Source organism: Hordeum vulgare, chromosome 1H (genome assembly GCF_904849725.1).
Source record: "Hordeum vulgare subsp. vulgare chromosome 1H, MorexV3_pseudomolecules_assembly, whole genome shotgun sequence".
Classification (NCBI taxonomy): domain Eukaryota; kingdom Viridiplantae; phylum Streptophyta; class Magnoliopsida; order Poales; family Poaceae; genus Hordeum; species Hordeum vulgare.
The window spans coordinates 383,554,801-383,626,889 of NC_058518.1; the positions used below are offsets into that span (position 1 = coordinate 383,554,801).

At 41.3% G+C, this 72,089-nt stretch overlaps 1 protein-coding gene across 1 annotated transcript; it reads right to left on the reverse strand.

Moving 5' to 3' along the window:
• Positions 1-40,809: 40,809 nt before the first annotated feature.
• On the reverse strand, positions 40,810-43,815 carry LOC123411651. The gene is made up of 7 exons (XM_045104616.1): positions 43,532-43,815; positions 43,045-43,133; positions 42,866-42,941; positions 42,217-42,266; positions 41,814-42,134; positions 41,565-41,603; positions 40,810-41,278 (listed from the first exon to the last, which is right to left on the reverse strand). The coding sequence occupies exons 1-7, from the start codon at positions 43,674-43,676 to the stop codon at positions 41,090-41,092; spliced, it is 909 nt and encodes a 302-aa protein (XP_044960551.1). The 5' UTR covers positions 43,677-43,815; the 3' UTR covers positions 40,810-41,089.
• Between the last annotated feature and the right edge of the window lie 28,274 nt (positions 43,816-72,089).

Sequence of the window (72,089 nt, forward strand, 5' to 3'; positions counted from 1 at the left end):
GCGTGCCCTGGTGTCTAGTGGACACTTGGGACACCCCCCTGTGATGTTTTTAGTTCCAGATATTCTCAAATATTCCAAAAACAACTGTGTGAAAGTTTCACGTCATTTGGAGAACTTCTATTTTTGGGCACCCGTTTTTTTATTGCACGGGAAAAAATAATCAAAAAACATGATAATCTTGGAATTTATTGTATTTAACTAAAACTAACACGAAAAATAAAGTGGGTACAAAAAGTTGTGCTTACTGAAGTCATTGACCTCGTGCCTCTCGGAAATGATTCATTAACAAGGTTGATCAAGTCTTATTAACAACCACTTCCAATTAACATGAACCCGAAGAATTTTTGTGAAACACTAAGTTACCTCTATGGGATGTGCATATCCCCAACAATAAGTATTTCATATTTAATTTTAGTAGTAGGTGGAGGTGGTTAAAAATTTCCCACAATGATAATCAGAGATTTTTCAATAACATTAACACCATTCACTTGGATCTGTTTCCTCGGAAAATGCATTGTATGTTCTTTACCATTGACATGAAAAGTGACTTTGCTTTTATTGCAATCAATAACAGTCCGTGCAATATTAAGAAAGGTCTACCAAGGATAATCGACATGTATCGTCCTCGGGCATATCAAGTATAACAAAGTCTGTCAAGATAGTAACATTTGCAACAACAATGGGTACATCCTCACAAATACCGATAGGTATGGCAGTTGATTTGTGAGCCATTTGCAATGAAATTTCAGTACGTGTGAGTTTTTTCAAGTCAAGTCTTTTGTACAAAGAGAAAGGCATAACACTTACACCACCTCCTAGATCATATAAATCAGTTTTCACATAGTTTTTTATGGAACGTGGTATAGTTGGCATTCCTGGATCTCCTAGTTTTTAGGTACTCCATCCTTAACCGTGTAATTAGCAAGCATGGTGGAGATTTCAGCTTCAGGTATTTTTGTTTTATTTGTGATGATATCTTTCATATACTTAGCATAAGGGGACATCTTTAAAATATGAGTTAGACGAGTACGCAAAAAGACTGGCCTAAGCATTTCAGCAAAGCGTTCAAATTCTTCATCATATTTTTTCTTAGTAGGTTTGGGTGGATAAGGCATGGGTTTTGAACTCATGGCTCTCTTTCTTTGACATGCTTTCTAGCAACAAAATCTCTTTTATCATAAAATTTATTCTTAGGTTGTGGGTTATCAAGATCAACAGGAGGCTCTATCTCAACATCATTATCGGGTTCTTTATCATTGTTAGGTTGAGCATCTACATGAGCATCGTCATTATCATTTTCTTTATCACTAGGTGAATGCTCACTACGAGATTGGGTTTCAGCATCAGAGATAGAGATATCATTAGCATTATCAGAAGGTTTTTCTACTTCAAGTTCACTAGAAGTATGCAATGTCCTATCATTTTTTTTTCTTCCTAGAAGGACTAGGTACATCAACATTAATTCTTTGTGAATATTATTCAGTTTTTTTAGGATGACCTTCTAGATATGGTGGATGTTGAGTCATTGTTCCTCCTCTAGTCATTACTCTAACAACATGATCATTCATATTATTATTCATTTCATGAAGTAGCTCACTTTGAGACTTAGCAACTTGTTCTAGTTGGGTTTGAACCATAGAAGCATGTTTTCCTACACCTCTTACATTAATGGTGATTCTAAATAACAAGTCAGTTAAGCGAGCAATCATATCAGAGTTTTGTTTCAATTGTTCCATAACAAAGGAGTTGAAATGATATCGCTTTCTAATATAATTGTCAAAGTCATATAAGCATTGACTAGGATGTTTATTATAAGGGATGTCACCTTCATCAAACTTCAAAAGAGAAGTTACCTACACCACTAGTGGTGGTGTGTTGAGACCATGTATTTCTTCGATAGGTGGTAAATTCTTAACATCTCCAGCTTTAATGCCTTTTTCCTTCATACATTTCTTCGATTGTTGCATAGTTTCAGGACTAAGGAATAAGATACCCATCTTCTTAGGAGTTGGTTTAGGCGGTTGTTCAGGAAGTGTCCATTCATCATGATTCTTCAATATAATAGTCAATAACTCCTCAACTTGTTCGACAGTTCGTTCCCTGAAAACACAACCAGCGCAACTATCTACGTGGTCCCTAGAAGCATCGTTTAGTCAATTATAAAATATATCAAGTATTTCATTCTTCTTAAGAGGATGATCAGGCAAAATCATTAAGTAATTGGAGAAGCCTCCCCCAATCTTGTGGGAGATTCTCTTCTTCAATTTGCACAGAGTTAAATATTTCCTGTAAGGCAGCTTGGTTCTCATGAGCAGGAAAATATTTTTTAGAGTAGTAAATCATATCCTTGGGACTACACACACAACGAGGAGCAAAAGTATTGTACCAGATCTTAACATCACGCTTTAATGAGAATGGAAATAATATGAGAATATAGTAGTAGCGAATTTTCTCATCATGAGCAAATAGGGTGGCTATATCATTTAACTTAGTGAGATGTGCCACAAGAGTTTCATTTTCATAGCCATGAAAAGGACCAGGTTCAACCAAAGAATTAAATCTGGGCCGACAGAGAATTCATAATCCTTATTGGTAATAAAGATAGGTGAGGTAGCAAAGTTAGGACCATATTTCATTCTAGCATTCAAGGATTTTTCTTTCAGCTTGCATAGTAGTTTCTTAAGATCTTCTCTATCCTCACAAGCAAGAAAATATCTAGCTATTTCTTCATCCGTAACATAACCTTCAGGTACTTTAGGAATTTAAATTCTAGGATAGTCATGTCTAAAAGGTGTTTCAATATTTTCAGTTTCAAAGACTTCATCAGTTTTAGCATACTCAATTTCTTTACCTCTAGCAAGTTGTTCATCAAGAAATTCACCTAGTGGCACAACATCATCAAGCAAGGTAATAGAATCATCATTAGCAACATTCATAGCAGAGGTAGCATCATAAATAACTTGCGACATATCAGGAGTAATAGCATGTGGTGGTGGTGTTGCAAGTCTATTCAAAATAGAGAGTGAATCAAGTGCAGAGCTAGATGGTAGTTCTGTAGCTCCGCTCGTCTTAGAGGGAACAATCTTGGTTCTTCATCTATCAGATTCTTCATAGTGATCAATAAATAGATATCCCAAGTGACTCAACAAATATAGCTAAGCTCCCCAGCAACGGTGTCAGAAAACTTTCTTGATAACCCACAAGTATATGGGATCGCAATAGTTTTTGAGGGTAGAGTATTTAACCCAAATTTATAGAGTCGACACAAGGGGAGACAAAGAATATTTGCAGGTACTAGCAGCTAAGTTTCCAATTCAACCACACTTGAAGATTTAGTATCTGCGGCACAATGATTAGTAGCACAGTAATATGATAGTGTTGATAGAAGTGGTAACACTAGCAACACTAACGGTAATAGTGATAGCAGTTTTGTAGCAGTTGTAACAACAGTAGCAACAATAGTAACTTAGCAAGAACAATATGTGGAAAACTCGTAGGCACCGGATTGGTGATATTGCTGGATGATATTCATCATGTATCAGTCATAACATAGGCCAACACAGAACTAGCTCCCGTTCATCGATATACTGTAGGCATGTATTCCGTAAATAGTCATATGTGCTTATGGAAAAGAACTTGCATGGCATCATTTGTCCTACCCTCCCGTGACAGCGGGGTTCATAAAGAAACTAAGGGATATTAAGGCCTTCTGTTAAGAGAGAACCGGAACAAAGCATTAACACATAGTGAATACGTGAACTCCTCATACTACGGTAATCACACGAAAGAATCCCTTTTGGGTATGCGGACCCTAACATGTAGTAGGTGCATATAACTTGCAAGATCGGATCAAGAAAATAGATATAATGGTGAAAACATAAACGGTTCGGATCTGAAATCATGGCACTCGGGCCCTAGTGACAAGCATTAATCATGCCAAAGTCATAGCAACACCAATCTGTGAGCATAGTGGATACTAGGGATCAAGCCCTAATAAAACTAACTCGACTACATGATGAATCTCATCCAACTCCTCACCGACCAGCAAGCCTATGAAGGGATTACTCACTCCCGGTGGGGAGCATCATGGAGTTGGCGATGAAGGAGGGTTGGTGATGACGAAGACCAAAGATTCCCCTCTCCGGATCCCCAAATAGATTCCAGATCTTGGCCTCTCGATGAAGAACAAGAGGTGGCGGTGGCTCTGTATCGTGAAATGCGATGAAAATTCCTCCCTTATTTTTACTCCAAAAATAGGAATTTATAGTGGTGGAGTTAGGGTCAGTGGATCCCCGAGGGCCCCACTACCCACGAGGGCGCGCCATGAGGGGGTGGCGCGTCCTGGTGCCTAGTGGGCGCCTCGGGCCTCCCCTCGAGTGGGTCTTGGTTCTAGTATTTTTCTTTTATTCCATAAAAATCTCCAGAAAGTTTTGTTCAATTCCAAGAACTTTTATTTCTACACAAAAACAACACCATGGTAGTTTTGCTGAAAATAACACCAGTGTGGGTTAGTTTCATTAAAATCATGCAAATTAGAGTCCAAAACAAGAGCAAAAGCCTTAGGAAAAGTAGATATGATGGATACGTATGAGTACTGCTCTAATACCAACTTGTAACGCCCAAGATGCGATCCTATCATTATTTTGGCTCGAGGGCCTCGACAATGATAGAAATGCATCTTGTTGTTTCGCAAGAAAGGATATCGTTACAAGTCCATGTAAAGAAGAGATGAGTATATGGAATTGGATTACACATGCCATAATCTAATCATGATCATCTCAATACACACATATATTCAATCACAACTGAGAAGAGCAGGGTCTGACTACGGATGAAATCAAATGATAAAAACAACATCCATCCTTGCTATCCAAGGATGTCGACATGGAACCCATCCTATGATCGATGATGATGAAGAAGAAGAGCTACAAATAAAAAAAAAATCACCATGTTCTTGTTTAAGCATCATTTTACGTGTACCTGCAACTATTGTTGTAGTAATATGTTAGCCAGACGGACTCAGCGATCTCATTTCCAAAGGTAATAAGACTAGCAAGGCTTAATGGGTGACTGATACGTCTCAAACGTATCTATATTTTTTTATGGTTTCATGTTGTTATCTTGTCAACTTTGGATGTTTTATATACCTTTTAAATATTTTTTGGGACTAACTTATTAATTCAGTGCCAAGTGACAGTTCCTGTTTTTTCTGTGTTTTTGACTCTTTTCAGATCTGATTTTGGAACGGAATCCAAATGGAATAAAATCACCGAAATATTTTTTTCCAGAACAGAAGAAGATCGGGGGACTTGAGGGCCAAGGCAGGAGGCCCATAGGGAGCCCACAAGCCCTGACACCGCGGTCAGGGGGGCTCGCAATGACCAGGCTTGTGGCCTCCCTCGCACTCCCCTGCCCTAGCTCTTTGGCCTATAAATTCCTTAAAATCCCAGAAAAAATAAGGGCATCCACGAAAATACTTTTCCGCCGCCGCAAGCTTCCGTTCCACGAGATCTCATCTGGAGACCCTTCCCGGTGCCCTGCCGGAGGGGACTTTGGAGTTGGAGGGCTTCTACATCAACATCATCGCCTCTCCAATGACTCGTGAGTAGTCCACTTCAGACCTACGGGTCCGTAGTTAGTAGCTAGATGGCTTCTTCTCTCTCTTGGATCTTCAATACAAAGTTCTCCATGATCTTCATGGAGATCTATCCGATGTAATCCTCTTTGGCGGTGTGTTTGTCGAGATCCGAAGAATTGTGGATTTGTGATCAGATTATCTATGAATTATATTTGAATATTTGCTGATTTCTTATGTGCATGATTTGATATCCTTGTAAGTCTCTCCGAGTCTTGGGTTTTGTTTGGCCAACTAGATCTATGATTCTTGCAATGGGAGAAGTGCTTGGTTTTGGGTTCATACCGTGCGGTGACCTTTCCCAGTGACAGAAGGGGCAACAAGGCACACATCGTGTTGTTGCCATCAAGGGTAACAAGATGGGCTTTCATCATAGATTTGAGATTGTCCATCTACATCATGTCATCTTGCTTAAGGCATTACTGTGTTCTTATGAACTCAATACACTAGATGCATGCTGGATAGTGGTCGACGTGTGGAGTACTAGTAGTAGATGCAGAAAGTATCGGTCTACTTGTTTTGGACGTGATGCCTATATATATGATCATTGCCATAGATAACGTCATGACTTTGCGCGGTTCTATCAATTGCTCGACAGTAATTCGTTCACCCACCATCTACTTGCTTTCATGAGAGAAGCCACTAGTGAACACTACGACCCCCGGGTCTATTCACAACTATCGTCTCCACTTTTACTTTTACTTTGCTTTGTTTACTTTTTGCTTTCAGTTCTCACTTTGCAAACAATCTATAAGGGATTGACAACCCCTTCATAGCGTTGGGTGCAAGCTCTTTGTGTTTGTGCAAGTACTTGTGACTTGACGCGATCCTCCTACTGGATTGATACCTTGGTTCTCAATCTGAGGGAAATACTTACCGCCGCTGTGCTACATCACCCTTTCCTCTTCAAGGGAACACCAACGCAAGGATCCAAGGCCGCGGGGGAATCCTTTGCATATTTGCCAAGGAAGTCCCTATAGGCGTAGCGCGTAGCAGAAGGATTCCCGGCGCCGTTGCAAGGGAAGGTCTTTTGTTGCCATAGCACAAGTATTTCTGGCGCCGTTGCCGGGGAGAGATCAAGTCAAGATCTATCCAACTAGGTGTCACAAACTCATCTCTTGCATTTATTTATTTTTTGCCAGTTGCCTCTCGTTTTCCTCTCCCCCACTCCACATTTGCCGTTTTCATTTGCCTTTCTCCTTTGCCGTTTTCATTTGCCTTTCTCCTTTGCCGTTTTCATTTGCCTTTCTCATTTGCCATTTTCTTTTGCCTTTTGCCGTTTTCCTTTGCCAGTTTTCTTGCTTGCGTGTGTTCTTGTTTGTTTGTTGAAGTCATCATGGCTGAAAACACCAAACTTTGTGACTTCTCATATACTAATAATAATGATTTTATTAGTACTCCGATTGCTCCCGCCACTAGTGTAGAATCATATGAAATCAATGCCGCTTTGCTGAATCTTGTTATGAAAGAGCAATTCTCTGGCCTTCCTAGTGAAGATGCCGCATCCCATCTCAATACTTTCATTGAACTTTGCGATATTTAAAAGAAGAAAGATGTGGATAATGATGTTGTTAAGTTGAAGCTTTTTCCGTTCTCTTTGCGTGATCGTGCAAAAACTTGGTTTTCTTCTTTGCTTAAAAATAGTATCGATTCTTGGAATAAGTGCAAAGATGCTTACATATCCAAGTATTTTCCGCCAGCTAAGATTATCTCTCTACGTAATGATATCATGAATTTCAATCAACTTGATCATGAACACGTTGCACAATCTTGGGAGAGGATGAAGTTAATGATTAGAAATTGTCCTGCTCATGGCTTGAGTTTGTGGATGATTATACAAATCTTTTACGCTGGTTTGAATTTTGGTTCTCGCAATATCTTGGACTCCGCCTCAGGTGGAACGTTCATGGAAATCATGTTAGGAGAAGCTACAAAGCTCCTAGACAATATCATGACCAACTACTCTCAGTGGCACACTGAAAGGTCACCTGCTAGCAAAAAGGTACACACTATAGAAGAAATTAACTCGCTTAGTGCTAAGATGGACGGGTTGATGAATTTGGTTGCTAGTAGAAATGCTCCTTTAGATCCTAATGACATGCCACTATCTTCTCTGATTGAGAGTAGCAATGCTAGTTTGGACGTTAATTTTGTTGGTAGGAACAATTTTGGCAACAACAATGCTTTTAGAGGAAACTATGTTCCTAGGCCTTTTCCTAGTAACTCCTCTAACAATTATGGCAATTCCTACGACAACACTTATGGAAATCATAACAAATTACCCTCTTATTTAAAGAGTAATATCAAAGAGTTCATCAACTCTCAAAAGATTTTCAATGCGTCCATAGAGGAAAAACTACTCAAAATAGGCGATTTGGCTAAGAGCGTTGATAGGATGTCTTGTGATATTGATGCTTTGAAAGTTAGATGTGCTCCTCCCAAGGACAACTTGGATGAAACTTTAAAAGCTATGCGTGTATCCATGAATGAGAGCAAAGAAAGAACCGCCCAAATTCGCGCTAGGCATGAATGGTTTAAAAGGGTGCGTTCTAGTGATGCAAATCACGAAGATCTTAAAGTGCTTGGTGTGACTCCTCTTGAATCTTTGTTTTCGCGTGTTAAACCTATTGATGAAGGGGCTGGATATGAATCCACTTTGGTTGAAAAACGCCCCAATGATTCGGAGTCCACCTATCTGGATGGTAAAGGTGTGGAGAGTGGAGTAGAAGAAATCAAAATATTGGGAAGTAATGAAACTCCCACTTTGGATTTCAAGGAATTCAATTATGATAGTTGCTCCTTGTTTGAATGCATTTCCTTGATGCAATCCATTGCAAACTCTCCACATGCTTATAGACAAAGCAAAGCCTTTACCGCACATATCGTAGATGCTATGATGAAATCTCTTGAAGAGAAACTCGAATTAGAAGTCTCTACACCTAGAAAAATTCATGATGAGTGGGAACCTACTATCAAAATCAAAATCAGAAACTATGAATGCAATGCTTTGTGTGATTTGTGTGCTAGTGTTTCCGCGATTCCAAAGTCTTTATGTGATATTCTTGTTTTTCATGAGATTGAAGAGTGTTATCTTAATTTGCATCTTGCGGATTCTACTGTCAAGAAACCCATGGGAAGGATCGATGATGTTCTTATTGTTGCAAATAAGAACTATGTACCCGTAGATTTCATTGTACTTGACATAGATTGCAATCCTTCATGTCCTATTATTCTTGGTAGACCTTCCTAAGGACTATTGGTGCTATCATCGATATGAAGGAAGGGAATAATAGATTTCAGTTTCCTCTAAAGAAGGGCATGGAGCATTTTCCTAGAAAGAAAATAAGATTGCCTTATGAATCTATGATGAGGGCTACTTATGGTTTGAGCACCAAAGATGACTATACGTGATTCCATCACCTTATGCCTAGCTAAGGGCGTTAAACAATAGCGCTTGTTGGGAGGCAACCCAACGAACTTATCCTTTTTCTTTCTGTTTAGTGTTTTCCACACTTTCATAATTCTGTTATGATTGTGTTTTTTGTGTTTCTTTTGTGTTTGTGCCAAGTGAAACCGTTATGATTAGTCTTGGGGATGATCGTTTGGTCATGCTGGAAAAGACACAAACTTTCTGCTCAAGAAAAGAATTTTCATTTTTTTCTGTAAGAGATTTTGAGTTGATTCTTTTTATGTTGATTGCTACGCAAATTCTTCAGACTGTTGTAATTGTTCAGAATTTTTTAATTACCAGAAGTATACGAAGTATACAGATTGCTATAGACTGGTCTGCTGTTAACATATTCTGTTTTTGTTGAGTTGGTTGCTTATTTTGATGAAACTATGGATAGTATCGGGGGGGTATTAGTCATGGAAGATTAGAAATACAGAACCCAACATCAACATAAGTAGAATTTAAGTTTGCTACAATACCTAAGGAAGTGGTGGTTTGCTTTCTTATACTAATGTTATCACGAGTTTCTGTTTAAGTTTCGTGTTGTGAAGTTTTCAAGTTTTGGGTGAAGTTCTTATGGACAAAGATATAAAGAGTGGCAAGAGCTCAAGCTTGGGGATTCCTAATACGTCTCAAACGTATATATAATTTTTGATGGTTTCACGCTGTTATCTTGTCATCTTTGAATGTTTTACGTACCTTTTATATCTTTTTTGGGACTAACTTATTAATTCAGTGCCAAGTGCCAGTTCCTGTTTTTTTCTGTGTTTTTGAGTCTTTTCAGATCTGATTTTGGAACGGAGTCCAAACGGAATAAAAACCCCGAAATGATTTTTTCCCGAACAGAAGAAGATTAGGGGGCCTCTGGGCCAAGACAGGTCGGCTCCAGGGAGCCCACAAGCTCCCACTCTGCCACCAGGGGGGAGGCGGCGTGGTCAGGGCTTGTGGCTTCCCTGGCTGCCCCTGACCTAGATCCTTGGACTATATATTCCCAAAAATTCAGCAAAAAATCAGGGGAGCCTTGAAAATACTTTTTCGCCACCGCAAGCTTCCATTTCCACGAGATCTCATCTGGAGACCCTTCCCTGCGCCCTGCCGGAGGGGACTTTGGAGTTGGAGGGCTTCTTCATCATCATCATCGCCCCTCCAATGACTCGTGAGTAGTTCACTTTAGACCTACGGGTCCGTAGTTAGTATCTAGATGGCTTCTTCTCTCTCTTGGATCTTCAATACAAAGTTCTCCATGATCTTCATGGAGATCTATCCGATGTAATCTTCTTTGGTGGTGTGTTTGTCGAGATCCGATGAATTGTGGATTTGTGATCAGATTATCTATGGCATATATTTGAGTATTTGCTGATTTCTTTTATGCATGATTTGATATCCTTGTAAGTCTCTCCGAGTCTTGGGTTTTGTTTGGCCAACTAGATCTATGATTCTTGCAATGGGAGAAGTGCTTGGTTTTGGGTTCTACCATGTGGTGACCTTTCCCAGTGACAGTAGGGGCAACAAGGCACACATCAAGTAGTTTCCATCAAGGGTAAAAAGATGGGGTTTTCATCATTGGTTTGAGATTATCCCTCTACATCATGTCATCTTGCTTAAGGCGTTACTCTGTTCTTATGGACTTAATACACTAGATGCATGCTGGATAGCGGTCGACGTGTGGAGTAATAGTAGTAGATGCAGAAAGTATCGGTCTACTTGTTTTGGACGTGATGCCTATAAATATAATCATTGCCATAGATATCGTCACGAGTTTGCACGGTTCTATCAATTGCTCGACAGTAATTTGTTCACCCACCTTCTACTTGCTTTCATGAGAGAAGCCACTAGTAAACACTATGCCCCCCGGGTCTATTCACATCCATCGTTTACACCTCCGCTTTTACTTTGCTTTGTTACTTTGTTGCTTTCAGTTCTCACTTGGCGAACAATCTATAAGGGATTGACAACCCCTTCATAGCATTGGGAGCAGGTTCTTTGTGTTTGTGCAGGCACTTGCGATACTCCTCCACTGGATTGATACCTTGGTTCTCAAACTGAGGGAAATACTTACCACCGCTGTGCTACATCACCCTTTCCGCTTCGAGGGAACACCAACATAGGGCTCCATAGCCGTAGTAGAAGGATTCTTGGTGCCGTCGACATGACTATTCTTGTCGCCGTTTCCGGGGAAGCACAACAGACATCAGAAGTATTTCTGGCGCCGTTGCCAGGGATCTTTTGTTGCAGTAGCAATGCCCAAGGCACCCCAAGTTGATTCAAGGATGCCGAAAAAGCCTAAGCTTGGGGATGCCCCGGGAAGGCATCCCCTCTTTCGTCTTCAATCCATCGATAACGTTACTTGGGGCCATATTTTTATTCAGCACATGTTATGTGTTTTGCTTGGAGCATCTTGTATCGTAGCAGTTTTTTATTTTTGTTGTGTCACAATCTTCCTTGCTGCACACCTAGAGAGAGACATGCACTCACCGTGATTTTGTCGAGCTTCACTTATATCCTTTGGTTAGACAATTCAGCTCACATGTGTTTCACTTATATCTTTTGAGCTAGTTGATTTTGCTCTATGTGTTTCACTTCTATCTTTTAGAGCACGGAAGCGCGTGGCGTGGTAGTTGGCATATGCTATTAAAGTAGTCTCAAAAGGGGTAGTTATCCAAAGGGATATGAAAACTTCCACCTTCATGTGCATTGAGTAGTTAGAGAATTTTGATTCATCTCAATTAGTTTTGAGTTGTGGTTCTGGTAATATTGAAGTTATACTAGTAAGGTGTTGTGGATCTAGAAATACTTGTGTTGAAGTTAGTGATTCTCGTAGCATGCATGTATGGTCAACCGCTATGTGATGAAGTCTGAGCATGATTAGTCTATTGATTGTCATCCTTTGTGTGGCGGTCGGGATCGCGCGATGGTTTATACCTACCAACCCTTCCCCTAGGAGTATGCGTTGAATGCTTTGTGTCGATTACTACTAATTTTTTTGCAATAAGTATATGAGTTCTTCATCACTAATGTTGAGTCCATGGTTTAGATGCATTTTCACCTTCCACCATCACTATCTTCTTTAGTGCCGTGCAACTTTCGCTGGTGCATAAAACCCACCATTAGCCTCCCTCAAAACAGCCACCATACCTACCTACTATGGTTTTTTCAAAGCCATTCCGAGATATATTGCCATGCAACTACCACCATGACATGTGCCACCACTTCTACATTGCCATTGCATGATCATAAGATAGCTAGCATGATGTTTCCATTGATGTCTATGCCATGCTAGATCATTGTCACGGTACACTACCGAAGGCATTCCATATAGAGTCATCATTGCTCTAAGTTTTGAGTTGTAAGTGTGATGATCACCATTGATGGAGCATTGTCCCATGTGAGGAAATAAAAGAGGCCAAAGATGCCCACCAAAATAAATATTTTTTTTAAAAAAGAGGCCAAAGAGCCCACAAAAAAATGAGAGAAAAAGAGAGAAGGGACAATGCTGCTATCTCCTTTCCACACTTGTGCTTCATATTAAGCACCATGATCTTCATGATTGAGAGTCTCTCGTTTTGTTACCACCATATAGCTAGTGGGAATTTTTCATTATATAACTTGGCTTTTATATTCCAATGATAGGCTTCCTCAAAATTGCCTTAGGTCTTCGTGAGCAAGCAAGTTGGATGCACACCCACTAGTTTTCTTTAAGAGCTTTCACATACTCTTATCTCTAGTGCATCATTTGTATGGCAATCCCTACTCATTCACGTTGATATCTATTGATGAGCATCTCCATAGCTCGTTGATATGCCTAGTCAATGTGACCATCTTCTCCTTGTTTGCCTTGCAACCTCCACCACACTCCATTCCACTTATAGTGCTAAAACCATGGCTCACGCTCATGTATTGCGTGTGAGTTGAAAAAGATTGAGAAAGTAAAGGTGTGAAAACAATTACTTGGCCAATACCGAGGTTGTGCATGATTTAAATTCGTTGTGCAAGGATGATAGAGCATAGCCAGACTATATGATTTTGCAGGGATAACTTTCTTTTGGCCTTGTTATTTTGAAAGTTCATGATTACCTTGCTAGTTTGCTTGAAGTATTATTGTCTCCACGTCAATAGCAAACTATTGTTTTGAATCTAATGGATCTGAACATTCACGTCACATAAGAGGAGTTACAAAGGACATCTATGCTAGGTAGCATGAAAGCATCAAAAATTCATTCTTTATCACTTCCCTACTCGAGGACGAGAAGGAGTTAAGCTTGGGGATGCCAGATACGTCTCAAACGTATCTATAATTTTGATGGTTTCATGTTGTTATCTTGTCAACTTTGGATGTTTTATATACCTTTTATATATTTTTTGGGACTAACTTATTAATTCAGTGCCAAGTGCCAGTTCCAGTTTTTTCTGTGTTTTTGACTCTTTTCAGATCTAATTTTGGAACAAAGTCCAAACGGAATAAAATCCTCGAAATATTTTTTTCCAGAACAGAAGAAGACCGGGGGACTTGAGGGCCAAGGCAGGAGGCCCACAGGGAGCCCACAAGCCCTGATGCCGCGGCCAGGGGGGCCGTGGCAACCAGGCTTGTGGCCTCCCTGGCGCTCCCGTGCCCTAGCTCTTTGGCCTATAAATTCCTTAAAATCCTAGAAAAATAAGGGCATCCACGAAAACACTTTTCCGCCGCCGAAAGCTTCCGTTTCTGCGAGATCTCATGTGGAGACCCTTCCCGGTGCCCTGTCGGAGGGGACTTTGGAGTTAGAGGGATTCTACATCAACATCATTGCCTCTCCAATGACTCGTGAGTAGTCCACTTCATACCTACAGATCCGTAGTTTGTAACTAGATGGCTTCTTCTCTCTCTTGGATCTTCAATACAAAGTTCTCCATGATCTTCATGGAGATCTATCCGATGTAATCCTCTTTGGCAGTGTGTTTGTCGAGATCCGATGAATTGTGGATTTGTGATCAGATTATCTATGAATTATATTTGAGTCTTTGCAGATTTCTTATGTGCATGATTTGATATCCTTGTAAGCCTCTCCGAGTCTTGGGTTTTGTTTGGCCAACTAGATCTATGATTCTTGCAATGGGAGAAGTGCTTGGTTTTGGGTTCATACCGTGCGGTGACCTTTCCCAGTGACAGAAGGGGCAGCAAGGCACGCATCGTGTTGTTGCCATCAAGGGTAACAAGATGGGATTTCATCATAGATTTGAGATTGTCCATCTACATCAAGTCATCTTGCTTAAGGCGTTACTCTGTTCTTATGAACTTGATACACTAGATGCATGCTGGATAGCGGTCGACGTGTGGAGTAATAGTAGTAGACACAGAAAGTATGGGTCTATTTGTTTTGGATGTGATGCCTATAGATATGATCATTTCCATAGATAACGTCATGACTTTGCGCGGTTCTATCAATTGCTCGACAGTAATTCGTTCACCCACCGTCTACTTGCTTTCATGAGACAAGCCACTAGTGAACACTACGCCCCCCGGGTCTATTCACAACTATCGTCTCCACTTTTACTTTTACTTTGCTTTGTTTACTTTTTGCTCTCAGTTCTCACTTTGCAAACAATCTATAAGGAATTGAAAACCCCTTCATAGCGTTGGGTGCAAGATCTTTGTGTTTGTGCACGTACTTGTGACTTGACGCGATCCTCCTGCTGGATTGATACCTTGGTTCTAAAACTGAGGGAAATACTTACGGCCGCTATGCTACATCACCCTTTCCTCTTCAAGGGAACACCAACGCAAGGATCCAAGGCCGCGGGGGAATCCTTTGCATATTTGCCAAGGAAGTCCCTATAGGCGTAGCCCGTAGCAGAAGGATTGCTGGCGCCGTTGCCAGGGAAGGTCTTTTGTTGTCGTAGCAGTGACGTATGGTTAAGTGGTGTGGCTGCAACAAGAACTAAGCATTTATTTGAGTGGCTAACTTAGGAGTACAAGGATAATAAGAGTTATCTATGCATAAACAGATGTGAACTAGAAATGATCAAGACATGACCCTGAACACCTACTTACGAGTCAAACATAACCCCACTGTGTTCCCTTCTTGGTTCGAACCTCACAAGAAGAGACGGTCACGGCTACACACACGATTGATGTATTTTATTTGAGTTTACTTCAAGTTTTCTATGACTGGATGTTAAACAAGTTTCCATGTTGCCACATAACCGCGGGCATGGCTTTCTGAAGATTTGATCCTACACGGGTCCTCCAACTCATTCATCACAAACTAGCCACAAGCTGAGTGGAAAACCTCAACCATGGAAATCCCATGGTCTCCTCGGAATCCCTCTGGTAAATCTCAACCTTCAGATAGCCCAAAGTATCCTCGGAATCCCGATGCACAAGACGTTCGAGAAAGGTAAAAACAAATCCAACAAGGCCGCCCACGTGTCGATGAACCCGATAGGATCCGCGTATCTCGTTCTCAGGACACGACCGGATGAGCACAATGTATTGTGGCCTGATAGAAATCTCCTAAGATGTCATGGGTTGGCCCTGCACACAACTCTAGTTTGGACCAACACTCGTGAGGAGCGTTGGCCCGAGGGTTGATCAATTATCCGCGGGTGCCGGCGTGTCCCTATGCATTTTATTAGTTACTAGGGAAATGTAGTACCAATGTTGGGCCTTGCTAAAACAGATTTATCCAAAAACAAAAATCAAGGGGGTCCCCAGTACAACCCTAAGCATGGTAGGAGCGCTCAATATGGAACATAACATCGACACACAAGTAACTAGGGCGGCAAAGGTGGAACAAAACACCGAGCAAAAGGCCAAGCCTTCCACCTTTTAGCAAGTATATATGTGCATTAAATTAAATAGCAATAATATTGTGATATCCTAATATATCCATGTTTTCACATGGAAACAACCTGCACATGCAACTATCAACGCTATAAGAAGGTTTAGCAAGCGGTAACATAGCCAAACAATGGTTTGCTGGGATGTGGAGGGCTTAGAGGCTTTTCATGGCAGTGCTAGGACGCTTGACATTCAAGTGGTAGGTATCGAGACATAGCAATAGAAATGAGATAACTAGCATGGCAATGATAGTAGTGGTATCCACAAAAATGGTCATCTTGCGCGAGATCCCGTTTGAAGGAAGAACGAATCCGTGAAGTAGACGAATGGGCGTAGTAGAACGAATCCTCACACTCCGAATCGGTTTCAGAACTCTATCAAGAAGAAACAATCCAGAAACAAACAATTAACACATGATAAACACCACAACATATTCAAGACAAGATGCGCAAACAAATATGATGCATTTCCGATATAATTATGCATGACCTCGCAAAGCACAACAATCAACTTCTACACATGAACTGAAGCTGAATATGCAACGTGTTGCATATCGATGAAACTCCATATTTGAATTACTTAGTTCGTTTTTGTTTATTTATTCATCAAGTTTAAATATTGTTAAACATGGCAAGAGATGAAGCATAATGAAAGTACACTATCTAGGCATTTTAAATGAGGTCGGATACAACTTATAGTATTTCCGAAACGACCCCATATGTTAATTTCAAAATTGATCGAGATCTGCCTAAAACATATTTTGTATTTATTAAACAGGAAAATAAAGTGCACCATGAGATTCTAAACGTCATTGTAGGCGATCTACATATATAGATCATCTAAAACAGAGTTACGGTCTAAACGATATGACCAACACAAGATGAATACGTCATGAATGCAAAATGCATGCAGACAACAAACATAAACATTTTAAATGATGGATGCAACAAAATATTATGAAACTACATAAGATTCAAAGTGAGTTTTATATATGGAATGTTCAAAACGGAGTAATGGTTCAACAATGACAACCAACACAAGTTTGAGTCATGATTTGTCCAAAACAACAACATGTCATTTTGCACACATCAAAACAACAAGCTACACACAACTAAAATGCACAAACAATACATGGGGCATTAGTTCACATGATGCACAATAATTCATCTTAGAGGAGCAAATAGTTTCAAAGCATGGATCACTAGGAAATGAGCTCACGAGATGGCTACTTGTAAGTGCATCTAGTGCCCCTTAGTGATTTTGGTGGTTTGAAGACTTATAGGTTAAGAGATCATATGTTTGTGAGTGTACACATGCTCTATAAGTCTCTAAGAAGTTTGAGTTATTCGATGAAAATCGACCCCTAAAAATGTATGTCTTCGGGTGAAGACTTTGGTCATTCCTTGAAGACTTTGATCGCGAAGAAATTGCGAAGAAATTGATATTCCTCATGAAGATATTGAAGATGAGGAATTCGGTGTGTCCTGAAGAAAACACTGTGAAGACTTTTGAAGCTTGAAGATTTACTCTTTCTGTTTCATTTTCTTTACACTTGAGTCATAGGAACACCGTACTGTTAAATGGGGTCGAGGCAAAACTATGGAACGAATTTCCTCATGATGCTCCCAAGCCTACACCTACCAAAGCCTCAAAGTGAGGAATATGAGAGACACGAGGACTTTCACAGTTGAAAGTTCTGACCGTTGCCGCGCCACGCGCTACCTGTCACAGATCTTATCCACCCAACGGTCATATTATTAAAGGGCATTTATGTCAAATCATGTCGGGATGCTCCCAGGCTATAAATAGCGACCCCCACAACCACTAGCTGGTTGGCTGCTCCGAGAGAAACGGACACTAGTCATTTAGAATAACCCAAATTCCTCAGAGTCTTCGAGAGAAAATCATCAAGTGAGGAAATTCCCCAAACACCAAACCCAAACCAAAACCCAAGTGATTGAGCATCATTGAAGAAGTTATTCCTGTGTGGAACTGACACTTGTTACCTTTGAGGACTGTGCATCCTCCAGACGGCTAGGCGTCATGGTCTAGAGCATCCAGTAGTCAATTGTGGATCTCCACGTGATCGAGGTTGGGAGGGTTTGGAAGTCTGCCCTGAAGACTTACCACGAGTGTTGGGCGAGGACTGTGTGTCCTTAGCTCAAGGAGAATACAGTAGGGATTGTGTGTCCTTTGGTTTCAATACCAAGCCGCTCCAAACCAGACGTACAACTATCACATCAGTTGGAACTGGGTCATCAACAACTGTCTTCATCAAGCTACGGGTTCTATTTCTTCATCTCTCTCAATTCCTCAACTGTATGTTGAAGACTTTCATCTATACTGTTTGAAGAATTTGACTAAAGACTTTCTCTGAATTTCCTCAACCTCAAATTCTTCACCTGAGTTAATCTTCACCTGCTTACCCTGTACTTGTGACCTGTGCAAATCGAATCTCTCAAATCATGTTGAGTACTTTGTTGTAGAAGTGTTTGCACATCTGATACTGTACTATTTTCGTTGCACTCAGTTCATGACTGAGGACTTTCCTCACAAGGAATTTCCTCAGTGATGAAATTTTAAAAATCGTCTATTCACCCCCCTCTAGTCGATATAACGCACTTTCACTACTTGGACACAATTTAAGACTTGGTGGAAATATCAGTTTTTAGCAGAACAATTTTATTCTGAAGGCATATTGGCAGCAAGAAAAACATATGCTAGAAGACTTATAACGACACAAAAATTTACAGCATGCCAGTAGGCATGATGCACTACAAATAACTCCACATGAGCAACATCAAACTATGCACAGAATCATGGCTAGCATCCACCCAACATGGCAATCTAAACTAGGGAGTTTCTTAGACTTAGAAAATTAACATGGTGCAAGGAACAATAGTTTTAATCAGATTGACATGTTTGATAACAAAATTAACTAGGATGCAAAACCTATACTTGAAAACTAATGGCACAAACTAACAGATGATAACATGCTTGACAATTCACTACATTGGACCAACCATAACAGGGTTGTAGATTAATGGCAATTCACGTGGAAACACAACAAAAAAATATTGCAAATTCTAGACTTGGAATTATTTTGGACCCTCTAAACAACAACATTTTGTATGGCAAGTTCGCATGATGAAAACTACAGCTAAACATGACATTGATGGCATGGAAAACCTACTAACAACAATTAGACATGGCATACTACAAATCGCTCCATTGGCACACATTCAAAAGAGGCATGGTTTGCTTAATTCAAACTTTGCAAAATGGAACCTAACGTTGACAGATTAGTAGTTTTAACATGATAGCACCTTTAGAGCAACATATTGACTTGATAGAGAAGATTTACATGGAAACCAGATGCATGGCATGAAAGTAGACATCACATAGAACAAATCTCATGAAGGAGTCTTATTCCAAATACCTACGGATTAGATGCAATCATCCACGCAAATTTGAACAAAACAACAGTTTTCGTCGATTGCGATGGGATGCACTTTTGCAACACATATATGAGCATGTAGATGATTTCTAATATGCTTGCAAATTACACCAACATGCAGAACACGAAGAGTAAATCAATTTTCATACAAAGTTTATTTAATTTGGAGCTACGGTTTATTTTGTTATGAAATAAATCATTTTAGCATGGCATTTATACAGACTGATGAAAACAGTGGATTTAGACATATTTATCAGACATGAAACTGGAGTATTGTGAATTTACACGAAATTCTAAGCATTATCTATCTATAATGTTTTTACATAAGATGCATAGTTGGAGAGTTATGATATGCATGATGTATAGGGGTTTTCGTGCAATTCTGTAATTGCACATCAAATAGTAAAATTCGCGAGATGGGAAATAACATGTTTAGGCCAAATCTATGGAGAGCACTAATTGCACGATAGCAAACAATGCTCATGGTGGGTTTTAGCGCAGGGCAAAGCTGTGACGCCCTCGGCTTAATCGTACACTAATCATACACGCAAATGCGTACGATCAAACCCAAGGACTCACGGGGAGATATCACAACACAACTCTAGACACAAATGAAATAACATCAGCTTCATATTACAAGCCAGGGGCCTCGAGGGCTAGAATACGAAAGCTCGGTAAACACACGAGTCAGCGGAAGCAACAAATATCTGAGTACAGACATAAAACATGGGGTGCCTTAGAGAAGGCTAGCACAAAAGATACAACGATCGAACGAGGCGAGGCCTCCTGCCTGGGAACCTCCTAACTACTCCTGATCATCAGCGGCCTCCACGTAGTAGTAGGCACCGTCGGGGTAGCAGTCGTCGGTGGCGGGGACCTCCATCTCCTGGGCTCCATCATCTGGTCGCAGCAAACGGATCAAGGGGACAAGGGGGGAGCAAGGCAGCGGTGAGTACTCATCCAAAGTACTCGCAAGTCTTACATCAGAACTATTCTAATTATGCATCAGTATCAAAGAAGGGGGGGTTATATGTGGACTGACTGCAGCAATGCGAGAATAGAGAGAGAAGGCCTAGTCCTATCGAAGACTAGCATCTTCAGAGTCTTGCAGCAATAGACGAGAGTAGAACAGGGGTAAAACATTAATAGTCATATTGTTGCAGCAATATTAAAGTGAGGTCACGCCTAAAGATCCTCCCTCGACTCCCTGCGAGGAAGCAATCCCGAGGCAAACTAATTCCAGTTAAGTAACAATTGTAGTTGTAAAAGATCGGGGCACAACTCCAAGTCGTCCTGTAACCGTGGACACGGCTATCCGAATAGTTAATTTTCATCCCTACAGGGGTGCACCACATGTCCCGTCACGCTCGATAACACTCTGGCCGGACATACTTTTCTGGGTCCTGCCCGGCCTCGGAATATCGACACGTCGCAGCCCCACCTAAGACTAATCAGAGAGGCCAGCCCGCCGGTCTAAATCCTAAGCACAAAGGGTTCATGGGCCCAGTTCCCCTTCACGCTCCTGCACGTGGCATGGGCGGCCGACGTCAGTCCTAGCATCCCTTAATCACAAGCGCGATGCATCTCGGGACCACTCGGGCGCGCGCCGCTACACTGCTGGCATCTGAAAAGCTTCGGCTGATACCGCGACGTCGAGTACCCATAATTCTTCCTGCGTAGCCGGTTAGTGCGAAAAGGTCTCCGACCAACCCAGATCAAATAACCAAATCCATTAGCATGTTAATTAGGCCAACAACACAGTCTCACGGGAATCCACCCGGCTTACAACTAATCACCAATGATCCCAGTAACATGGTCGAGTAACTGTGTGGTCGTAACATCGGGGGAATCCGAGGTATCACCCTCGTGGGATTCCGAACGATGTACCCGTCAAGGTGGGCTTAGAGGAATCACCCTCGGGGGTCCCACACTCGCGGGGTGGCACGACAGAGACGTCATCGGGAATGGTGAAAGAGGAATCACCCTCGATAACCACGACCGACTAGCTATACTACAGAGATATCATCAGGAGTACTTAGTGAGGTGTCACCCTCGGTACCCGATAGTATCCCTATAGCGTCGTACAACGAAGGGGGGTGAATGTGCTGTGTCGGGTCTGGCTCGTCGATCAGAGATCGAGAATTGAAAACAAGCGGGGCAACTGAGCTACGGGGTCAGAGGGGATGACTGCTCCACCTATACTAAGCATATTTAAAGTACAGGACTGAAAGTAGCAGTTCATCAAAAATAGGCTATGCATCAGATATAGGAGCTAACTACAACAGTAGCAAAATACTAATGCAAGCAGTAGGAAGAAAGACATAGGCGATATAGGAATGATCAAGGGGAGTTTGCTTGCCTTGCTGCTCTGTGGCAAAGGACTGATCGACAGGGTCGTAGATGTACCCGGTAGCAGCGTCAGTCTCGGGGTCTACCGGTAAGAAGAGGGGGAAGAAACAATAAATAATAGCACCGATGCAACACAAAACATGACATGGAAATATGCAGGCTAGGCATGAGCTAACGCAGGAACATCCGTCATAGACGGGTCGGAAGAATATCTGACGATATTTTCCGGGTCTCGGGCTACTACCGGTTACACTGGAAACGATGGAAAAGTTCCATGTTTGCTATGCTAGGGACGCGTGACAGACGAACGGGCCGTGTATCCGGGTTCGTCTCGCTTTGCTGATCAACTTTCATGTTGAAAATATTTTGATCTGACTTACGGATTATTTTATATTAATTTTCAAAGTTTTATTAATTATTTAGGAATTAAAAACAGATTTAAATGATTTAATAAAATCCTATTATGACATCATCGCGATGTCATGTTGACATCAGCAGTTGACCGGTCAACTGACCAGCGGGTCCCGAACGTCATAGGCACAAGTTTTTATTAAGATTAAATATTTATTTATCAGATTAATTCAACGAGGGACCCACGTGTCATACTCTAATTATGTTAATTAATTAATTTAACTAATATATCTATTTATTTATTTAATAAAACATTATTTTTATTATTTTTATTAACTCTCGCGTGGGGCCTCCCTGTCATAGACAGCGGGTGCATTGGCCCCACCGGTAAGTGACCTAAGGTCAAATACACATTTTAAAATCACAATTAAATAAACATACAAATGTCGTATCTCTCCACATGCCTATATACGCAAATACATACATAATACGGGTATCGAATACATACATACATACATACGGAATACAACATTTGTTTTTATTTCTTTTCTCTCAAAAGCTCTCAACACTCATCTCTCTCTGTTAACACAGAGAGAACTCTCTGTGCTAACACAACCTAGAGGAACCAAATACTCAAATCCTCCTACCGGAGTCTACCGTCGACGGATCGAGGCCCCGTTTGCCAGAACGGAACCGGGACCGCAAGGAGATCGACACGGTGGGAGGAGCCCGAGGAGGGGCTCACCGACGGTGACGTGACGGCCCGGTGAAGCCGGAGTTCGCACGAAGGTGACGGTGGAGACGGCGTGGAGGCGGTGACGGTGACGGTGGTGGTGACGTGCCGGCGAGGGGGAGCCGGTCGGATCCGGCGAGATGATGACGTCTCCCTTGCCCGGTCCCTCCCGGACCGAGCGGGAGATGGCCGACGGGGGTCGGGGCTGTTGGTAGGCCGGCGAGGTTGGAGGGGCGCCGGCCGAGGTGAGGGGGGGCTCGCCGGCCGGGAGAGGGGAGGGGCTCGCCGGCCGGGAGAGGGAAGCCGCGAGGTGGGGGGGCCGCCGGGGGAAGGAAGGCTGCCGGCGGGAGGAGGAGGCTCGGTGGAGGGAGGTGGCCGTGGGGGGGGGGGGGAAGGAGGCCGCCGGCGGGAGGAGGGTGGCCGCCGGCGGGAGGAGGGTGGCCGCCGGGGGGGCTGCCGGCGGGAGGAGGAGTGGCCGCCGGCTGGGGAGGGAGAGGGGCGAGGTGGAGGCGACGTGGGAGGGAGATGGGGGCTCGGCAGGGAAGGAGGGGTCGTGGGGGAGGGATCTCGGGGGGTGGGGGGGCTCTCGTGAGGTGGGGGGCCGAGAGAGAGAGGGAGTGTGCTGCCGGTGGGTGGGGTGGGCCCCCCCACGAGGGGGGTGGCTGGCGGCGGCGCCCAGGGGGGGGAGGGAGTAGCGAGGGGAGGGGGTCTGGTCGCCAGGGGGGTTAGGGTTTGGCCGGTTGGGCCCTTTTTGGCCTAGCTGGGCCGGTTGGGGTTGTTCTTTTTCCTTTTTTTTCCATTTTGTTTTATTTTGCCTTTCATTATTATTATTTATTCTAATCCCTTTTATTATTCTATTCTTACCTACTTTCTTTTATAATTTATAACTTATACTTTTAGTCCCTTCTTTTGTTTATTTATTTTCATTTACTATATTTCTTTACTTATTTTGTTAAAGCTCCTTTCTTAATATATCGGGATCATCAATGATTCCAAAAGTACCCGACTTGATATTATAATCTGTTAGGGAATCTTTATAACTCCCCGACGTTGTTATCTTAACAACATAAAAATCTTTTCCACGTTTGACTTAATCCCGAAGCTTCGAACTATGATTCGGTTTCAACCATCACGAGAACATTGATAAAGTTAACGGTGACGTGGCATCATTAGCTGTTGATCACTGTAGCTTAATTACAATCACTACTGTAGCAAAAGTCGAGGATGTCACAAAAGCACACCTTAGTGGGCCATGGCTCGTTCGGTGGGGCTATCTAGGCCGGCTCGGCCTTGTCGTCCTTGTGGCCTACGAGTGGGATCGACGCTTTTTGCGGTGGGGGCGGTGCGGCTGGGCCGGCCTTGAGCGTGGTTGGGTCTTGGTGCTTGGCGGCCTGGCAAGGGCAAGCAAGCGCGATCAACGCGAGGCGAGCGGCAGGTCCGTCGTCGTCCTCCCTATGCAGGGTCCATGGTGGTGCAATCTACGATGAGGGGCGACATAGGCAAGGCGCGGGAGGCGCATTCGGCAAGAGGAACATGCAGATCTGGCCAGGATCTCACTGGATCCGGCACTGGAGTGGAGAACGGCAATGTCGAGAGCTTCGAGCGGCAGCATCCATGGCGCCATGGCACGCAGCTCCTAGAAAGAGAGTGTGGACATGGGTGAGGAGTGAGATGGGGAGAGAACAGAGAGGGAGGAGGAGGGCGGCGACTCTTCTGTGATGGTGGGCTCTCCAGCGAGGGCGTTCGCCGGCGGCAAGGGGCGCGATGGGGCAAGCTCGGATAGAGAGAATCCATGGGAGGAGCTCGGGAGGAGCAGGGGCTCGGTGCATGCTACGGCAACAAAAGTTCTTCCCCGGCAACGGCGCCAGAAATCCTTCTGGTACTTCTCAAACAACAGTGCCAGAAATTGACACGTTGACGGAGATTGGGCTTGCGTTGGTTTTTCCCTTGAAGAGGAAAGGGTGATGCAGCATAGGAGCAGTAAGTATTTCCCTCAGTTTGAGAACCAAGGTATCGATCCAGAAGGAGGGTCTCGTCAAGTCCAGAGTACCTGCGCAAACACAAACAAGCTTGCACCCAACGCTTCAAAGGGGTTGTCAATCCCTTCAAGATTGTTTGCAAAGTGAGATCTGAAGGCGGAAAGTGCAACAAAGTAAAACGTGTAATGCTGAAAATATGGTGTGGAGTAGACCCTGGGGGCCATAGTGTTCACTAGAGGCTTCTCTCAAAATAGCAAGCATTACGGTGGGTGATCAAATTACTGTCGAGCAATTGATAGAACCGCGCAAAGTCATGACGATATCTAAGGCAATGATCATACATATAGGCATCACATCCGAGACAAGTAGACCGATACTTTCTGCATCTACTACTATTACTCCACACATAGACCGCTATCCAGCATGCATCTAGTATATTGAGTTCATGACGAACAGAGTAACGCTTTAAGCAAGATGACATGATGTAGAGGGATAATCTCAAACCAATGATGAAAACCCCATCTTTTTACCCTTGATGGCAACAACACGATGCGTGCCTCGCTACCCCTTCTGTCACTGGGTGTGGTCACCGCACGGTATGAACCCAAAACCAAGCACTTCTCCCATTGCAAGAATCATAGATCTAGTTGGCCAGACAAAACCCACAACTCGAATAGAATTACAAGGATATGAAATCATGCATAAGAGAGATCAGAAGAAACTCAAATAAGATTCATAGATAATCTGATCATAAATCCACAATTCATCGGATCTCGATAAACACACCGCAAAAGAAGATTACATCGGATAGATCTCCATGAAGATCATGGAGAACTTTGTATTGAAGATCCAAGAGAGAGAAGAAGCCATCTAGTTACTAGCTATGGACCCGTAGGTCTATGGTGAACTACTCACGCATCATCGGAGAGGTCATGGTGTTGATGGAGAAGCCTTCCGTTTCCGAATCCCTCCTCCGACAGGGCACCAGGACGTGCCCCAGAAGGGATCTTGCGGAGACAGAAGCTTGCGGCGGCGAAAAAGTGATTATGATGCTCCCCTGGTTTTTTGGGAATATTTGGGAATATATAGGCGCAAGATCTAGGTCAGGGGACCTCCAGGGGGCCCACAAGCCTGCATGGCGCACCCCCTGGCCGCGGGGTGGGGGCTTGTGGGGCCCCTGGGGCTCTTCTGGCTTGGCTCCCAAGTTCTCCGATCTTCTTCCGTTCCAGAAAAAACCTTTCCGGGGATTTTTCTTCCGTTTGGACCCCGTTTCAAAATCTCCTCTGAAAGGGGTCAAAAACATGGAAAAAACAGGAACTGGCACTTGGCACTCAGTTAATAAGTTAGTCCCAAAAAATAAATAAAAGACATGCAAAACATCCAAAGTTTGACAAGATAATAGCATGAAACCATCAAAAATTATAGATACGTTGGAGACGTATCAAGCATCCCCAAGCTTAACTCATGCTCATCCTCAAGTAGGGAAGTGATAAAGAATTAATTTTTGATGTGAAATGCTACCTAGCATAGTTGTCCTTTGCAACTTATTTCATGTGGCATGAATGTTCAGATCTGTAAGATTCGAAACAATAGTTTGCTATTGACATGAAAACAATAATACTTCAAGCAAACTAGCAAAGTAATCATGAACTTTCAAAATAACAATGCCAAAGAAAGGTATCCCTACAAAATCATATAGTCTGGCTATGCTCCATCATCCTCACACAACTAATATAAATCATGCACAACCCCGGAAATGGCCAAGTAATTGTTTTCTCACTCTTACTTTCTCAAACTTTTTATAACTATCACGCAATACATGAGCGCGAGCCATGGATATAGCACTATGGTGGAATAGAATGTGGTGGTGGTTGTGAGACAAAAAGGAGGAGATGGTCACATTGACTCGGCGTATCAATAGGCTATGGAGATGCCCATTAATAGATATCAATGTGAATGAGTAGGGATTGCCATACAAGAGATGCACTAGATCTATAAGTATATGAAAGCTCAAAAGTAGAACTAGTGGGTGTGCATCCAACTTGCTTGCTCACGAAGACCTAGGGCAATTTTGAGGAAGCCCATCATTCGAATATACAAGCCAAGTTATATAATGAAGATTCCCACTAGCATATGGTAGTGACAAAGCAAGAAGCTCTCAATCATGAAGAACATGGTGCTAACATGAAGCACAAGTGTGGAAAAAGATAGTAGCATTGTCCCTTCTCTCTTTTTCTCTCTTTTCTTTTTTTATTTGGGCTCTTAGGCCTCTTTTTTTCTCTTTTTGGGGCTCTTTGGCCTTTTTTTTTATTTCCTCACATGGGACAATGCTCTAATAATGATGATCATCACACTTTTATTTCCTCACAGCTCAAAGATCACAATGATGATGACTCCTCCGGCAGTGTACCGGGATGTGCAACGATCTAGTATGATCATGCAATGGCAATATGAGAGTGACGGCACAAGTTATGAGACGGAACGGTGGTAGTTGCATGGAAATATATCTCGGAATGGCTATGAAAATGCCATAGTAGGTAGGTATGGTGGCTGTTTTGAGGAAGGAATTTGGTGGGTTTGTGCACCGGCGAGAATTGCACGACACTAGAGAGGCTAGCAATGGTGGAAGGTGAAAGTGCATCTATACCATGGACTCACATTAGTCATGAAGAACTCACATACTTGTTGCGAAAGTTTTTATTAGTAATCAAAACAAAGTGCTAAACGCATACTCCGAGGGGAAGGGTTGGTAGGTGTAAACCATCGCACGATCCCGACCTCAACACAAAGGATGACAATCAATAGATCAATTATGCTCCGACTTCCTAACATAGCGGTTCACCACACGTGCATGCTACGAGAATCACTAACTTCAACACAAGTATTTCTAGATTCACAACACCCTACTAACATAACTCTTAATATTACCAAATCCATGTCTCAAAACTAATTAAGAGGAATCTAAACTTCTCTTTATACTCAATGCACATGAAGATGGAGGTTTTTGCATCCTCTTTGGGTACCTAGCACATGGGACTACTTTCATAGCGTAAGCCAACTACCAAATCACGCACCGCCGTGATCTAAAGATATAAGTGAAGCACATGAGCAAAAGTATCTAGCTCAAAATATATAAGTGAAGCATATGAGCAAAAGTATCTAGCTCAAAAGATATAAGTGAAGCACATGAGCAAAAGATCTAGCTCAAAAGATATAAGTGAAGCACATGAGCAAAAGTATCTAGCTCAAAAGATATAAGTGAAGCACGGTGAGCATTCTAGCAAAATCACGATGAGTGCATGTCTCTCTCTCTCTCTCTCTCTCAAAAAGGTGTGCAGAAAGTATGATTGTGACACAACAAAAAGAAAAGACTCCTATGGTACAAGACGCTCCAAGCAAAACACATATCATGTGGTGAATAAAAATATAGCTCCAAGTAATGTTACCGATGGATTGAAGACGAAAGAGGGGATGCCTTCCCGGGGCATCCCCAAGCTTAGTCTTTTTAGTGTCCTTGAATTTGGCTTGGGGTGCCTTGGGTATCCCCAAGCTTTATCTCTTTCCACTCCTTATCTCTTTGTCCATAAGAGCATCACCCAAAACTTGAAAACTTCACAACACAAAACTTAAACAGAAACTTGTGATAACATTAGTACAAGAAAACAAACTACTACTTCTTTTGGTACTGTAGCAAGCTTGAATTCTATCTATATTGATGATGGGATACTGTATTCTCACTTTCCCATGGCTAGTACCCCCCCCCCCGATACTAACCATAGTTTCATCAAAACAAGCAACCAACTCAACAAAAACAGAATCTGTCAAAAACAGACCAGTCTGTAGCAATCTGTATACTTCGTATACTTCTGGTACCTCAAAACATCTAAAAAATTACGACGGACTGGGGAAAAAGCATATAAATTAGCAGAAAAAAAAAGAATCAACTCAAAATCTCTTTCTTAATAAAAATGAAAAATCATCTCGTGAGCGAAAAGTTTCTGTCTTTTTCCAGCAGGATCAAACAACCATTACGAAGACTAATCATAAAGGCTTTGCTTGGCTCAAACACAAAAAGAAACACAAAAAACACAATCACAATAGAATTATGAAAGTGTGGACGCAATAAAACAGAAAGATAAATATAAATTCATTGGGTTGCCTCCCAACAAGCGCTATTGTTTAACACCCTTAGCTAGGCATAGAAGCGACAGAATCACGTATCGTCGTCTTTGGTGCTCAAACCATAAGTGGCGTGATCACTTATCATCTTGAGGTTTTCATCTTTATTGCTAGATGATTCACCACTACTTTTAGGAACAAAGATAGACTTGGTGATTTTATTGTGGGAAAAATTTGGAGTATTCTGCACAGCGGCAAAAGCGGAACCCAAGTTGGTTATAACATCCTCTAGTTTGCCAATCCTAGCAGAATCATGACCTAGCTTTTCATTAACTGTAGGTTCCTTCTCCTTTAATTTTTTCAAAACCATTCCCACCTTGGATCCGTGCTGAGTGATTTGATTGTGGATCTTTTTATCCAAATTCTCAATGAGTTCAATTGTAGCAACTTTATTTTCAATAGCGTCCAGCCTACGCATCACATGTTCCAGAGTTAAGGTAGTTCCATTAACCATGAGTGGGGGTGAGCCTACCAAATTTATCACAGCTCCTTAAGAATCAACGGTATGGCTACCGAATAAATTTGCACCTACGATGGTGTCAAGAATATACCTATTCCAAGGAGAAATACCCACATAAAAACTGCGAAGCAAGACGGTAGTGGATTGCTTATGAGTAGATCTACTCTGAGCATTGCAAATCCTATACCAAGCGTCCTTTAAGTTTTCTCCCTCAATTTGTTTGAAATTGAAAACTTCGCTCTCGGGAGTATCGTTCAAAGTGGTGGATCTAGCCATCAGGATAGACTATCCCACACAGACGAGCAGAAAGCAAAAAGGGCGAACGAAAAAGACAAATTGGTGAAGTGGGGGAGAGGAAAACGAGAGGCAACTCGCAAACAAAGTAAATGCAAGAGGTGAGTTTGCGACACTTACTTGGATGAGTTCTTGACTTGATCTTACTCCCCGGCAATGGCGCTAGAAATTCTTCTGCTACGGCAACAAAAGTTCTTCCCCGGCAACGGCGCCAGAAATCCTTCTGGTACTTCTCAAACAACAGCGCCAGAAATTGACACGTTGACGGAGATTGGGCTTGCGTTGGTTTTTCCCTTGAAGAGGAAAGGGTGATGCAGCACAGGACCAGTAAGTATTTCCCTCAGTTTGAGAACCAAGGTATCAATCCAGAAGGAGGGTCTCGTCAAGTCCAGAGTACCTACAAACACAAACAAGCTTGCACCCAACGCTTCAAAGGGGTTGTCAATCCCTTCAAGATTGTTTGCAAAGTGAGATCTGAAGGCGGAAAGTGCAACGAAGTAAAAAGTGTAAGGCTGAAAATATGGTGTGGAGTAGACCCTGGGGGCCATAGTGTTCACTAGAGGCTTCTCTCAAAATAGCAAGTATTACGGTGGGTGAACAAATTACTGTCGAGCAATTGATAGAACCGCGCAAAGTCATGACGATATCTAAGGCAATGATCATACATATAGGCACACGTCCGAGACAAGTAGACCGATACTTTCTGCATCTACTACTATTACTCCACACATCGACCGCTATCGAGCATGCATCTAGTGTATTGAGTTCATGACGAACAGAGTAACGCTTTAAGCAAGATGACATGATGTCGAGGGATAATCTCAAACCAATGATGAAAACCCCATCTTTTTACCCTTGATGGCAACAACACGATGCGTGCCTCGCTACCCCTTCTGTCACTGGGTGAGGTCACCGCACAGTATGAACCCAAAACCAAGCACTTCTCCCATTGCAAGAATCATAGATCTAGTTGGCCAGACAAAACCCACAACTCGAAGAGAATTACAAGGATATGAAATCATGCATAAGAGAGATCAGAAGAAACTCAAATAAGATTCATAGATAATCTGATTATAAATCCACAAATCTTCGGATCTCTACAAACACACCGTAAAAGAAGATTACATCGGATAGATCTCCATGAAGATCATGGAGAACTTTGTATTGAAGATCCAAGAGAGAGAAGAAGCCATCTAGTTACTAGCTATGGACCCGTAGGTCTATGGTGAACTACTCACGCATCATCGGAGAGGTCATGGTGTTGATGGAGAAGCCTTCCGTGTCGGAATCCCTCCTCCGACAGGGCACCAGGACGTGCCCCAGATGGGATCTTGCGGAGACAGAAGCTTGCGGCGGCGGAAAAGTGATTACGATGCTCCCCTGTTTTTTTGGGAATATTTGGGAATATATAGGCGCAAGATCTAGGTCAGGGGACCTCCGGGGGGCCCACAAGCCTGCATGGCGCGGCCCCCTAGCCGCGGGGTGGGGGCTTGTGGGGCCCCTGGGGCTCTTCTGGCTTGGCTCCCAAGTTCTCCGATCTTCTTCCCTTCCAGAAAAAATCTTTTCGGGGATTTTCTTCCGTTTGGACTCCATTTCAAAATCTCCTCTGAAAGGGGGTCAAAAACATGGAAAAAACACGAACTGGCACTTGGCACTGAGTTAATAAGTTAGTCCCAAAAAATAAATAAAAGGCATGCAACACATCCAAAGTTTGACAAGATAATAGAATGAAACCATACAAAATTATAGATACGTTGGAGACGTATCAATGTACTGGCGATGGCTTGGCTCGGTTCAGGCCCAGGGCAGGCCTCGCCTAGGCCACACAGGGCCGTGGTGGCTGGGGCGCCGGGGCGCTGATGTGGCATGGCCGCAGGCGGTGGCGGCGAGGCTTGCGGTCGGCTGGACATGTCCGGGTTAGCCGTAGACAGTGTCCGGATGGGGTTGGAAGACGAAATGCGGGCGTGAGATCTGAGACCTAAAGGCTAGATTTGGCTAGGGGCTAGGGTTTCATGATCTTCAATACCATGTTCATCGCATCTTCGCTTTGATGTATCTGATGTAATCACTATGTATGGTGTGTTTGTTGGGATCCGATGAATTGTGGGTTTATGTTTAGATTATTCATGGAAAGTATTTGAGTCACCTCTCATCATTATGATTCTTAATTGCATGGTCATCGTCGTAATTCTCTCCGATCTATTGAGATAGTTTGGCAAAATAGATTAATATTTCGTCAATGGGAGTGGTGCGTTGTACTAGGTTCAACCTGGCGAATTTCTATATCCCAGTGACAGAAGGGGACAAGATGCGTCTTTGTATTGCTGCTACTAAGGATAAAACGATGGGGTTTATTCATATTAATTGAGTTTACTTTGTCTACATCATGTCATTGTTCTCCAAGCATTACTCTGTTTTTACTTAATACATAGAGAGGCAAGCATAGAGGCGCTCTTGAAGTGGAGTAATAGTAATAGGTGCAGGTAGGAGGAAGCCTATTTGCTTATGGACATGATGCCTATACACATGATAACTACCGTGAAAATTGCATAATTATTCGCCGTTCTATCAATTGCCCAACAATAATTTGTTTACCCACCATATGCCTTTGCCATGAGAGATGCCACTAGGAACACTACGCCCCTGGGTCTATTCACTTATATATTTACAAACGTTACGATTACCTTGCTACCATTATTTGTGTTTTATTTTATTTTGCAATTTACAATTATCTACACACCTCATTTGCTTGCAAATAACGAGATCAAGGGGATTGACAACCTTCTTGCCCGCGTTGGGTGCAAGTTGTTTGTTTCTTTGTGTGCAGTCGCTGAAGACGGTTGAGGATTGGTATTCCTATTGGTTCGATAAACCTTGGTTTCATAACTGAGGGAAATACTTACCCGCATTGTGCTGCGATAACCCGTTCCTCATCACGGAAAACCCAACGCAGATCACAGTCATCAGGAAGGATTTCTGGCGCCGTTGCCGGGGAATACTATCACCAACTATCAAGTAGCTTCTCACAAATTTTCATTCACTTGTTCTTATTTTATTTTCTATTATATTTAGTTTGTCACATAAAATTTTAAAATACAAAAATATTTATCTTTGCTTGTTTCTAGTACTCTTGTTCGAAGTCATGTCTAGTCCTTGTGCGAAAATGCCTCTTCCCCCTTACTTGGGAGAAGGTTCCGAAGTTCTAAATTTTAAGCGCTTGGGTGATGAAACTTTAAAAGAAGCTTGGGATAGATTGCTAGTTATACAAAAGAGATCTAAGATCAAATGTCATATTAATTTACTTCTTAGAAGTTTTTACGTTGGCTTACCTTTATCCATTAGAGGTGTCCTTGGTTCCATGTTTGAAAAAGATTTTCTTGGGAATAATGCTTTTCATACTTATGAAATGATGAACATTTTATTTGGGCAACCCAAGATAGAGACTATTGAACCTAGCGTGTTGGTTATTCACCGTGAAACCGAGCTAATGAAAGAAACTAAGGCTATCATGGAAACCAATTTTAAAGTGCTTTACAATTGGTCTAATAAAATCAATAGCAATGTCGTAATGCAAAATAAGCGATTTGATGCATTGGATCAAAAGATTTATGATCTCAGCATTTTGAGTGGTGACATGAAAATTATTAAGGACAAATTGGAACAAATTGTCCACAGTGTCAAAGATGACAACATTTGAAACTATGCATTATGGCTAGGGGCATAAAACAATAGCGCTTGTTGGGAGGCAACCAAATAGTTATCTTATTTTTTGGTTTTTAGTTTATATTATTTTGTGTTGACATGATTATTTCATCGGTAATTATTATGCTTTTATGATTTAATTAGTGTTTGTGCCAAGTAAAGCCTTTGGTATAATTTATTTGATGAGTATGATTGATGCTGCACAAAAACAAAAACTTTCGTCTCCAGTGCAGAATTTTTATTTCTCTGCTGGAGCGCGCTAAATTCTTGAAATTTTACACAGTATTTATGTAAAAATCCTCCACGTTGTACTAATTTTTCAGAATTTTTAGAGTTACAGAAGTGTGGGATCTTTATAGATGTTTAGAGACTGTTCTGTTTTAAACAAATTTTGTCTTGCCTTCATAGTTTGCTTGTTTTGATGATGCTATGGATTATATGTGGGGTGTATAAGTCATGGATAAGTTATAATACTGTACCTATTATGCAATTAGAAATTAAGAATCAATTTATAACAGTACCTAAAGTATGCAATATGTTTCTTATACTAACGGATCTCACGAAGTTTTGTTGAGTTTTGGGTGATTGAAGTTTTCAAGTTTTGAGTGTGATTGCGATGGACCATGGAAAAAGGAGTAGCAAGAGCCTAATCTTGGGGATGCCCAAGGCAACCCCAAGTATTATTCTAAGGAAGACTCAAGCGTCTAAGCTTGGGGATGCCCCGAAAGGCATCCCCTCTTTCATCTCAAACCATTGGTATGTCACTTGGAGCTTCATTTTTATTCATCACATGATATGTGTTTTGCTTGGAGCGTTGTTTTCTTTTACTTTCAGTTTGTCACAATCATCATTTGCTGGACACACCTATTAGAGAGAGACTCGCCTTCATTATGATTTGCTAGAATACTCTATGTGATTCACTTATATCTTTTGAGTTTGACACGTGCTCTAGTACTTCAATTATATCTTTTCGAGCACGATGACGTGTAGATTTTATAGAAATAATTTGCTCTCGTTCTTCACTTATGTTTTTTTGAGAGTTGAATAAATAGTGATGGTAATTTGCATGGGTGATAAGACTAGTCCAAAAATAATAGGCATTCAATGAATGATAACCAAAACCATCATGTATCACACATAGAGAAATTGTGAGTTAATGACATTGATATGGTAATATGAAAAATGTGTAAGTCCATAATTGTTGATTCATATAAGTGTCGGGATTAAAGGGGGTGTTAACTTGTTGTTCATCTAAATATTAAAGAGGCATGGTGATGACGTGTGAGCATTCTTATTCCTCGTTAAAATCCTAGTGTTGTCTCGAGTCGGGGGCACGCGGCGGTTAACTCCTACCAACCCCCTCCCTCGGGGAATGCGAGTAGTGCTTTGATGTGTGATAAAACTAATAAAACTTCGCAATAAGTATGTGAGTTATTTATGACTAATGTGACACATTGGACATACGCATCTTTACCTTCTCATATTTGCTAGCCTCTTCGGTACCGCGCACAACCCATTCTCACCTCGAGGATTGGTGCAACTTTCGCTGGTGCATCCACACCTCGCGGCATGATATGCTCTGTTGCACATAAGCCTCATTATATCTTCCTCAAAACATCCACCATACCTACCTTACCTATTATGGCTTTTCTGCAGCCGTTCTGAGATACACTGCCATGCAAATTCCATCGTCACTTCACATGACTAGTTTGTTCATCGTCATATTGGTTTGCATGATCATATAGAGCTGACATAGTATTTGTGGCAAAGCCACCTTCCATCATGTTTTTGATACATGTCACGCTAGATCATTGCACGTCCTGGTACACTATCAGAGGCATTCTCAGAGAGTCATATCTTCCTATCAGTTCTCCATATTGGGTTGTAAGTAAATAAAAGTGTGATAATCATCCTTGTTAAAGCATTGTCCCACTGAGGAAAGAATGATGGAGACTATGATTCCCCCACAAATCGGGAGGAGACTACAGACGAAAAATAAACAAAATGGGGGAGGCCAAATGAGCCCACCATATATATATATATATATATTATGGGAAGGCAAAAAAAGAAAAAAAACACCATATAAAAAATGAGAGAAAAAGAGAGAAGGGACAATGCTACTATCCTTTACCACACTTGTGCCTCAAAGTGGCACCATGATCTTCATAGCGAGAGTCTCCTATGCTGTCATCTCCATATGCTAGTGGGAATTATCTTATGATAATAAACTTGGCTTGTATATTCCAATGACGGGCTTCCAGAAACGCCCTAGGTCTTCATGAGCAAGCAAGTTGGATGCACACCCCACTTAGCTTCAGTTGAGCTTTCATACACTTGTAGCTCTAGTGAATCATTTGCATGGCAATCCCTACTCCTCACATTGACATCTATCAATGGGCATCTCCATAGCTCTTTGGTACTCCTAGTTGATGTGAGATTATCTTCTCCACTTTTTATCCCTTCGATATCTATCACCATATTCTATTCCACCTATATGCTATGTCCAGCGGTTCACGCTCATGTATTGCGTGAAGAATAAAAAAGTTGATGCATATTGAAAAAGTACGATCCAGTTGCCTCACTTGAACACCGTGGTGCTTAACATTTGTATTTATGTGGTGAAGACAAGGTCATGCCATGCTAATACAATAAAGATGAATAGGGGGCAAACATTCTTTTAGGATCGTATACTTTGAAAATCAATAATTGTGTTGCTTATACTTAATAAATATTATTATGTTGCTATTTGTTAATTCATAATTTCTCAGTGATCATAAATACAATAGATTACATTATGGATAGCATGTCACATCAAACATTCTGTTTTTATCATTTACCTACTCGAGGACGAGTAGGAATTAAGCTTGGGGATGCTGATACGTCTCTAACGTATCTATAGTTTTTTATTGTTCCATGATGATATATTCTCATTCTAGGATACTTTTTGGGCATTTGTATACCAATTTATAATATTTTTGAGCACTAACCTATTGACCCAGTACCTAGTGCCAGATCCTCTTTTTTTGCGTGTTTTTTGCTTTGCAGGTTTACCCTCCAAACGAAGTCCAAATGCCACGAAACTTTAATATGCTTTTTTCTGGACTATACGAAGACCTGCAAGAATTAGAAGTGGACGAGAGGCCGCATGAGGTAGTCACAAGCCAAGAGGGCGCGACCCAGGGCTTGGTCACGCCCTGATGGCTTGTGGCCCCCCTGGATGCCTCCCGACACCTCTTTGTGGCCTATAAATTCACAAATATTCCGAAAACCCTAAGAGCGCTCCCGAAACACTTTTTCCGCTACCGCAAGTCTCTGTTCTGATGGGAGGCCATCTAAAGCTTCGCTCCAGCGATCTGTCCGAGGGGAGATCAATCACAGAGGGCCTCTACATCAACCTTGCTGCCCTCACCATAATGTGTGAGTAGTTCACCACACACCTACGGGTCCGTAGGAAGTACCTAGATGGAAATCTCTCTCTCTCTCTCTTATGATCTTCAATACCATGTTCATCACATCTTCGCTTTGATCTATCCGATGTAATCACTATGTATGGTGTGTTTGTTGGGATCCGAGGAATTGTGGGTTTATGTTCAGATTATTCGTGAAAAGTATTTGAGTTACCTCTGATTATTATGATTCTTAATTGCATGATAATCATAGCTTCGTAATGCTCTCCGGTCTATTGAGATAGTTTGGCCAACTAGATTAATATTTCTTCAGTGTGAGTGATGCGTTGTAGTAGGTTCAACCTGACGTTGTAGTAGGATAAAAAGATGGGGTTTATTCATATTATTTGAGTTTACTTTGTCTACATCATGTCATTGTTCTCCAATCATTACTCTGTTTTTACTTAATACGTAGAGAGGCAAGCATAGAAGTGCTCCTGAAGTGGAGTAATAGTAATAGGTGCAGGCAGGAGTCGGCCTATTTGCTTATGGACGTGATGCCTATATACACACGATCACTACCGTGAAAATCACATAATTATTCGCCATTCTATCAATTACCCAACAGTAATTTGTTACCCACCATATGCCTTTGCCATGAGAGATGCCACTAGGGAACACTACGCCCCGAGTCTATTCACTTATATATTTAGAAACGCTATTATTACCTTGCTGCCATTATTTGTGTTTTATTTTATTTTGCAATTTACAATTATCAACAATTATCCACACACCTCATTTGCTTGCAAATAACGAGATCAAGGGGATTGACAACCCTCTTGCCCGTGTTGGGTGCAAGTTGTTTGTTTCTTTGTGTGCAGTCGCTGAAGACGGTTGAGGATTGGTATTCATATTGGTTCGATAAACATTGGTTTCATAATTGAGGTAAATACTTACCCGCATTGTGCTGCGATAACCCGTTCCTTTTCACGAAAAACCCAATGCAGATCAGAGTCATCATGCTCCTGGGGCCAAAAAAAAGTTCAAAATAATAAAAAAATCAAGGCAAAATATATTTGTGTACTTAGTCACATCCAAATGCTACGTGCAAATTTTGAGGCAAAAAGATAAATTTTTTTGGCTTGTGCAAAAAGAAACAAATTGAACACCAAAAGTTACCCCAAAATGTCACCCCAAATTTGTTTTTTTGCCAACAAAACACCGCTGGTCCTTATCGTATGAAAATTATCATGCATGTTTGCGACACTAATACAATCACCTACAGAAAATTTCAGAATTTTTCAAAAACATTTTTTTCACGTTACTGTTCACCCTGAAGCATATGCTTCCGGGAGCAAAAACACCACTCCCGGGTGAAGCAATGCTTTAAATTACACTATACATATGTATTCATTTTTGCGCCATACGAGAGCACATGCTCTTACCACTATAGCATGATTGTTTGGTAGTACTTACTTGGGTGGGCATGGAGGCTTGACTCGAGAAGCATAATATATATGCCACAACTAAGAAGCGCTAAAAAAGAGTAGGCAATGTAGGGTACATCTAAGTGATAAGAGAGGGCTAGGCAATTGCTATCCTCATGTTGAGAGGAGAGATTCAGTGACACCAAATTTTAGACTCACTTCAACTTTATGGTTTGGGATGTATTGTAAAGTCACTTTACACGAATTGAATTCGCCATGCTAGAAGCAGAAGACGTCATTGTGTTCGAGAAGTGTGTGGACCTTGAAATGATACTTTCCTCCAAAACATGTGTGGTATTAGTCATACCATGTTTGAAATGCTTTATCTTTTCTTTTTGGGGTTACCAACTGCGATAGGAACTGCGAGACATTATCTCAATTCGAGTTTTTTCTTTGATCCCCAACAGGGCATACACTGAGCAGTGAGAACAAATCCATATTATTTACAAAAACGTTTAGAATGCAAGGATTTTAGCTCCTACTACTTCGTCTTTTGTTTGCATGGAAAACATTTCAAACTTATAAGCCAAATAGACGGAACATGTATAAGTTCCAAAACCCCTTGAGGATATGTTCACAAACTACATACAACAATAGATGAGGTTGTACCGAGTAGAGACATCAAGCTCCAAAATTTTCACAATATACACGCAACATAATGACAACTAAAGGTCACGCAGAATCAAAAGAACAAAGTACAAATGTGGATCACATAAATGACAAACCAATCCGTCAACAAAATAGTTGGCTTGTCCATTTTTGTTGAGGATATCATACAGAAATCTATGACTATTGCTCTACCGGAATCTTCAGCTAGTGGAAAAAATATTAAAACTAGACTAAAAATAACTAGAGCCAACGCCTATGCTATTTGTTTGATTTTTTATTTCGACGGCGGCAGTCAAAGCACTCCGAGCCTGGATAGTAGGCCTTCACTCCATCTGTTCAATCCAGTTGTAATTTAGTAGGTGAAATCTTAAGTTCCTCTATAAGCACGTGACACAATTTCTCATTCTTGTTTCATAATTACCTGATGACTCTTTGGTACTTCAGTACCTCGATAAGCAAGAAATGCAAACTAGAGTTAGTAGCGAGCTATGAAATGAAAGTCGAACCATTTACAAGAATACGATTTGCAATAGTAACCACCCTGGCAATTCTACTGCTGTTAGTTGAGACGTGAGTAGTATATATATTACTCCCTTCAGTCCTAAATATAAGTCTTTCTACAGGTTCTACTAGTGGACTACATACAGATGTATATAGACATACTTTAGAGTGTAGATTCATTCATCTTGCTCCGTATGTAGACCCCTAGTGAAATCTCTCAAAAGACTTATATTTAAGAACGGAGGGAGTACTTGTTAAATAGGTTAGGGGCACACTGGGTGCAAATGAGTAAAACCCATCTGATAGAAAGGACAAGGATAGAACTATCGAGCCTGAGTAAAGTTAAGAAGTGTGCATAAGGAGCACTAGATGTGGTTGAACTCACCGACTGAAGTACTCCCTCCGTCTCATAATGTAAGGTGTTTTTTGACACTACACTAGCGTTAAAAAATGTCTTACATTATGGGACGAAGGGAGTACATTATTCGTCCCACGCAGACGTAAATAAAAAGGAAAAGGAGATTGTTCAAAATATCCATGTTTATTGTTGTTGAATGTAGGATCATATGTGTTTCGTTAACTATCCATGTTTATTTAAGTTGATGTTAGAGATGTGGATGGAGGAAAAACACATAGCAACACAAATGTCATCATGTCCTCTTAATTTTGAGATACGGATTCCCTCTCCACTATTCTTATCCAAATAATCGCTGATGCCATTGCATACTTCTTGCAACACTAGATATATAGGATAACTACATTCTCCTTCCACGAAGAGAGGTTCAATGTTGCCAAACAAGGGTGGGGGAGGCAGGTTGTCCAAATTTGCCTCTATATTCATTTTGCAATGTACCAGCGCACATGCTCCTTACTATTATAACAAGATTGTTTAGTACTTGAGTTGGTGTGGAGGGTGAGCTCAAGAGGCATAATATATACCACGGATGAGATACGATAGACAAAGAGTAGGCAATGTAGCTTACATCTAAGTGAAGAGAGGGGTAGAATTTTTTTTTATGCTCGTGGTCAAAGGGGTGATTTCATGACGGCTTGTTTCAACTTTATGGGTTTGGGATGTATCGTGAAGTCACTCTACACTAGGTTGGTCTGTCATGCCGGAGGCACACAAGTCCACCACTCTGAAGGCATTTGACACCCTCGTGCTTCAGATAGGTTTTGACCTTGAAATATTGTTTTCCTCCAAAATCTGTGTGTTGTTAGTTATACCATGTTTCAAAGGGTTTCTCTTCTCTTGTTCTGGGTTGCCAGCACCAGAGTATGAATTGTGAGGCATCATTTCAATATTCCAATTATTTCTTTGCCCCCTAAAGGGGCCTAAGCCTAAGCTGAGAACAAATCCATATTCTATGCAGAAGCGCTTAACATGTAAAAGGGTTTTAGCTCCCACAACTTCATCTTTTGTTAACATGAAAAATGTTTCAAACTTATATATGTGATTGTATGACAAGCCAGCCACACATCATTCGTTGTACCGAGCAGAGACATCAAACTTCAAATTTTTCACCATCTACATGGAACATAATGTATAGATCAGATAAAGTGCCTCAGCAAAAAATAGCTGGCCTGGCCGTTTTGTCGAGAATATCATGCAGAAAGCTATGACTATTGCTCTAGTGAAATATTCAGCTAGTGGAAAAAATAGCAAATACTTGGCTACAAATAACTAGAGCTGATGCCACTGCTATCTGTTCGATTTCCGACTTCGACGGCGGCAGTCAAAGCACTCCGAGCATGGATAGTAGGCCTTCACTCCACTTGTTCGATCCAGTTGTAATTTAGTTGGTGAAATCTTAAGCTCCTCTATGAGCACCTGACGCAGCTTTTCATTCTCGTCTCGTAACTCTTCGATAACTCTTTGGTGCTTCAGCACCTGGATAAGAAAGAAATGCAGAACTAGTTAGTAGTGAGCTATGAAATGAAAAACGAACATTTGCAAACCATTCCGTACAAGAATACGATTTGCAACAATAATCACCCTGGCAATTCTACTACTGTCAATTCAGACGTGAGTAATATTTTACTCGTTAGATAGGTTAGAGACACATCATTTTAAGGCCACACTGGGTGTAAAACACATCTGGCAGAAAGGACAAGGATAGAACTACCGAGCCTTAGAGTAAAATCAAGAAGTATGCATGAGAAGCATTAGAACTCACCAACTGAAGTACATTATCCGTCCCATGCAAATTTACAGACTGTAAAAATAATAAGCAAAAAGAGTGTCATAATGTGTACAAGCAAAATTGAGCAGTAGAAGACATAGCAACATATGTATCAATATGTATAGTCCCTCCGTCCCAAAGTAAGTGACTCAACTTCGTACTAAGTACGAAGTTGAGTCACTTATTTTGGGACGGAGGGAATACATGTTAGAGAGAACATAGAGGTGAGATTTTAGTGCATACCGCATCCCTGATGTCCGTTTTTGTATCGTTCTGGAACAGGGGACTCTGCAGAAAGTTGGCAATGACCTTTTCAGTTCGATTTCCTGTTATCATCTCTTGCTGCATTCCATTCTGGCCACGCAACTCATGAGTCGGCTGTACTTGTGATATTTCGTTGCTTAAAGTGTGGTGGAAATTGCTTTTGAATGCCTTAGCTTCTAGATCCATGGACATACCACTGGGGGTTTGTCCACTGGTAGGCAACGAACCAGATATAAGATCTGATGTAGCTGTCTCCCCAGGGGAATCCCTCAGCTTTGAAGTTAACTTGGACAAAAGTTCCTAAAAAATAGTTCCGTTAATGTTCGTACAACAAGGGAAACAAAAAAGAAATCGAGACATATTAGAGTTATAAGGTCTGTACTGCAATCGATGATTGAATTCCATGAATTGCTCGTGGTTTCAAGGCAATTCCTGAAAATTAAAGAGATACTTAATTGATTTAGCTTCAAGACCACGGCAAACAAGATAACATGCTTGTGCAGAAAGGCAGTTCACAATGCAACATTTAACGGTTCTAAACTATACGTTTACGGTGTATATGATGTATGTAAAGGAACACGGTAAGAATCATAAGTTGTAGTAAAACGAAAAGATTGAGCAGGAAGCACTGCAGGAATTTAAGAAATTGCCCATGCGCACTACTTAAAGAGAGTTCTAGTTTCATAGATATGAAAGGTTCTATCAAGATGAATGTTGATCTTTGAAGCAAATGTTCACATGCGCTGAAAACTCCACACAACAGTGAACAAAAATGGGAAAACATTAAAGAACAATAGAAGTATCGGTGCATCATAGTGTCATCCTAACCTTAGATTCTTAGTCTGATTTCTATGCAGGCAACTAGACACACTATTATGTGGCCACCAAGAGAAGAATGAATATACTGAACGTGCAAGAGATTAAAGATGCTTTCATTTAGAGAGATACTATAATTGGAAATAATCACGACCAGTCTTTCTAGGACAACATCAACAGAAAGGCTAAATAAATGGAACAGCTGCAATGTGTACCTATTCCAAAACCATGTCCTATACCAACTCCACATCCAATGCCCGCTTCAATATTCTTTAACCCTGCTTTCTTTAGCTAGAGCACGAACGCAAGAAAAGAAAACACAAAATCAGATCTAGAGAAACACTAAATGCAAAATCAGTTTAGTCATGCATATGCTCATGGGAGAGTGACTTACAGCAGAATTAACATGTCTTGTGACACCAGAAAAAGAATCGGTTGCACCTCTTGTGGCACTCATAACTTGCTGAAGGCCCGGTATCATACCTGACCAGCAGAACAAGAGACATTTTCTTAAACAACAACCACTCACTGAAATTTAGTCAATTTCTTCTTAGTCGGAGCACAGTCATTACAGATGCGCACGGTGCCACTGTCAGCAAGCTTGAACTAAGTAGCTGACACTACTTCCCTGTGCTTCCCTATCTTCAAATTTCGATCTTCATCTGGTGTATGCCTTAAACGCTTTAAATTAAAATACAATCCTGCACGGTTACAACTACACACGGCACCAACTGTTCGGCAGGGTGCCCCGTTTCATCACCCGCCTCAGCTGTTCGACAAAATGCCGAACCCGCCGACTCGTGACGGACTCGATCGATGTCCATCCTGATTATCCTAAGAACAGAAGGAACAGCAGCGAGTGGAAGGTTTGCTTCTATTACCTAGGTAGATTGGGCGGCCGACGCCAATTCCGACGCCGCAGCCGACGCCGGCGCCGGTGAAGACCTGAAGAACCTTCACGCTGAAGGGGTTCTCCATCTGGAAAGCGGGTGCGGGCGGAAGCCTCCGTTCCCGCCGACTTGCCATCGGGGTCGACCACCGTCGACAGGAGGGGGAGGGGGCTGGTCGCCGACAACTACCTTTCAAGCTGCGTCGTCGCCGTCAGCTATTGCAATGGAGAAACACAGGAGTGAGGTAACAGCGGTGGCTGGCCGTCAAGGAGTTGGGCCTACTCGTTGAACGCACGGTGGCTGGGCTAAACTGAAGAAGGAGCCTGTTATTGTACGAATCCGCCGCACGGGCCATGTGCGAGCAAGCCCCCATCACCCCTTGGAAGCCCCAAACCTCCAACATCACACTTTTCTTCGTTTTTGAACCTTTGTCTTTTTTAGAACCGTTCGAAATAAGGAAAAATATAGGAAGTTCTTTTAGGGGACAAAATATATAGGAAGTTTAGATGGTAGGATCCACATACAAAAATATATTTGAAACTAAGGAGTTGATATCTTACATTCCTTTGAAATTTATGTGGTTTGGGATGTTTCATACTCCTTCCGTTTCAGAATATAAGGTGTATTAGTTTTTTTTCTTCAAAAATTAAACATTTGCATGTTTGACCAATTTTTAGAAAAAATATATCAAAATCTACAGTATGGAATTTGTATCATTACGTACATTATAGAAAGTATTTTTTGTATCTTATTTATTTTGTATTATAGATGTCGATATTTTATTTCATAATCTTGATCAAACATACACGAGTTTCATTTGCATGAAATTCGATACCTTTATATTCTGGAACGAAGGGAACATAAAATTTGGAAGAGAACTAACATTAGGTCCTACCTCATATTTTCCTTTATTCGTGTCTACAATTCCTTTGTTTTGCCTGCACGACATCCAAATGATAGTTTTGTATTTTTTTTCTAATAAATTCAAGATAGACAACATCCTAATTCATTCCAAAAAAAATGTTCCTGCATTTCAAGGTCCTATGTTTCAAACGGGACCCTAAGACTTCTTAGTGCTCATAGTAGCGTTTTGGTACCTGAACACATATGTCCTACTATCTATCCCATTGGGTACTGCTCTGCAATATGTGTGTGTGGGGGTGTTTTATGAGCTAGTCTGAATAATATTATAATATGTACTTCCTTCATTCAAATATATAGGGATCAATAATTTTTTTAAGTTGCCTTTGAACATTGATAATATTAATGAAATACGAGATGCATGATATAAAAATATATCATTACAAACTCTTTTCACATGCGGATTCAACGGTATGTTATTTTTATCAAAATTCTCTCTATTATTAGCTTGTAACCAGGGTGCATCATTTAGTAGCAGAAGAATGAGCTCAAAGGGAGCTAACTCATGGACAACAACATTATGCTCTCTAAAACAATGCTGAAAATAAACTAGAGGGAATTCATATGCTAAATGGTAGTTGTCAATGAAGATTGCTAGCTCCCTCCCTCCTTCATTATCTCAACAACTTATGCACGGTCGGAGTTGATAACTAATTTGTTGCAACTCATTGTCCATGCCAAATAAAGACCAAAGTGAAGCACCACAACTTTAGTTGTTAAACACCGACACATATATCAATCATGTTGTTCCATCCTCCCGACCTCAATATTGCTTCCACACACAACACAACTACATAGTTTGCAGTTAGAGCATGTACAAATATGACTATATCACTTGCATCATGCGTCTTTTCACCATGAATGGACTTGCACCTCTCCCACAAGATACACCATGATCCAGCTACTATTAGATCATGTATATCATGTTGTCAGAGTAAGAAGAAGTGTTGTTCTGGGAGTTGCATAAGAAAATCTAGGACTGAGGATTCACCTCGTAGATCATTTCTCCAGGCCTAGTTCGGATGGCAATAGTTGTACTTTTGAAAGACCGATGTATTTTTTATTATGTTTGAGATGCTCTGTACTTTTGATGAAATTTTATAATAGATTTGATGATTTTCATAAAAAAAAGAGAACTTCTGCAGACCTGGTGAATAGAATATTGAAACCCCAGCCTTTCCCAGACCTCCACTGCCGTGCTGCAATGAAACAAAAAATGGTGGACGTCATACTCCCTCTTTGACAACACAAGCACCCTGGTGACAGTTTGATATGCCTGTTGAGAAGATTCACATGACATGAAAGAGTTCCATGCAAAGTGCGCCACATAAAAAAAGCTCACCTTACCTGGGCACTTTAGGCTTCATATTATATCCTGTTAGAGCATATATATCCATATGTGGTTTTGGTAATTGATGACAATTCCTATGGACTAATGGTTGCCTTAAGTTATATTTATAGGATTTGTCCATAAGCACTTCTTGAAGTCCATCTGTTGGGTTCAAGGAGTTTATATGATGACCAATATGGTATTCAAGGTATTATCCAAAGAATGGTCATAGAGACACAAGGTTGATCAAGATCTCAGACAAAGAGTAAATCAAGATGATCAACACACAAAGCGTACAAGATGTACCGAGAGGGATCAAGTGATCCCATGGTATGGTAAGCATTGTCCATTACGTGTTTGTGTACTAACCCATGGTCTTTGTGAGAGTTCTATGTGGGGGTTAGGTGTGCTTCCATGGGCTTGCGTCAAAAGGAAGATCTCATACAACCCATGAAGGATGACGTCAAGTGGTGATCGTCATCAAGATTGCGGTGTGCAAGTTCAAGTGGATCAGCACGGATATATCATGCTTGATGCTTGCCGTCCATTGTGGTGGCAATGGACTTGTGAAGATACGCTGAAGAGCGGCTCACCCATAGTGTGTATGGGGGAGCAATCAATTAGTCTTCATCAAGCCAACGCAATCAAGAAAGGTGGTCCATCTTGAGGAAGCCAAGATCATCGTCATCTAGCTTAATAGGACGAGGGCCAAGGTATAACTTTGCCCTTGATAGGTTTTCTGTTTTAGGATAGATTATCGTACTGTCAAGGGGGCTCTCAAGTGAGTAGCTTGATCGTATCGTTTGTTGAGAGCACAAACCATTTGCATCCTTGCATCATACTTCTTGGTTCTTGTTTGGTGTTTCTCTTTGTGAGTTTTAGAGCTTATGTTCATCTTCATGACAAGCTCGAGTTCATCGAAAACGGAGTCCATATGCATCTTCTATGATGTTTTCGATATTGGGAGTTTTTACCGGTCTTATTTGAAAAAGGGTTCTCACCATTTTCTTATGGGACTTTTATCACTTGCTTCTTATTGATATTTATATCAATATTGTGTTATCCCATGTCGTTAGCTTTCCAACAAACTTGGTTTCGTTGAATTTGGAGTCCGTATGCGAAAGTTACAGCAGTTTCAGTATCGAGCGGTAGTACCGCTCCTCGTGCCAGCGGTAGTACCGCCCACGGAGAGGTAGTACCGCCCCTAGAGTGGTAGTAATTTTTTACTACCACTCCCTAGCGGTAGTACCGCTCCAGGAGTGGTAGTACCGCTCCGTCGGACCATTTTTTGCATACTTTTTGGCCTCAGCATGGTTGGTGAACCTACCGAGCGGTAGTACCGCTCCATGAAGCTTATCTCTTTAGCTTGGATTTTTCCCCACCTATAAAAGGGGGTCTTCTTCCCCATTGAACCTTATCTCTTTAGCTCGTGTTCTTCCCCCATTGTTGACCTTCTTCGAGCTTGCCAACTCTCAATCTCTCAAATGATTCTTGCTAGTTCTTGAGGGAAATGAGAGAGGAGATCTAGATCCACATTTCCACCAATCACTTTCTCCTCTAAGTGAGGGGAACCCCTTGGGTCTAGTACTTGGAGTTCTTCGTGTTCTTCTTTGTTCTTCCTCTCATTTTCCTCCCTAGCATTAGTTGCTTTGGTGGGATTTGGGAGAGAAGGACTTGGGCACTCCGTGTGCCCTTGCCATTGCATTGGTTGCATCGTTTGAGTTCTCCACGGTGATACGTGGAAGTGAAGTTTGAGAAGCTTATTACCTTTGGTACTTAGTACCCTAGATATTATTCTTCGTGGATGCTTTGGCGTCCTAGAAGCTTGGTAGTGTCTCGGAGCTCAATCATTATGGTGTAAAGCTTCGGACAAGCGTCAGGGTCTCCAATTAGATTGTGGAGATTGCCCCGAGCAATTTGTACGGGTATCGGTGACCGCCCCCAAGGTTTGCCATTTTGTACGGGTTCGGTGACCGCCCTCAAGGGTCCCTTAGTGGAATCACGGCATCTTGCATTGTGTGAGAGCGTGAGGAGATTACGGTGGCCTTAGTGGCATCTTGGGGAGCATTGTTCCTCCACACCGCTCCAACGGAGATTAGCATCCGCAAGGGTGTGAACTTCGGGATACATCATAGTCTCCGCGTGCCTCGGTTATCTCTTACCCGAACCCTTTACTTATGCACTTTACTTTGTGAAAGCCATATTGTTTATTTTCATATATCTTGTTATCACTTAGTTTTTTATCTTAATTAGCATAAGTTGTTGTAGGTTTTGTGCTTGACAAATTAAACGTTAGTTTTATTCTGCATTTGTTCAAGCCTAAACCGTAATTATTTTAAAGCGCCTATTCACCCCCCTCTAGGCGACATCCACGTCCTTTCAATTGGTATCAGAGCTAGGTCTCTCTTTATTATGTTTAACCACCTAGAGAGTAAGGATGTCGACTAGGGGTTTAGGATTCACTGACACTCTTAGTTTCGATGGCACAAATTTTGATGTTTGGGTAATTCGCATGCTTAATCACTTTCGGGTCTTGGATCCAAATTTAGAGCGAATTGTAGATATGGGTTTTTCTCCTCCAAAGAATTCTCAAAATATATCTTTAGAGGATGAGAAAAACTCTTATCTCAATGCTCAAGCTTCTAATGTGCTTTTTGATGCTTTGAGCAATGTAGTTATATTTCAACTCATGCCATTCCGGGATGCTCATGAGTTGTGGACAAAGCTTCAAGATAAATATGGTATGTCCAAGATTTGTGGGAATGATTGTTCTCCGTCCACCTCCGGTCGTGTGGTCTTCTCAACTTCATCTACTTCACCTACTTGTGGATTGCCACAAGGTAATGATATGGTGAGTAGTGGAGATCATTGCAATGATGATAGTGGGCTTATTGTTGATGATCCTTCATCACTATATTATTGCAATGCTTCATCTTTGGGCATTAACACTTTGAGCACTCTAAATGTTTTACATGCTTGTGTTGATAGTACTTGCATATCATGTAAAAACTACTTGACTAAATCTCATGATGATATGCTTCCTATATCTTGTTGCCATGATAAAAATGTATATATTTCCTCGAGTTGTTGTGCTAACAATGTAGAGGAAATTCATCACTCCATGGAACAAGATGTGGCCTTGAATGATGTTTCAGGGGATCCTACATCATCATCTATTGTTACTCACTTTTACCTTATGGCTAAGGATTCAAAGGTATCTCCTACTTTGAATCCCAATGTATCTCATGATGATGATGTTGATGATAATGAGGATGAGAATAATGATGAAGAGAGTGATATTATTGCATCCTTAAAAATTAAGGGTGAAATGATTTTAAAATCTCTTTATAAAAACAAACTTGCTTGTTCCAACTTCTTGGAAATCATGTCTATTGCCACTGAGGGCATGAAATACATTGAGGAGTTGGAAGCTCATCTCGAGGAGCATGAGGCCACCATTGAGACAATGGAAGGTCATGAGCGTGATTACGCTAATGAGATCGCGGAGCTATCTCAAGCTCTTGAAAATGAACAAACCACCAAGGAATCTCTTGAGGAAACCTTTGCTATAGAATTATCTAGATTAAAGGAATCCCATGATAGAGCTCTCGAGGTGGCTAATGATTTTAGAACTAAAAACGATAAGCTTGAAGTTGCACATGCTAAACTCGTTGAGGACTATGAGCACCTCGAAAATGGTTCAAGGGCTATTAAGAGTTCGCTCATCGAACTCACCGAGTCTCATGCTCAACTTGAAGCTTCATATGCTAAAGAGCATGCCAAGTTGCCTTCTCCTCTTATTGTTAATAATGATGCTTGTGCTACTAACTCTAATTCTTGTGAAGCATCCATTTTAAAGGAGAATGTTGAGCTAAGGGCTCAACTTGAGTTGCTATCTAGAAATTATGGGAAATTGGAAGAAAGTCATGTAATGCTCACAAGCTCTCATGATGATCTTCTAGTATCTCATAATGTGCTAAAGTTAGCTCATGAGGCTATTACTACCAAGGTAACATCGAGTGAGCCTCATGTGGACATTAGCACTACTTCTAGTCAAAAAGCTATATTGCCATGTGCTAGTCCTTGTAATTCATCTACTCATAATGTTTCTACATCTTGTGATGAATTACTTTTCATGCATTGTTGCTCTAACAATGAAGCTTATACTTCCTCTAGTACTTGTGTTCATACTAACCATGTAGAGGAAATCGAAGAGCTCAAGGCCCAAGTCACTTCTTTGAAGAAAGACTTGGAAAAGAGTCATGAAGGGATGTCCACACTCAACAATGTCTTGTGTGTGCAAAAATCCCCGAATGATAAAAATGGACTTGGATTCAACTCCAACAAGAAGAATTCCAAAAGCTTCAAGAAGAAGGGCCAAGAACAAGTCAAGAATTCGGCCAAGATTATTTGCTTCAAGTGCAAAATTGACGGGCACCATGTTAGATCTTGCCCACTAAAGAAGAAGCCCCAAAGTCACAAGCAACAAGGGAAGAGGCCACAAGTGCACTCACATACTCAACTAAAAGTTGAAGAAAGGCCCTTTCCCAAGAAGACCCAAGCCAACACTCCTCATGTTGAGAAATCAATAGGGAATAAATTAAAGGGTAGATGTTGCTACTTATGTCGTGAGAAGGGTCACTTCGCTTCTTATTGCACGAGAGGTAATTTATCCAACCCAATCATTATTGATGATATCTATTCTCTTGGGAAGGATAATGTTGGAAATGTGTTTGCCAAGTTTGTTGGTACTCAAAGTGGTGTCAAGAAAAGTACCATTTGGGTTGCCAAGCCTATTGTGACTAACCTCTTAGGACCCAACGTGGTTGGGGACCAACAAGCTCAAACTTGATCAATAGGTGAATCTGGAGGACATTAGAGACTTGGATACATAATGAAGAATTAAGGGGTCTTCATCATTCATATTATCTCAAGCCAAGTCATTTGGATTATCGAGTTTCTATCTTATATCCAATGTGCCTCCTTACGGTAACTTGTACTTAAACTGTTTACATTGTTAGTTGCTTGCCACTTTGCATGTTGTGGTTTTGTACCTTTCATGTGTTTGTACATGTTGTGCTTCCAACTTGCTTATGTTGAGTAATCGAGTATGTGTATGTTGGTTTGCATATCATGTACATGTGAGTCTTGTATTGAGTCTTATTGCATCTTGTTTGTATCCTTGTTGGCTCTTGTGAGAGACTAATGGATTATTCCATTGTGGGGGAGTGATGTGCTTTGCACACCTCACAATCCTATAAATGTGTATACATGGGGAATACCACTTAGTATTGATATTTCAAGATTATCTAGTTTCTATGTGGTATGTCTTACTCATGAGAAATTCAAATTCTATAAGGTCCATTAATTATCTCTTGTTGGTTTTAATTTGCCACTTGTTAAAATTGTTGGGTTATCACATTATGGGGGAGTAATATGCTATGTGCATACTACAAGCCTAGAAAATGTGTACATTTGAGGTATTGCCACTTAGTGTTGATATTGTAAATTATCTTGTTCCTAGGTGGCATGTTAGCTCTACAAGTGTCATTCGCTTTCGTTTTATGGGTAAAGATGATGTTGGATATATTTTCGATCTACCAATGAGTATTATTTCCAAAATACTTCTTGTCCTTGACAATTGGTATTTCCATCATGTGGTAGGAATTGCTAATCGTCTTTACATTGTATTTTTTGTTTCGTTTGTCTTCCTTGCCTCATGTGGATCTTTGTTTTAACATGTCTAGTGTTTTTATAGATATAGAGAAAGTGATGATCCCATCTTGTGCATTTTGTATTTAAATGCTAATTCTATATAATGCACATCTCTTGGGGGAGCTATCCTATTTTCTTTAGAACACTCTCTTTACACGCCCATCATAAAATCTTTTGATCCCCATCAAGTGTGTGTTGATGAGAGGCAAGTTTTGCTCTTTATGATGCTTTGTGCCATCATGAAAATTTGTCGAGGGTTTGGTTTGTTGGAACCTAGCTCTCTTTTGGAAACTAGATACCTCGTGCTTGTTTTCCTTCAATTGGTATCTTGTTTCCTTTTATTTGGCATGTGTCAATGGATATCTCATTCCTTGAGGTACCTTTTAATTGATATCCTTCAAGTGATGGTCTTTCGTTTGGTATCTTATTATCACTTGATACCTTGTCTTTTGGTGTATTATCAACTTTGTGTTGAGTTGATTCTTGAAAGCCTTGAGCATGCACATTTACTATACATAGCTTCTTTTGCTCGCTTTCTTTCTTTGACCCAATATATAGGGGAAACTCCACCTTGTCATAAATTGGCTAAAGTGTGCATGAAATTCAAATTCATATCTATGTGCACATATGTATGTGGAGTTTGTCCTATGTATTGTTGGTTTTCTAACTCGTTGGTCCCAATGAGTTTGGGCACCATTTTGGTCGTTTTGTTGTTCCAGGAACAATTGGAGATGCACTGGATGCTCGGCTCACCTATAAGGAAGGTGTTGAGACCATGTGATTATTGGAGCCAAGTTAGGATGATCAACGAACAACTATCTACTATATCAATCCAATGTTGTCTCGGTAACAAGTATCTACTTCATGCATTCTTTTCTTGCAAAGGCCCAAACATGTCTTTTCTTTTCAGGTTGCATCATGGCATGAATCTATTGATTCGTTCTTGTAGTACTTGTTTCCTTTCTCAAAGCATCCTAACAATGATGTCTTATTACTAGTTGGGATGTCTTTGATGTTCGTATGTTGGAAGTTCATATTGCACAATAAGAAAATATTAGGCCATGTGCTATGCTTCCAAGCAAAGATTTATTGATATATGTATGACTTCCTTTTGGATATCTAGTTTGTTCCTTCTTGTAACCATTTCGTGTGTACATCCTTCTTTGTGGATATATATCATCATGATTGTCTTCTACTTAGAATCTTTTACACATGAGAGAAGTTACATCTCTTATTGATATCCTCTTTTGTTTCACGTCCACCGTTGCATTTCCTTTTTCAGTTTTTGGTGGCTTCGTGAAAGGATTTGTTTTGAGTGTGTATCTTATTTTCCTATATCTTGATGCACTCTTGGCCGTGAAGATTATTTTTCCTCATGCTTGTCTTGATGAGGGTTTTGCCATTTCGATTGGTATACCTCCTCTTGACAAGGTTCTTACTTCCTATCTTCACCATGGGTTGTCACAAGCGTTGGTTCTTATTTTGTTTATTAGTAAGCTTGTGAACCCATTTTCTAGTATGTGTGTATGGGAATGATATGTCTTGCACTTTGTGTCTCATTTCATCAAGACTATGTTGATGAGTAATGCTCATCCTTATCTTAGTCTTCTCAAGTGCTTTGCCATGACTCACACACATTATTTTGGTTGAGCCTATTCTTAAGTTGCTTCTTTTACATGTTGCTCAACCATTTGTTTTGTGCAATTGATATGCTTATTGTCTCATCTATCATCTTGCACTCGTTGTGTGTTTTTATTAATTTTGGGGGAGCAACGATCCTATTTTGTGCACTTGTATCAAATACAAAAATCTCGTATTAGTGCACAAATCATGGGGAGCTTCTCTAGTTTTGATAAAACACTTTGTTGCCTTTATCATAATATCTTTTATTCATGTGGTTCGAAGGACCATATGATTGTTTGTTCCATCTGGTATCTTTTGATTGCTTGCCTCTATTTTTTGTATGTCTTTGTGGCATACGATCATTTTATTTGCAATCTTTGGGTCCTCAATATAGTTTGTTTTCCTCCATCTACTTATCATTGTATTTGTGTATTTCTTTGCACTCATTTGCTGAGAAGTACACACTTTTTGGAGGACCACCTACTATATTGTCTTTCTAAACTTTTCGTCCATTTTGGCAATCGATGCCAATGGGGGAGAAGTTTAGAGAGTTTACTTTGGATATGTTTAGAGGGTTTTGCTTTTATTGCGTAAGCATTTACATCTTGCACGCATGCATTATTGCTTTGTATGTGTGCGCTTGGTTATGCTTATTTCCTTATATAAACTCTCTTGAAGTGGTTGTCATCAATTACCAAAATGGGGGAGATTGTTAGAGCATATATATCCATATGTGGTTTTGGTAACTTAAGACAATTCCTATGGACTAATGGTTGCCTTAAGTTATATTTATAGGATTTGTCCATAGGCACTTCTTGAAGTCCATCTGTTGGGTTCAAGGAGTTTATATGATGACCAAGATGGTATTCAAGGTATTATCCAAAGAATGGTCATAGAGACACAAGGTTGATCAAGATCTCAGACAAATAGTAAATCAAGATGATCAACACACAAAGCGTACAAGATGTACCGAGAGGGATCAAGTGATCCCATGGTATGGTAAGCATTGTCCATTACGTGTTTGTGTACTAACCCATGGTCTTTGTGAGAGTTCTATGTGGGGGTTAGGTGTGCTTCCATGGGCTTGCGTCAAAAGGAAGATCTCATACAACCCATGAAGGATGACGTCAAGTGGTGATCGTCATCAAGATTGCGGTGTGCAAGTTCAAGTGGGTCAACACGAATATATCATGCTTGATGCTTGCCATCCATTGTGGTGGCAATGGACTTGTGAAGATATGCTGAAGAGCGGCTCACCCATAGTGTGTATAGGGGAGCAATCAACTAGTCTTCATCAAGCCAACACAATCAAGAAAGGTGGTCCATCTTGAGGAAGCCAAGATCATCGTCATCTAGCTTAATAGGACGAGGTGCAAGGTATAAGTTTGCCCTTGATAGGTTTTCTGTTTTAGGATAGATTGTCGTACTGTCAAGGGGGCTCTCAAGTGAGTAGCTTGATCGTATCGTTCGTTGAGAGCTCAAACCATTTGCATCCTTGCATCATACTTCTTGGTTCTTGTTCGGTGTTTCTCTTTGTGAGTTTTAGAGCTTATGTTCAACTTCATGACAAGCTCGAGTTCATCGAAAACGGAGTCCATATGCATCTTCTATGATGTTTTCGATATTGGGAGTTTTTACCGGTCTTATTCGAAAAAGGGTTCTCACCATTTTCTTATGGGACTTTTCTCACTTGCTTCTTATTGATATTTCTATCAAGATTGTGTTAGCCCATGTCGTTAACTTTCCAACAAACTTGGTTTCATTGAATTCGGAGTCCGTATGTGAAAGTTACAACAGTTTTAGTATCCAGCGGTAGTACCGCTCCTGGTGCCAGCGGTAGTACCGCTCGTGTAGCGGTAGTAATTTTTTACTACCGCTCCCTAGCGGTAGTACCACTCCGTGAGACCGTTTTTTGCATACTTTTTGGCCTCAGTATGGTTGGTGAACCTACCGAGCGGTAGTACCGCTCCATGAGCGGTAGTACCGCTGTGTGCAGGCTGTGAGGCTTAACGGTTGGATTTTTACCCACCTATAAAAGGGGGTCTTCTTCCCCATTGAACCTTACCTCTTTAGCTCGTGTTCTTCCCCCATTATTGACCTTCTTCGAGCTTGCTAACTCTCAATCCCTCCAATGATTCTTGCTAGTTCTTGAGGGAAAAGAGAGAGGAGATCTAGATCCACATTTCCACCAATCACTTTCTCCTCTAAGTGAGGGGAACCCCTTGGGTCTAGTTCTTGGAGTTCTTCGTGTTCTTCTTCGTTCTTCCTCTCATTTTCCTCCCTAGCATTAGTTGCTTTGGTGGGATTTGGGAGAGAAGGACTTGGGCACTCCGTGTGCCCTTGCCATTGCATTAGTTGCATCGTTTGAGTTCTCCACGGTGATACGTGGAAGTGAAGTTTGAGAAGCTTATTACCTTTGGTACTTAGTACCCTAGATATTGTTCTTCGTGGATGCTTTGGCGTCCTAGAAGCTTGGTGGTGTCTCTGAGCTCAATCATTGTGGTGTAAAGCTTCGGGCAAGCGTCGGGGTCTCCAATTAGATTGTGGAGATTGCCCCGAGCAATTTGTACGGGTATCGGTGACCGCCCCAAGGTTTGCCATTTGTACGGGTTCGGTGACCGCCCTCAAGGGTCCCTTAGTGGAATCACGGCATCTTGCATTGTGTGAGAGCGTGAGGAGATTATGGTGGCCTTAGTGGCATCTTGGGGAGTATTGTGGCTCCACACCGCTCGAACGGAGATTAGCATCCGCAAGGGTGTGAACTTCGGGATACATCATCGTCTCCGCGTGCCTCGGTTATCTCTTACCCGAACCCTTTACTTATGCACTTTACTTTGTGAAAGCCATATTGTTTATTGTCATATATCTTGCTATCACTTAGTTGTTTATCTTACTTAGCATAAGTTGTTGGTGCACATAGGTGAGCCTAGTTGTTGTAGGTTTTGTGCTTGATAAATTAAACGTTAGTTTTATTCCGCATTTGTTCAAGCCTAAACCGTAATTATTTTAAAGCGCCTATTCACCCCCCTCTAGGCGACATCCACGTCCTTTCATATCCGAAATAGCATTCACACTATGCCATCCCATACCATTTGTAAGTTCAAGCTTCATGTTGTGTTGATACTCACATTTGCAAAGTATGTGGAGCATACAGAGAACATATCATTCTTAATTAAACTCCATGCAAGAAAAACATCCATACCATATGTAGGTAGTGGGATTACAAGGATAGAATGTATAGGACTCACATCAATTTGTGAAAAGGTTTGGTTAATCATTTCATCAACCCACTGTTCCGTGGTTGGATTGATTAGGTGTCCACCATGTCCGGCTCCGATGACGACGATGACGACGCTCCACACTAGTAGAAAATAGGGCTTCAGTCTCGGTTCTTAAAGGCCTTTAGTCCTGGTTGTGCAACCGGGACTGAGCAATCGGGACAAAATGCCCAAACTTTTAGTCCCGATTGCGTTACGAACCGGGACTAATGGGCTCCACATGACCGTTGTAGGGCGCCCATGCAAGAGGACCTTTAGTCCCGGTTGGTAACACCAACCGGGACTAAAGTCTGCCATGCGTCAGGCACTGCTAAGCCCGGGGGTTTAGTTTTTTTGAGATGGGGGTTTATCCGTGAACGTAGGGTCGACCGGCGTGTTACACATATTGATATACAACGTCAGTACAAATTATGGAAGAACAACATCCAACATCAGTACAAATTAGATGGATGCAAGAGACCAAGTTGAATTAGAGCAAAATACGATGTTGCGATTCGCAACATCGTATTTTCCTCTAATTTAACCTGGTCTATTGCATCCATCTAATTTGTACTGGTATATGTCATATAACAACTCATTATCATCTTAATCAACTCCTCCTCATTCTAGGTAAAATAGCATAACAAGGTGAACTCCTCATCATTTTGGTTGTTATCATACTAGCAAGTGATCACGTTATAACAAGTTAGAAACACTAACTACTGCTCTCTTCTAGGTAACATAGCATAAAAAGGTAAACTCATGCATCTCCTCATTGAAGAAGACAGATCAACCTATCTCCAACTGATGGTGTCATCAACCTATCTCCAGCAATCAAGATATCGTGTCCAAGTGGTTGCATGGATGCTATTATTGCCTTGCTCCATCCTTTGATTTCCAAGGTTTCTTCATTTCGAGGGTAACTCATCCACATTGGGCGTAAGCTAACCATATGCAAATCAACGGTGGTAAACATCCATTTAGGCACAATCTATGGAGGGAGTACCTATTGAAGAACATAAGTAAGCTAACCATATGCAAATCATCGGTGGTAAACATCCATTTAGGCACAGTCTATGGAGGGAGTACCTATTGCAGAGAATAAATAATAATAACATAGTTAGCTAAACTAGTTTTGCTTAAGAATAATGTATGAGAAATAGGGACTAGTGACGCAATGGTAAAAAACTTCTTACAAAGTTGTCTGAAGTGATGTTATAAGGGTTCAGCTGCTGCACTGGTGGCACATATCCATGATAAATATTGCCAGCCATGTAATATTTAGTGTGATACTGAACATCATGAATAAATGAGATGAGATAATTTTTTGCCAACCAAGTAAGCTCAGAGTCATAACTTTAGTAGGTCCAATCTATTATGTGTCATGTAGTTCTTGTAGCACGAAAATAAGCCAATAATTGAAAATAAAGAAATTTAGTCGGGATTAGTAACAGACACTTTTTAATAATCAATATAAATTACCTAATAAATCTGTTGACAAACACACCTGGAGGTAGATCTGGAATCAAGTCATTCTCCGCATGCACCCAAATTTCTTTATTATTATCACGAACATCATCATTACCAAGATCAAAGGTAATGTTCATGTCCTCATCCAACTCATACGCCTTGGAAAATGCTTTCCAATTAGAACAACCAAAATATGTGTGAACTTCTTCATTTTTTATCTTAGCAACAAAAGTGAAATGCTCCGTTCTTAGGCGAGCTACCTTAGGTTCTATGATATCCTTCTCTTTGAAATGAAACTTGTCCAAGACAATGAATCTTGCATGGCAGGGAACGCACTAGTCAAATTGTAAAAAATAAAATTAAAGGTTAACTAAAGCAAAAAACACGTCATACTTCATTAACAAAAAATACATGTCGTTTTTATATACCGTAATAATCTGAAAGTCATCTTGTAGCTTGACGGTGAAGGGCGTACCATTGTCAGGTGAGGATAACGATCGCATATACCCATGTCATCCGAGCATAAATGGCAGTCAGGGATCCTATCATCGTCGTACGACCACATTTCCTGTGTTCATGATTCTAAGATTAAAAATCAACGGCAAAATATTTTCTTAATGCTCATTGATTCTAAGATTAAAAATTTAGTATTTAATGCAAAAACTAAATCATAATAGGCAGCCATCGGTGAGGTTCGATCTGAGGGGCGAGGGATGACGAGGAGAATTAATTTATTTAGCAAGAACATCATATAATATCACTAATACATATAATATCATCGGCGATCGTCGGGAACTCTTCATATAATATTATCATATAATATCACTAATACATCTCGAATAATCCAGTTAATGCGTCATCGAATATTATCATTAAATAATCTCAAATATTATCATATTATATCACTAATACAACTCGAATATTATCGAATAATATAGTTCACTCGCGGTTCCTGAGTTGCGGGCGGTGGACACCCAAAGAGAAGGAACCATCACAGGATCATAGCTCGGGTGAGATCCGTGAAGATTGTGATGGGTATTGGAGAATCTGACGTCCAACGCAACCATGTAGCAACGGACGTGCTTGTCCTCCTCCCTGACACGGCGACATAACACCTCATCGGGTGCCAGCTCCCTCCGCACCGATAGTGGCCCACGCGATCGCCACCAAAGAAGCTCCGGGTCAATGACGAGACTCCGATTCCTCAACAAGCTACGTGCCCCGGAAGGTAGCACCTCATAGTGCCAGCCTGGCGGAGCCCAGTCCCGAACATGGCGCCTCTCAAACTGGTTGTCGTGGCCGAGTTCATGACGAGGATGCAGGACGGGCATCGTCGCCTTTAGATAAAAACATCCTTGGTTACTTGTAGAAAAAACAGTTTTTTTTAACTAAATTTTTTGAATTTTGAATTTCTTTAAACAAAAACATGCATGAGAATTTCGATTCTATTATGCTAGATATTTTACAACTATAAATAGTCGAATTGCATTGAAATGTATTGCAAAACAATTCTGCAACAATGTGCATGTTAACATCTACTATACCTTAATAGGTGATCCTACTAAACTCTAGTTCTCTTAACATGCAAAACACATTTCTTGCAATACGCTAACAATTCCGTGTCGGAGCGACCTGAGCGCGGGCGACGGTGACCGTGGGGTGGGGGTGGGCGATAGGAGGAGAGGGGAACGATGTCTGGCGAGCTTCGGCCCGTGGTGACCAACATGGGAGAGGGGTTGGGAGAAGGAGCTCACAACAACAAGGAGCGGGGGCAGAGATGCTCGGGGAGGAGTGCGAGGAGGTCCGACGACGGTCAGCGGGCTCGGGGACAGCTCGGAGGCGACGACGTTTTGTGGGAGCCTAGCATCGTTGTGGTGTGGGGGTTCGGCGTGGTGGCGGGGGGAGTGGAGAGGAAGATTGGGAGGGAGGGAGAAGGCGCGGTTAAATACCCCAGTCTTTAGTCCTTGTTGGTGGCTACAACCGGGACTAAAGGCCTACCTTTAGTCCCGGTCGAAGCCACCAACCGGGACTAAAGCTAAATTTTAGCAGCCCGAAGGGCGCGAAACCCAGGCCTTTAGTCTTGGTTGGTGGCTTCGACCGGGACTAAAGGTAGGCCTTTAGTCGCGGTTGTAGCCACCAACTGGGACTAAAGACCCTTTTTCTATTTTTGGTTTCAAACCTTTTTAGGATATTTTAGTTTTAGTTTTGTTTTTAACAGATGCATACATGCCTAGTTTTCATTTAATTTTGTTTGCTATTTAAGTTTTTGAGAAAAACACTTTATGAAAAAAATAGTTGGATAAATTTTATATAAATTTAAGTTAATATTATTTTGATCATAACTAGTGTTTTATAAAAGCTTTCTAGTTGATTCTTTTCGCTATTGAAGAATATTATAAAATACTTTTTGTTAACCTAATAACCTTATTTTTTCATTATTGGTTTATTCATTGATTGTATTTTGATTGATAGAATGCTTGCTAGAGTGAATGCTTATATGAATGCAATGGTTGATTATATAGATTTTCATCACGGAGTGACAAATAGTTCTATCAAGTAATTTTTCGTAGGTACCATTGCTTCAACATTTCACATTGAAGGTCCAGCATCGGGTGGTGGTTTGTCAATATGTTTTTGAACATATGACACAAAGCGATCAATGCTGTCAAAATATTTCTTCTTGAATCTAAAGCCCTTTGGGTATAACCCAACATACTCATTATATGGGTTTGTACTCCTAATGTAAGATAATGTAAAGGTGCCTCTCTTATGTTATACAATGTTTCTCTCTTATCATCTCCGATGCTTCTGCTGTATAAGGGGGTCCTCCGATTAGAGAAACCACACAGTAGCTCCAACTTTATGTCGTACAACATTTCTCTCTTATCATCCAACGCTTCACTTCTCTCTCAGGCCTAGCTAATTTACTAGGAGCAACCGAGCAAGAGAACTCGTGTTCCTCTTAGTGTTGTCCCTATCTCAGCTACTTTGCTACTCCATAAAGATCTCTAATTGGTGCTCCAAGCCTCTGACCTACCCATTTTCTAGTCCCCAATACTTAATAAATAATTATTTCAAAATTATGTTTCAATGCCAAAATGCCAAAACACATATATATCCTAACTCTTACAAATATTCCCTCCGGTTTGTCAAAATCTTTCTTCCAAAATCTAAAGCCCTTTGGGTATAACCCAACATACTCATGATGTGGGTTTGTACTCATGATATAAGATAATATAAAGGTGTGTTGATGTTCATGAGATATGCCAAAACAATAGACTATAAGTCCGGAAACTCACACTAGAGAGAAAGTGATGGCGGTGAAGCCGGTCACATCCCAAAGTGGGATCTTGGGGTATAAAACTATTTCTTCGTGTGTGTCCCTTGCTTATTGCACCGTAACCATGGATAATCTTCATCATTTAACCTGATGCTTGGGTCAATCTTCACTGTGAAGGGAGGAGTTTCATGAAACTTTTCATAATCTTCTAACATGTCTATCTTGTCCTCCACTCCCACGATGCTTCTTTTCCCTGAAAGAACTATGAGGCGCTTTGGCTTATTGTATGATGTATTCGCTTCCTTATCTTTTATTTTTCTCGGTTTGGTAGACATGTCCTTCACATATAAAACCTGCACCACATCATTGGCTAGGACGAATGGTTCGTCTTTGTACCCAAGATTGTTGAGATCCGTTGTTGGCATTCCGTATTGCGGGTCTACCTGCACCCCGCCTCCTATCAGATTGATCCATTTGCACAAAAACAAAGGGACCTTAAAATCATCACCCCCATAGTCAAGTTCACATATCTCCTCTATGTAACCATAATATGTGTCCTTTGCCCTATTGGTGTTTGCTGCATCAAAGCGGACACCACTGTTTTGGTTGGTGCTCTTTTTATCTTGGGCGATTGTGTAAAATGTATTCCCATTTATCCCATACCCTTGAAAAGTCAATACAGTCGAAGATGGTGTCCTAGCCAACAAGTGCAGGTCATCTCCAACAGTGTTGTCACTCATGAGATGTGTTTGCAACCAACCGCCGAAAGTCCCCATGTGTTCACGTGTAATCCAATTGTCAGACCACTCCTGGTGTTTGGAGCATAGAATATTCTTGTGTTCATTGATATACGGGTCCACCAAGGTAGAATTTTGTAGAATTGTGCAGTCTGCTTGCGCCCAAGAATGTCCGTCCCTACATATTATTGAGTTTGGTCCTAGCATGCCTTTTCCACTCAGTCTCCCCTCATGCAGTGATTGAGGAACACCAATTGGCTTAATGTCAGGAATATAGTCAACACAAAACTCAGTGACCTATTCTGTTTCATGGACCTTGGAGATGCTTCCTTTTGGCCTAGCATAAACCTCTCAAAGGGGAACATATTGTGTAGAAATACAGGACCCAGAATGACAATCTCGTCGACTAGGTGAACTAGGGTGTGCATCATAATATTGAAGAAGGATGGTGGGAACACCAACTCGAAACTGACAAGACATTGGACCAATTAATTATATAACCTTGGTAGGATTTCTAGATAGATTACCTTCTAATAAATTGCATTGAGGAATGCACATAGCTTCACAATGGCTAATCGAACATTTTCTCGTAGAAGCCCCCTCAATGCAACCGAAAGCAGTTGCGTCATAATCACGTGGCAGTCATGAGTCTTTAGATTCTGGATTTTTTTTTCTCTGCCATATTTATCATTCCCTTTATATTCTACAAGAAGCCAGACGCGACCTTTATACTAAGCAGTCATTCAAAAAAGATTTCCTTTTCTGCTTTGGTAGAGCATAGCTGGAAGGACCTTGATACTGCTTTGCATGCACACCGTCTTTTTCGTTCATACGTTGCTAGTCCCCCCGTTCCTCCGGTGTATCTTTTGTCTTCCCATACACGCCCAAGAAGCATAGTAGGTTCACGCAAAGATTGTTCATCACGTGCATCACGTCAATTGCACAACATACCTCTAGGTCTTTCCAATAGGTAGGTCCCAAAATATAGATTTCTTCTTCCACATAGGTGCTTGTCCATCAACGTCATTCAGAACAGATTGTCCGTCAGGACCTTTTCCAAAGATCACTTTTAAATGCTTGACCATATCAAATATGACATCACATGTACGGAGGATGGGATTCTTCCGGTGATCTCCCTAACCTTTGAAATGCTTGCCTTTCTTTCTTAAGGGATACCTACTCGGAATAAATCAACGATGTCCCAGGTACATATTCTTCTTACATTTGTCCAAATATATAATTTCACTTTCATCTAAAAAATGTGTGCATGCATTGTATACCTTGTTTGTTTGTCCTAAAAGGTTACTAAGAGTAGGCCAATCAATGATGGTTACAAACACCAACGCACGTAGGTCAAATTCCTGTTGTTTGTGCTCATCCCCCACACGTACACCTTTGACATCTCACAGTTGTAAAAGTTCTTCAACTAATGGCCTTAGGTACACATCAATGTCGTTGACGGGTTGCTTAGGGACTTGGATGAGAACTGGCATCATAATGAACTTCCACTTCATGCATAACCAAGGAGGAATATTATAGATACATAGAGTCACATGCCAGGTGCTATGATTGTTGTTGTGCTCCCCAAAAGGATTAATGCCATCTATACTTAAACCAAACCATAAGTTCCTTGCACCATATGCAAACTCCGGCCACTTTCTCTCAATTTTTCTCCACTGTGACCCATCATCGAGTACTCTCAACACTCGGTCTTTCTTACGATATTCTTTGTGCCATCACAACAACTTGGCATGCTCTTTGTTTCTGAACATACGTTTCAACCGTGGTATTATAGGAGCATACCACATCACCTTCGCACGAACCCTCTTCGTGGGGTGCAGGACCTCAACATCACGAGGGTCATCTCGTTTGATCATATACTGCAATGCACCGCATAACGGGCACAAGTTCAAATTCTCGTACTCCTCATCGCGGTAGAGGATGCAGTCATTAGGGCATGCATGTATCTTCTGCACCTCTAATCCTAGAGGGCGGAAAACCTTCTTTGCTTCGTACGTACTGTCAAGAAATTCATTATCCTTTGGAAGCTTCTTCTTTATTATTTTCAGTAGCTTCTGAAATACCTTGTCACATACACCATTCTCTGCCTTTCGTTGCAACAATTCCAGTGTGGTACCGAGCTTTGTGTTGCCATCTTTGCAATTTGGGTGCAACCATTTTTTGTGATTTTCTAACATGCGATCGAACTTAAACTTCTCCCTTTGACTTCCGCATTCTCTATGTGCATCAACAATGACCCGACGAAGATCATCATCAGCGGGCACATCTAGTGCCTCTTGATCTTCAGCTTCCCCCGTCACAGTATCACCGTATTGAGGGAACGTAGGATCCATATTGTTGTCATCATCCTCTTCTTCTTCATTGTCTTCCATCATAACCACTCTTTCTTAATGCTTGGTCCAACAATTATAGTGGTGCATGAAATCTTTCACGGGCAAGTGGAAGCGAAGGGTTTTTGAGGAAGGGTAATCCTTTATGTTCTCATAGACAACACATGGACAGTACATAATACCATTATGCTTGTTTGCCTCACCCACATGGAGAAAATTATGCACGCCTGTAATGTACTCAGAAGTGTGTCGGTCATCGTACATCCATTGCTGGTTCATCTACATTATGTAATTAAGTATATCAAAAACCACTACACAGCATCATGAATAGATAAATTACCATATTAATACAAGTTCATCATCACATTAAAACCAAAGTACAGTAGTTATTACTGCAAAAGTAAATACACAGAGGTCATACATTGTTTTCGTAAAATAAAATACAATTATGTAAAACATTTAAATGCAACAACAAATGCCATCAAAATCGCAGCTAAGGTAACAATTGATCCAACAACATAATGATACCAAGCCTCACTATCAATGGCATATTTTCTAATCTTTCTAATCTTCAAGTGCATTGCATCCATCTGGATCTTCTATAGATCAACGACATCGGCAACATGCAATTCCAATTTCATCTTCTCTACTTCAATTCTTTCCAATTTTTCTTTCAAATAATTGTTTTGTTTTTCAACTAAATTTAACCTCTCGACAAGAGGGTCGGTTGGATTTCCCGTTCATGTATCTCCTAGATAAATACATCTATGTCAAGTTGGTCGTCATAATTTTCATAAACACTAAATGAAACAAATAGTTATAAAAGATAATATACCACATCCAAATCATAGATCGGACGAGAGCCGATGGGGCGGATACTAAAACCATGACACTATATAATAACAAAAAATAACAAAAATAACAAAATTATACAAGTAGTTATCTAAATCATACAAGTAAGAATTTTTTGTGTTAAAAAGATAAGAACAATAGGCTCACCATGGTGGTGCCGACGAAGAGATTGGCACGGGTGGTTGACGGCGGTGAGGACGGGGATGGGGACGAGGCGACACCCTACACATGTGCAAACTAAGAAGTTAACTTGAGCTCAAATTGTGCATCTAAATCAAATAAACTCCCACAAACACTCCTCCACTAAAACCCACAAACCACTCTACTTCTACAACATATAAAATGAGCTAAGCTAGCAGTGAAAGATGAAAGGATGAAGTTGCTAACCTTTTAGAGTACTTTAATGGTTAGTGCACCGCCAAATCAAGACAAATCTGAGGAAAATGGAGCTTGGAGGAAGAACATAGGAGAAAGCTTAAGTGTGGCTCGGTCATTTCATCAAACACCTCATGTGCATAGGAAGGCGGAACAGAGCAACTCACACACCTCCCACCTTCTACGGCCAAAAAGACAAAGGAGAGGGGCGCACGGGCGAGGATATATATAGGTGTCTTTTTAGTCCCGTTTGGAAGACAAACCTTTAGTCCCTGCTGGAGACACCAATCGGGACTAAAGGGGTTGCACCACGAGCGAGGCACTGTAGTCCTGGTTGGTGTCTGGAACCGGGACTAAAGGTCCCAGTCGAAGCAGGATTGATGCGTGCCGAGGCCCACCCGGTGTCCTAACCGCTCGAACCGTGGCTGATGCTCACATTAGTCCAATTCATAAGAAAACCGGGACTAATGCTTTGATCTGGCCAAAACCAAAGCCCTGTTTTCTACTAGTGCCACCACACGCCGACGCCTACACGGAGGAGGGGCACAACAGCGTGGACGACCGGAAGGGGAAGGGGCGGCGAGGAAATGGTGATTTCCTCCGCCCTTCCACGTTTTGTTCATATTTTAATTACGCTTAAGTAGTTTCTAGTACGAATTTGTCAATGAATTCTGATGAACTATGATCCTTTTGTTCGGCGAAGCAATCTTATCCGATGGAAGATGTTGATCTTCTGTTTTACGAAACTTTGCATCCGTTTGTATGGATATGAGGGATGCATATGTGGAAGGAAAAAAATAAGGCGTGTCCGGTCAGTGCTCGCGGACGCGTCCGCGGGCATTTGAGGGCCATATTTGAGGGGTCCGGATGTAGATGCTCTTAGGCCTTACATATTTGCATGGTCAACCGTGTGAATTGGAGGGCCCTAGGGCTAAGTCGAGGAGGCAATTCCTCCCATCTATCTATGTGTATATAGGTATTTGTTTATATACGTGTTTACTTTCACTTGCAAAGCATTAAGAGTTAATTTTGAACCATACATTTTTAGAAAGTTTGCTTCGGTACATTCTAAGAAAACTTATAAAGGGTACTTTTGTGTGACAATTGATTAGCCAAAATTAATTGAAATTTGGGACAATTAGGCTCTACCTCTGCACACTTACTTAACAACTTATTAGCCAAAATTAATAGAAATTCAGGGCAATGAGAGTCTACCTTTGGACACGTGCCTAAATATTGATTAGCCAAAATTAAGTCAAACTAGATGGATGATTAGGTTGTACAAGTAGCAATGTAGAACCTAGATATATGATTTAATCTAATCTAGCTCAATCTATATACGCCAGGGCATCTCGATCTCATTGGACATTATCACCGCCGCCACCGCATGGCTAATGGAATATGGGGATCATTGATAGAATATGTTGAAGCGTTGTCATTGTACTCAAGATTTCAATATCTTAGGAAGCAAATTGACTACTATACTTTTAGATAAAAAAGATCCTATTTAGATATCAAACGATCTCATTCTGTCACGCCTTGTGTTTGTACCACTTTTGCCACATGTTCTTTTATGAAAATTTGGAACCAATTAAAACTTTTTGCGTGTTGTGCTCATTGATTTCTGTTCCAACTTGCTTGTGTGACCGATTGAGTTTTTGAATCACTATAGTTTTTCTCCTATCTAAAACCTACATCCTTGACCCCAAGCCCTTGCCCAATGATCATGCCATGTGAATAGGACCAGAAAAACAATTTTTATAAATTCTCCAAAACCCCTCATTTGACATTTTAACAAAAGGCTTTTAATCATCTTAAATTCTCCAAAACCCCTCACTTGAGATTTGCATTGCAAGTCACTATATTAGGAGGGATGTTTTACACCAAAGATTTTATTTCAACCCTTTTATTCAAAAGACTTCCCAAAACTATAAAATAATTATTTTCAAAGTAATTTTCCTATTTTATTTAAATACCTTTCTAGGCAAAAAATGGTATTTCGTAGGGAAAAATTATTTTCTTGCTTCGTAAATATTTGAGAAAAATTAGGGGAACTCAGTGGACATATATTTTCCGTACATAAGAGTTTAAACACATGGTCATGTTCAAAATATTGGACAAAACCCCTCAAAACACTTTGTGCCTATTTCAAGCTTTTGAAATATTTCCAAAGGAAATATTTTCGATAAATCCTAGGAATATTCTAGAAAATCACACGTGATAAACGTGGTGATCTTGCAAAGCTTCATGTCAATACAAGTTGATTTGATTCACCTATTAATTCCAAAACATTTCATGTCCAGAACCAAATTTGAGCACCTCTACACTGCCAAGTTTAACCAATTGATCTGAAACTTTACATGAGTTAGCGAGGCCCAAATAAGGATGCCACACCAAGTTATGCATTTGTGGGAGCTGAATTGATCACCTTGGTCCACAGAATATGATTATGTCCATTTCAAGGGTCTTTCATGTCTACATTGTCAACTTTGCTCAGATGAGCTCAAACTTTGTGAATCATATTGATTTTGCTCATAATTTAATCTTGTTAAATATCACTGGAAGTGGTGAGGTTTATCCTACTCAAACAATCATGAAACACCTTTTGGTGATTTGGTAAAACTACTACTCTCACCCCCTACACTATTCTCCCTCACTCCAAATTTTTACCACAAGTCCACAGAGTTTCTCTTCACATGCAGTAGCAAGATTCAACTCTAGTTCAACCGTGGAGTTAGACAAAAAACCCAATTACCCCTATGGTCCACCCTGACAGAAGCTTTTCACCCATCTCCCTTTGACCACAGTCTTCCCCCTCGGCTCAAAAGCATCCCACGAGCATCCCCACATACCCAGATGCTAGAGGACAAGGTGGGGCACGCCAGAGCGCGCCAGCATGTGATGGCCTGCCAAAACTGTGCTCTGGTCATGCTACAGTGTGCACCCACACGTTGGGAGGGCAGCCTCGGGCAGCTTTGGACCCCTCCGACTGCCCCTCCCACGCCCCGCTCGACGACAGAGTCCTGCGTCACGTCGTGCCCCTCCTACCTCCGCTTCTCCTCCCACCTATGACGCGTGCCCCCGGCAGCCGATTCGGTCAGATGGCGCCCGCCACCGCGGCATGCCAGGAGCTAGCTCCTCGCTCCTCCTCGACCTTGTTCCAACCCCAGACTGCATCCATGAAGACCGCAAATGTGCTCCCAAACCCTCTGTCCTCCCCTAACCGTCACCATGGTTGCTTCGGCGCACGAACATTTGGTGAACCATGCCCCCTCTATATAACACCACCTCGAGACTCCCTCTCCCTCCCTTCGACCTCATGATGCACCTAATCGCACCCCTGAGCCACCCATTAACCTTCAGCAGCACCCGAGCCTGAGATCAAGCTTCGGATCCGCCGCATCAGGATTCCGGCAATCCCCAGATACAACGCCACTCCGGCCCTCATTTCTTTTCCAATGAGACTGCAACAGCTTCCTGATGCTTTCCATCTCTCCCGTGTTCTTTTGCTGCAGGATTCGACCTCGACGACTGATACGTCTCAAACGTATCTATAATTTTTGATGGTTTCACGTTGTTATCTTGTCAACTTTGAATGTTTTGTTTACCTTTTATATCTTTTTTGGGACTAACTTATTAACTCAGTGCCAAGTGACAGTTCCTGTTTTTCCTATGTTTTTGACTCTTTTCAGATCTGATTTTGGAACGGAGTCCAAACGGAATAAAATCCCCAAAATGATTTTTTCCAGAACGGAAGAAGATCGGGAGGCTTGAGGGCCAAGCAAGTGGGCCCACAGGGAGCCCACAAGCCCTGTTGCCGCGGCCAGGGGGAGGCCGCGGCAACAAAGCTTGTGGCCTCCCTGGCGCTCCCCTGCCCTAGGTCTTTGGCCTATAAATTCCCTAAAAATCCAGAAAAATCAGGGAGTCCAAGAAAACCCTTTTCCGCCGCCGCAAGCTTCCGTTTCCGCGAGATCTCATCTGGAGACCCTTCCCGGTGCCGTGTCGGAGGGGACTTTGGAGTTGGAGGGCTTCTTCATCAACATCATCGCCCCTGCAATGACTCGTGAGTAGTTCACTTCAGACCTACGGGTCCGTAGTTAGTAGCTAGATGGCTTCTTCTCTCTCTTGGATCTTCAATACAAAGTTCTCCATGATCTTCATGGAGATCTATACGATGTAATCCTCTTTGGCGGGATGTTTGTCGAGATCCGATGAATTGTGGATTTGTGATCAGATTATCTATGATACATATTTGAGTCTTTGCTGATTTCTTATATGCATGATTTGATATCCTTGTAAGTCTCTCCTAGTCTTGGGTTTTGTTTGGCCAACTAGAGTATGATTCTTGCAATGGGAGAAGTGCTTGGTTTTGGGTTCATACCGTGTGGTGACCTTTCCCAGTGACAGTAGGGGCAGCAAGGCACGCATCGTGTTGTTGCCATCAAGGGTAACAAGATGGGCTTTGTCGTAGATATGAGATTGTCCATCTACATCATGTCATCTTGCTTAAGGCGTTACTTTGTTCTTTTGGATAATACACTAGATGCATGCTACATAGCGGTCGACGTGTGGAGTAATAGTAGTAGATGCAGAAAGTATCGGTCTACTTGTTTTGGACGTGATGCATATAGATATAATCATTGTCATAGATAACGTCACGACTTTGCGCGGTTCTATCAATTGCTCGACAGTAATTCGTTCGCCCACCGTCTACTTGCTTTCATGAGAGAAGCCCACCGTCTACTTGCTTTCATGAGAGAAGCCACCAGTGAACACTACAGCCCCCGGGTCTATTCACACCTATCGTTTCCACTTTCGCTTTTACTTTGCTTTGTTACTTTGTTGCTTTCAGTTCTTACTTGGCAAACAATCTATAAGGGATTGACAACCCCTTCATAGCGTTGGGAGCAAGCTCTTTGTCTTTGTGTAGGTACTTGTGATACTCCTTCACTGGATCGATACCTTGGTTCTCAAAACTGAGGGAAATACTTACCGCCGCTGTGCTACATCACCCTTTCCACTTCGAGGGAACACCAACGCAAGGCTCCAAGGCCACGGGGGAATCCTTTGCATATATGCCTAGGAAGTCCCTAAAGGCGTAGCCGTAGCAGAAGGATTCCTGGTGCCGTTGCTCATGATAATCAAGACAAGAATAGTCTCCCATCAGCACGCTTGTTTGTGGCGCCGTTGGAAGGTCTTTTGTTGCAGTAGAAGAAGTAATTTTTGGCGCCGTTGCCGGGGAAGGAGAGATCTATCCAAGTAGGTCTCACAAACTCATCTCTTGCATTTACTTTTTTTGCTAGTTGCCTCTCGTTTTCCTCTCCCCCACTTCACATTTGCCTTTCTCCTTTGCCTTTTTTGTTTGCCTTTTTCGTTCACCCTTTTTCTCGCCTGCTCTTTGTTTGCTTGTGTGCTATGTGTCTTCAATATGCTTGCATCTTCGCTTGCTGAAAATCTAGTGATATGGATCCTCATCCACTTGCTAATCTCTTTAAGAGATCCACTTATGTGGAACCAATTGCTAGTTAATTGAGTGCACTTGACTATCTTTATGGAGTTTTGCTTGAGATGCGTGAATCTGAAAATCGTGATGAAGAAACTTATGAAGTGATTCACGAGGGCTCCTTGAATGAAAAGCATGATTGCAATGGTTTCACTATAAATCATATTAGTGAAAATCATGCTAAAAATATGCAAAACCCTAAGCTTGGGGATGCTAGTTTTGCTATGTCCCCTACTTGTTGCAATAATCATGATTGGGGTGATGATCTTTCTTATGATCTTGAAAATTTGTTCAAGCCTCATGATGATTATGATATTTGCAACAATATTGAAAGTGGGATTGGAGAACTCATGACTTTAGTTGATGCAATCCCACTATCTTTGAAGAGCATCAACTTTGCATGCATGTGGATTATGAAAAGAATATCCTTTGTGATAGCTATTTTGTTGAATTTGATTATGATCCCACATGTAATTGTTATGAGAGGGGAAAATATTGTGGTAGAAACTTTCATGTTACCAAATTACCTCTCGTTTTGTGGAGATTTCTATTGTCTCTTTCTTCTTCCTTGCATATGGCAACTATTGGTTGTCTTGACAATCTGTTTTCCTATAAAATGTCTATGCATAGGAAGTATGTTAAACTTAGATGTGATTTTCACTTGCATGCCTAGCTAAGGGCGTTAAACAATAGCGCTTGTTGGGAGGCAACCCAACGAATCTATCCTTTTTCTTTCTGTTTTGTGTTTTCCACACTTTCATAATTCTGTTATGATTGTGTTTTTTGTGTTTCTTTTTGCGTTTGTGCCAAGCAAAACCGTTATGATTAGTCTTGGGGATGATCGTTTGGTCATGCTGGAAAAGACAGAAACTTTATGCTCACAAAAATAATTTTCATGTTTTTGCTGTAAGAGATTTTGAGTTTATTCTTTTTTCTGCTGATTTACACGCAAATTCTTCAGACTTTCGTAAGTTTTCAGAATTTTTGAAGTACCATAAGTATACTTAGTATACAGATTTCTACAGAATGGTATGCTGTTAACAGATTCTGTTTTTGTTGTGTTGGTTGCTTATTTTGATGAAACTATGGATAGTATCGGGGGGTATTAGCCATGGAAGATTGAAAATACAGTAAC

What these genes read in the sequence shown, in the direction of transcription:
- LOC123411651 (XM_045104616.1), bottom strand. Translation starts at nt 43,676, where the DNA reads ATGGCAAGTCGGCGGGAACGGAGGCTTCCGCCCGCACCCGCTTTCCAG. An exon ending in GAATTCAATCATCGATTGCA is followed by an intron (nt 42,135 to 42,216) that starts GTACAGACCTTA and finishes ACTATTTTTTAG; the next exon opens with GAACTTTTGTCCAAGTTAAC. An exon ending in CGGATAATGTACTTCAGTTG is followed by an intron (nt 41,279 to 41,564) that starts GTGAGTTCTAAT and finishes TTTCTTATCCAG; the next exon opens with GTGCTGAAGCACCAAAGAGT.